Source organism: Anser anser (genome assembly GCF_964211835.1).
Source record: "Anser anser genome assembly, chromosome: 2".
In the NCBI taxonomy this organism is placed as follows: domain Eukaryota; kingdom Metazoa; phylum Chordata; class Aves; order Anseriformes; family Anatidae; genus Anser; species Anser anser.
In genome coordinates, this window is record NC_139721.1 from 42,551,105 (window position 1) to 42,623,193 (window position 72,089).

General features: G+C 38.0%; 1 protein-coding gene and 1 long non-coding RNA gene across 8 annotated transcripts; one reads left to right on the plus strand and one right to left on the minus strand.

The window, feature by feature from the left end:
- Window positions 1-361: 361 nt before the first annotated feature.
- LOC310894278 lies at window positions 362-6,652 on the minus strand. The gene is made up of 3 exons (XR_014579738.1): window positions 5,968-6,652; window positions 3,387-5,380; window positions 362-2,082 (listed from the first exon to the last, which is right to left on the minus strand). It is a non-coding gene; the product is annotated as an uncharacterized lncRNA (long non-coding RNA).
- A 335-nt stretch (window positions 6,653-6,987) lies between these two features.
- Window positions 6,988-48,656, plus strand: PCMTD1 (protein-L-isoaspartate (D-aspartate) O-methyltransferase domain containing 1). 7 transcript variants are annotated; one of them, XM_083824186.1, is made up of 6 exons: window positions 6,996-7,272; window positions 25,680-26,105; window positions 29,881-29,983; window positions 41,691-41,862; window positions 43,413-43,536; window positions 46,025-48,656. In XM_083824186.1, the coding sequence occupies exons 2-6, from the start codon at window positions 25,799-25,801 to the stop codon at window positions 46,393-46,395; spliced, it is 1,077 nt and encodes a 358-aa protein (XP_083680312.1). In that variant the 5' UTR covers window positions 6,996-7,272; window positions 25,680-25,798; the 3' UTR covers window positions 46,396-48,656. The 7 variants fall into 7 exon arrangements, with proteins under 7 accessions (XP_083680318.1, XP_083680312.1, XP_083680317.1 ...); XM_083824189.1 differs by lacking the exon at window positions 6,996-7,272 and adding an exon at window positions 7,669-7,836; XM_083824187.1 differs by lacking the exon at window positions 6,996-7,272 and adding an exon at window positions 8,968-11,624.
- The last annotated feature ends 23,433 nt before the right edge of the window (window positions 48,657-72,089 follow it).

Consider the following 72,089-nt stretch of genomic DNA (forward strand, 5'->3'; position numbering starts at 1 on the left):
GCAACATACCGATAGCTTTTCTCATCTTTCCTACTTAAAGGCAGCATGTAAGAAACAGATACCTAACAGATTGTAACTCTAAGTGAATGATTAGACTTAAAAGCCTCTTAAATTATTGCATAGAGGCCAGTTGACTATCCTTAAGAGGATTAATGATAATGTATTATTAGCTCATACACAAGAAGAGTGGCTCTACAAGTTAAATGTCAATTTATATAAATTAAATTATATATTGTTCCATATTTGATTAACAAAAATCAGACAAAAAAAACAACACAACAAACAAACAGGAAAATTCCCAACACTTATTTCAGAATAAAATTGAGCAATTATTTAAGATGCAAAATATAGTAACTTCCTTTTAACAGTGACTCGTTCAAGGGAAGCTCATGAACTGTTTGGCTTCAAAGTATTAATCATGGTGGCATATAATTTTTCTCAGTTCGAAATGCTGTGTTGCTTATAAAGAAAACAGCATCATAAATTTAGCAAAACACCCTCTTGATTTAAGCAAAGAATGACACAAAATCTGTTGTTGACTCACTGTCAGTTACAGCTAGAGACAAATCAACATATCTTCATGGAGAATGTCTCGTGCTTACAGTTTACAATCCATGAGTAGGACAGAGGTGACACTTTCTGCTGAAATATTCATGTTGTATACTAATATACCTCTGTGACAAGTTACAAATGGATGAAAGCAGAAACACTGAAGGAAGACATTTCTTTTCCCATCAGGGAACATGGAAAAAATACATAATGAAAGTGGGTATTCACAATTTTTGGCTTAAAATACCCTATTTGTAAAACATCATACAGATGAATAGGTAAATTCTAGAGATGAGATCTAAAAGACAAACACTTGACTTGGTAACAAATTTGAATTTTTATTTTTATACATTTGATTGTTTATACAATTGATCTTGATTTTGGTTATATAATTATCAGTGATTACAGACCATTGGAACCCTTCCATTGTTATGATCCTAACAGAAAGAAACAGAAGAAAACCTTCCTAACAGAAGAAAAGAAGATGAAGGCACGAGCAGTAAACTAGAAAAGTAATCTGAAGGTCAAACAGCAGATCATATGTGGCATATCATTAAGACCAATGATTATGGCCGCAGATTTGGTTTCATTTCATCCTTCAGTTAAAATATACATATGTATATTTCTAGCATGTATTTTCAATCTTTCAAAATACGAATTGAGCATAACGTACTTTTTGGCAGCTAAAATAATACTCCTTCCCAAAGGGTGTGTGCCACCCTTTGTCCACACCCAGGAAGGAGCACTGCCAACATGACTGCTCCAGGGGACCTGAGAACGGTAATACTACCTTAACACAGGACTCCGTGGTAAGTGAAAAAACCTCCTGCGCTCTGCCATCCAGATTTATGCAGATATATATCACTTTAGGTGTAAATATCACTGCTTTTTTTTTTTAGGTGTAAATATCACTGCTATTCCTGCTCACTCGGAGACACAAAAAAATTTACCGCCTTTAAAGATACCTCTTTCAATCAACTAGCTTTGGAGCCTTTGGGAGACGTTACTCTGATCTTAAGCATGATCAGCATATAAACACTTATCTAAGACTGTTATCCTGGGATTGTTTACCCAAACTGCAAATTAAATAGGCCCAAGATATAGAAACACTACAGCTTGCACATGTAGATCTCACCAGTCTTACAGGTGAGATCTATCAAGTTTCATCTGTAAAAGCAGCACCCTACAAATGTGACTAAACTACTTCCAGAGCCAGGTCACACCTGAAAGCAGTGTAACTGCATTCCTGTTTCAGAGGACCACAACAACAGCATACAGAGCCAGCTCGACGTTTTGCTAATGCATTAGAGCTGGAGGTTACGACGTGACACAGGACCATGTAGTCAGACTACTCCATCACAGTTTAACTGTCAGTGCTGTATATGCAACTGAACCGACTCAGCTTGGCTTTGGTACTCTGTGGGACCTCATCAGCCTTCCTGGGAACTGGAACAGTACTCACCATAAATCTTTGGAAGTGACATTATAGCTGCTGGGATATAGATGAGAGACACAAAAAGTATATTCCAGTCTCTGGGAGGAAAAAAAAATACACAAAACATTTTAAAAGTAAGATAGATAGGCCAAACATTTGGGGTAAAATAAACTGCTTTCCAGAAGTTATTACGTTCCCCTCTGCATTGTTTGAAATATTCTCAACAGTGCAGTATTTTTTGCTCTGAGACAAGATGCTAATGTGGGAAGACCAAATCTTCAAGCCAGGAGAAAGACACTGCAGCTCTGATGAATTTCAAAGACCTCTTCCTGACACAGGCTATGTCATTGACAATATAGGATACAGTCTGAAGTACATGTTCACTGTATCCTCTTTCCAGAAGCAGTATGTACCGTAGGGAACAGAGGACAATATCCAAAAAATGTAGCTTCTACTTATACAACACATGCTCTGTGTGCTCTACGACTATAAAATGGCCAATCAAGGCTTGCCAAGAAAGGAAAGTCACCAAAAATAAAAGGCAATGACGAAAAAACAACAACAACAACAAAAAAAGCTCAATGCATATACTATATTAAGGCAAAAATATCAGAAGGAGAAGGCATACCAAACAGCCCAAAAAATCAACTGTAATTTTAAAGTGCCTTATAATTAAAGATGAAACAAAAAAGAAAAGTGAGATTAGATTGGGGGAAGGAAGTCTAATTGTGGAAACTTGAGAAAAAAAGTACACATAAAACAAATGAGAAACAGGATGTCATACTTCAAAGAGTTGCCCCAAGTTACAAGATTTAAACATAAATTAAAAATATATCAGCTTTTGGTATAGTTTCTAGTATGAAGACACTATTTTTATTTTGTGGAGCAGAAGGAAAGCAGCAGCTTCTGATCTTCAAATCAATCTAAATATTAGACTAAGCGTAAATTCAGAAAATAATGAATTCTTCTTATCTTATATATGGCTGCTATTTCTGGAACTATTTGCCCAGAGTTCTTCAACTCCAACATTTTAAATTTCTAATGGCTATGCTACATTGGCCATGTCTTGTGCCTCTAATGACAATAAAGGAGACAGAGACAGCAACTACCATTAACTCTGTAAACTCTGGTGCTGCCATCTCTTTGAGGCCAACTTTTTGTTCATGCTTCACTGGCATAATGGAAGATGACGATCATTCTCAATAAGGAAAAATGTTAGATAGAAAGCATTAAATTTGCAAGAGTTGGCAATACTATATCTTTTACAATTATTTCATTCCACTGGATCTCTAACAATTGGTCTTGCTGGATTAGAAGATCTTAACATTTCTATTATATTAAAAACAACTTTCAAACAAGAAGCTGTAACAAAAATTATGATATATTATCAAATACTACTTACCCAGATCTTTGCATCATCTCACTCAAGCCAATTCATCTGAATATATAGAGAATACCCAGGGATTACGCTTTAAACAGAAATTTAGATTTAGTTTTATGCATTTTTGGATAATTACATTCCCATAGTATTTTAGTTGTAGCTTATATTCTACATTGGTTCATCTCTATTTTATTACTTTCTGGGGGTGCTTCTTACGTGTGTTTTTCAGACTCGTGCAGACCCAACACTACATCCTAATTTTATTCCCTTTGTAAAGCATCAGTTGAAAACTCAGGTACAAGTACTTTCCATAAAGAAGGAATTTTTTTTTTTTTTATTTCAGGGCCATGATCAATTACTTCTTCATTATTTTTCTTAGCTAACTAAAACTCTATATAACTAGACACTAGCTATAACAAGTGTGGTTGAGGAAGTTAAGTGCTAGCATTCAGAGCAGTACTTCTGATGTTTGTCAGTAGGTAAAACACATGGCTGATAACCCACACAACATTAGTCTTAGTTGAAACACCTACTTTAGCGTTTGTTTCTAAGCCTTTCTACTATGTCTTTTTTTACACATCTAGAAAAGTCAGTGCAAAAGGAAAAAAAAAAAGAATGAAAAATTACATGTAAAATCTTTTTCATTAACTACAGAAAATGGCAGCATCAGAAAATGATCAGTTTCAAAACGACAATTTTTAAGTTTTCAGTATTGTCTAAAAACCTGTGTCAACATTCAAATGCATGCACCATAATGTGAAATAATTGACATAGAAATAGAGCTTAAATGTGGGTCCTTTACGTCCTTCCATAGGGAAGAAAGAAATTCTTACTTGGTACGGGTAATACCTAAGAAATCCAAACCTTAAGAAATCCAACAGAACATTATAATGTTTTAACTTTATTGGACTGCATCGCAGAACATCAAAAATATTTTGAATGCTGTCAGCTAAAACAGTCAAAAATTTTACAAGGTCAAGCTTTAGAGGCCATTTTGGTAACTGAGTATCTCTGAAAACAACATTTTAACAAAAATAAAGTTTTTTTTTTTTTTTTAAATAAATATATTATCTCCCAAAGCATATGAAAATACTTGAAAAATACCACAGAACATAAAGTTGAAACTCAAGGCAAGCCAATTTAAATGCAATGATATATAAATGGTTTTCATAATCTGACATGTGCACAAAAATATAAACATTGAAATTATACATTGTTACTTTTAAATTAAGAGGACTATATCCAATGAATGCTGTTTGCATCATTCTACTTCTACGCTACTGCCATTTTTAGGAAGGCCAAAATGCTGTTTTAGTCTAAAGAGTAACATTTTTGTATGTACGTAAGAAATTCAATATGCCTAACTAATCAATATATATGACATCATCTTTATTTGGAATAGTTTTCATCATAAATTGATGTGCATATCTGATTTTCATTTCAGTATGATAACAGCTACATTTCTATATTTAACCTTAATGATCATGAGTAGCCAATTTCAAATTTACCTATAAAAATGTAAGTCTTAAGTACACATATTTCTACTAGGCATGTGAATTTTATAACCTTCACCAGCAGCAGAGAATGAAGACAAATTGGAGCCTGTCATCTACTTCATACTTTATTTGTACAATCATTCAAAAAATAACAGAACATCAGGACAAAATACTGAAAGAGTAAGTAATGCTTAAATCTGCACAGAAAATAAATACAAAGCCAAAAAAAAAAACACTTTCAAAGAATAACAGAGTTTAAGGGGCACATTAGTTTAAATAACCATTGTTTTATGAGAGTGAAAGGATGTTCACTGTGCTTTTAAGAAGTGCTTTTCATCAAGACGCAAGATACTGCCACAGAAAATATGCACCTTACTTCTGTTTTGAAGATGGTTAACAGGCAGTAGTAGAACCATAATTGACTGGGTAGAATTTTCTGTTAGACCTCAATATTGAAGCTTCTTTTCAGCTTTGAGAGAGGAGGGCAGAATGAGTCTCCTAATCTGATGTTCATGTGTACTGCAAATGGAAAGAAAACAATGTTAGTGCATACCATGGTAGTCTTTAAGGAAAAACGCTATCAGAAAACGTCCTTAAAATCAAATGAGCAAAACATGGCCACAACTTCTATCCTGAGTGAATATTGATTAAGTGAATTTTGTCTGACAGGTAACGGGGATGTGTTGGTTATATGTGAGCAGATCTAGGAATACGATGGTAAGAGAGGGAATGAAAAGCAGGAAATCACACACCCAATAGGCAGGGCATTGCACACACTTACAAATCTGTCCAAAAATTCTTTGTGGAAAAAACATTCACTTCTTAGGGTCAGCAAAAAGTATTTATTATCTGAGGATGAGGTATATTTCAATGTAAACATGGAAATTTTGTTTCTCCTCCATTCCTGTCATGCAAGGGTGCATCAGAGCAATGACTATTTGAATCTCTCAAACTAACAAAAGGTAAAATCATTTCTCAGTCTTAGCTTGTCAGAAACTCTCCCCCCTTATGTTGCCAATTACCTCCACTTTAATTGTGTGGTGCAGATATTAACTCCCCACCCCCCCCCCCCACCCCCCCCGTAATACTCACTCCCGGCCTCTTACCAGCTACATTTTTATGTAGTTCATTTCTCAGGACTTTTAGAAATCCTGCTCCACCACTACTCAAACGTTGACTAAAACTCAAAACCTCACACCTCGCAATTGCATTTTGCAAGACTGTCAATGCTTAAACTGCTCCAGATTAAATTATCATTGTAAACGTCACTGAGGTACCAAAGGTGCTGTTTCAATCGTAACATCCATTCAGGACCTTCCGGTTTCATATCCCAGTGGCCTTAAGTCCCTAAAAAAAACCGTGCTTGAACAGTTGGTCAGTATGAACTTAGCGTTCCACCAGAGCATCATCCATTTTCTGACCCTATCTCCAATCTTTCTCGTTCCTTTCCTCAAAGGAAAACGGAGTAGCCAAGCTGCAAGTCCTACCACGGCTAAACTTTTGCTTTGGTTCCCGAACCCACCAGAAGCAGCCTACTTTCCCTGCTCTCTGACTCCCCAAATCCCTCATCATCCCTCCACCTCCCTCTGAAACCAAACATGAGAGGATGCCCGAGAGACCCCACGCCACACGTCCCGTCCCACACTTCTGGAGCCCCGGGCCCTCGGACTGCCCTCCCTGCCACTCAGCCCCGTCTCCTCCCTTCCACAGCCCTTCCTCCCTTCCCAAACTCCCCTCAGCCCGCCCTGGGATCTCTCCTAAACTGCAAATTTTTCCAGTTTTTCGGGTCTACGCAACTGCGCGTCCTCCTTCGCCCTCCTGCTGGTGCCGGTTCCCCCCTCCGCGGCCGCCCCCTCGACACCCCCCGGTCCCTCTGACACCCCCAGCGCCCCCCGACGACGGCCGGGCCCCGTTCCCCGTTCCCCGTCCCTCCCCCGGCCGCGGGGCCCGGCCCGCCGCCAGCCGGCTCGGGTCGCGGAGGGAAGGAAAGTACCCCCTCGTGCCTCGGCGACCGATGACGACAACCGTGAACGCAGGCCTCCCATTGGCCCTCGGGCTCGATAAGCGCGACCAATCACGGGCCGAACCCAACGCCCTCCCCCCCCCTTCCCCTTTCAAGCCGGCGCGGAGGGGGCCCGGCTCCCTCTGCCGGGCGCGTCACGTGACCTTCTGTTTACATCCTCTCAGCTGTTGGGGCCCCTCCTCCCCCAGCGGCGCCGTCTCACACCAACAAACAGCGGCGGCGGTCCCGCACCTCGGCCCTAGCGGGGGGCACGCAGCGTCCTCCGCCTGCCCCGGCACCCCCAAACACCCCCCAGCCCCCAGCGGGCGATAGATAGCCCCCGCAGCTCTTCGCGCAGATCGACCGGAGCGACTCCGACCGTCCCCTCGCGCGGGTAGCTGCGGGCTGGGTAAGCGCCGGGGGTCGGAGGGCGAGGAGGGGTCGGGGGGCTCAAGGCGGGGGGGGGGGGGGGTCCTGGGTGTCGCCTTGTGAGAGCCAGGGAGGTTGAGGGGGAACAAGGCAACCCCCCCCCCTTTGGGGGAGCGTTGTTGCCTATTGTCCGTTGGCCCGCGCGCAGGCGCGTGTTTTTTTTTTTTTTTTTTCCCTCTTTTGGAGGAGGGGGTTTGGAGGGTTGGATTTTGGGGGGGAGGAATCGGGATTTTTTGGGGGGGGGGGTGTTGTTTTTGTAGAGCCGGGACAGCCTGCCCCTGCGGGGGGGGAGGTCCGGGACGGGGACCGCCTGCGTACGCCCTCGGCAGCCTGTGCCGCCTCCTCCCCCCCCCCCCCCCCCGCGTTCTTCCGTCGGCTGCGTAATAAATAATTTGTGTTTCCCCCCCTCAAAAAAAGGGGAAAAAAAAAGGGGTGCTGCCGTGGGGCCGGAGCGGCTGTGCGGAGCTCAAGGGGGGGCTCCAGCCGTGCGAGGGGAGCGCCTGTCCCGTGCAGGAGGTCCGTGCCCTGCCGCCTCCTCCTCCCGGTGCGTTTGTTTTTCTTTCTCTTTTTTTAACCAGGGAAGCGCAGCGAGGACGGGAGGTGACTCCGCTTCCCCTCCCTCGAGCCCTAACAGCCCGAGGGCCGTGTGGGGTTGCCTCTCGGGGCGTTTCGGAGGAAGCAGGAGGAGGCGAGGCAGCAGCGTTTTGTTTGGCCCCGAGGGGAGGTGATGCAGCCCCGGCCGGCGGAGGAGGTGCTGTGGCGGCGGCGAGGAGGACGAAACGCCTCGTTGGCCAGCCCCAAATACCCCGGCTGCGGGCTGAGGACGCCCCTTGCCCCCCCTCACCCCCCCCCAGCCGAGGTATAGGGGCAGGGTGCTGCGAGCAGGCCGGATTTTGCCATAAAGGCGCTGTTTACACCGCGCTCCTGCGTTGGAGGAGGAGCAGGACCCGGCCGCCTCCTCTCCCTCCTGCTGGCTGTGGTGGGTGCCCTTCGGCGTCGTCACCCGGCTGTGCCCCGTCTCGTTGTGCCGTCCCCTTGTCCGCTCGTTGCGGAGCCGGGGGAGGAATCTTGGCGTGTGTGGGATACGCAGGCAGCAGCTGGGGCCTGGTTTGTGCAGCGCTGACTTTGACAGCAGAAGGGAGAAAATAAAACAGAAAAAACAAAACAAAACTGCTGTGGTGAAAGTGAGCTCCTGGGGTGGAGAAGAAGATCCCTCCTTCTTGGACAGAAGGAGGAAAACAGTTTTGGGGTCTGTGTAAGAGAAGATAGGAGCTCCTGCAGTGTGCTGAGAATGCTTGTGTCCTTGTGGTACTTACTAGTAGCCGTGTAGGTACTGCCCTCTTACTGGGTATCCTGTCAAGTAAAAGTTAAGCACAGCTCAACTGCACACTTCAGCGAAGAAGTAAGTTTCCTTCTGATAACAAGCAGTAAACTCTCAGGCACACAGACAAGGATAATCAGCACTTCAATGATATAATGAAGATACCACTTCATTTTGTTCTTGTGCTCTCTGTATTAAAAAGAAAGCCTTCAGGATGCAAAAATCTGGTAAATCTGATGCTTAAAGTTAGTAAATTACAAAAGAGTGTTGTGAGGATGCCTATGTGTTATTCTTGTGAAGGAATAATAATTTGTCCCCCCCCCTTACTTTATTGTGGGTACAGGATAGACCATCTCTGGAATGGATCAGGTTAGGATAAATGGAGCTGTTTTCTGTGGAACTCGTGCCCGATTTATTGGAGGACTTTGAAAAATGTTTTGGATGTGTAGGTGGACAAATGTGTGAAAGATCTATCATCATCTTAACTACTTTTGGGTGAATAAAGGTAATGATAGGAACGTAAGGTGCGTCGTGGAGGTCAGAAAACCACAATGAGGGCTTTGGAGATGGACATGTAGCCAGATGTGCTTGACAACAGTAAGTGTCCCTCAGAAATGCAAGGAAAAACAATTGGATGTTGTTGGGAGGTCTGCAGTGAGGAGAACGTCATAAAACTGCAGAACTGGGGAAGATTACATAATGTTGAACTTGCACTCAGGACAGCCAAATGCTATCTCTGGGTCTGTGTAGGATAAGGTGCCTTCCCTGCATAATCTTCCCATCAAAGGCCTTGTAAAAAATTTTCTGCCTCTCCTAATTGGCTTTTTCTATGGATTTTCTTCATCCAACCTCAACCTTTTTGTTTTTGTTGTGACTTGCTCCAGGTGATTGAACAGCCAGCTTCAATACCGAAACACTACATTTATTGATTTATGAAGTCTTGCTGTTTTTATAGTCCTTGCCAGATTGGCAAGAATCTGGAATCCTGCCAGATTGGTCATTTTTACTGTGTAGTCTTCTGTTTTTTTTTGTTGATGACTGCCCAAGCTGTAACAGCTCCTTCTGAAGAGCCTTCTGCCTTACAAGAGTCTAATAATAGAACCTAGCTGCCAAACATGTATTGTAGTTTTCCATGCCTGTGCTAGACTGCACCAGAGCAGTTACTTGGCTGTGTTTCTGTAAACTTGGAAGAGCTCTTGCTTTGAGATTTTGTGTGTGTTCTGAAGGTAAAGTTAGGCATGATATTGATGCAGGTGGAAGTCTCTAAAAAGCATGTTGCCTGTAACTTTTCTAGGCAAACTTGAAAGAACAGTAAAACAAGGACCAATTTTCAGGTTACTACTGCAAGAGGTAGGTAGTAACACAGTTTCTTCTGAAGGTATTCCAAAAATTTAATATTGGCAAAATAATTTTTCCATGTGGCTTTCCAGAAACATTTATGCAAGTAATTTTAAGACTTTTAAGACAAAAGCAATAAAAGTAATTCTGAAATAGTAAAGGAATATTTATTCAAGTCTTCAGTGGATGGTAGGAAGTAACCGAGGATACAGTCAGTTCTGGAGGAGAAGCATCTTTACATGTACCTGTTCCTTTCATTTCCTACCATGTTCCCAAGTCAGTAGGAGTTTCAGAGTAAAATAGAGAGTAAAACTCTGTTTTACTGTGCTGTTTGAACTGCAAGTGATTCTCTAGCTGATCATGAGTTACCTCTGTGTCAGAAAAGTGCTTTGAAATTTACAGTGCTTGGCAGTTTCGGATGCAAACATCACTGAATATTATCTAATTCATTTTTCCTATTTAGAATATAGTTTCTTCAAACTGAAGGTGGGAAGAATGTGTGCCATCTTGTTTTGCAAATAAATAATTAGGGACGTGACTTGCATAAAGGTGCTCTAGGAGCCTTCTGGTAGGGTCAGAGGTAGATCAGGTAGATTGGTATGCTTCATCTTCTTGAACTAGAACATGGGGTTTTTCTGAAAGAGAACTTTTCTAATGTTTGCTTTGCAGAAGTGCAATTGCACTTTTTCATTTCTTACCTCTTTTATGGAGTTTTAGGGAATTTATATTAAATAATGTGGATATAATTACATTAAAACATCTGGAAATAACTATTGTGCTCCAATTCCTCTGGGGCTTATTTGTGTGTTCTGGATGTTAATTAGAGGCTTCAGGCCTGCTGACTGCAAGCCCTTAAAGCAGTTGCTGCTGTTTTGTTTAAGAAAATTGGGTTGGGCTTCTGCACCTTGAAGAAAGGACAGAATTTGTAGCAGTTTAGGATGTTGAGTATCTTTTCAGGATTGAAGGATTAGCGGGCTGCTGTTCAGAACAGTAGTGTTAGTTTTCTCTCCTTTTTGTCCTCCTGATATATCATGCCAACTTCTTACTTCAGAGTTAGCGTTGCTACTGTGGAGTTGGCAGTGCTGTTAACTCATCACAAGGAGCTTGAAATCCTGACAACTGCATGTGAATTCTTTTTAAAAATCTACAGAAGTCTGAATTGCAAGATGATTAGAAGCTTGTTGGGAAATTTTAAGATAACAAGTAAAAGTAAACTGAAAGTGAGGATACCTTTAAAAATGGTGGTTAATCCAAAGAAACTTAGTTCTGAATGCAAGAGGTATTTGAAGTTGTATCTAGAAAGCAACTGGGGTGTCCATCACTTGTACATTGTGACTACAATAGGTGTGTGACTTCTCAAGTAATCTTATCAGTCCTTTAAAATGATACACAAACCCTCTGTCATTGTTAGGAGGAAAACAGTGTTTTAGAAGTAACCATAGAGCAGTTTAAAAAAAACACCCAAACCCTACAGCCCTAAAATAGTTCAGAGGTGACATCAGGAAGTCACCATGGTAACTCTGGGCTACACATTCTGGTGCTTTCTCCTGTGGGGGAGTTCTGGGCTGGGGAGGTGACCATGAAACAGGAATAAACTGCTCCTGTAGTTAGAAGGCTGCCGTGTGACAGATCAAGGCTTGGAGCCCGGTGCTTAGAAGATGCATTTAATGAAGGCTAGTTTTGGAGTTTTTGTTTTGTATAGTGTTTAGTGAAGAAAAGATGTAAAGATCTATTGTGTTCCAAATGCAGAATACCGAGTTGTATGAATTACAGGGAGTTTGAGATTTAAGATACCTGGGGAGTATCATTAACGTGACTTAAGAAATCATAACCCTCAATATTTAAAATGCTGTATTTCACTGCAGATTTTCTCAAGATAGTATTTGATCACTGTGGATTCACAAAACAAATGCTTAATTTGATTTGCAGTGTTTCTAGGTTGTAAAGGAAGAAAAATAGAATTACTGTTTAAAAATGCTGTTTAGAAACTTGGGTTTAGGGAGCAAATAGTTTGATAGTGAAATGTAGTGCCTGAAAGCTTGTAAAGAAAATAGTTTCACATTGCAGATATGGAAAGGTGTTTACTCTATAGCAACTTCAAATAGGTGTCTAGTGCTGTTATATGGGAAGGTCTAAATTTTTATGAAATTTGGGAATGAAAAGTGACAGGCAGGATAAATCCAGATAGAAGTAGCCTAGCAGTTAGAGAAAGGATAACTTTTGTCTGGGCTGCTAACAGGCATGCTTTACTGGAGATTGTGTTTTTACATATATATAAATATGCATATGCACAACCAGCCTGCGTAGTGACTGTATTTAGTTTGTTCACAGGACCTGCAATGCCTCCAGGTTCTTTTCTTTTGGTTTCTTGTCTTACAAATCTTTTGGCTGATGATACTTTTCCAGACCCAACTGCCATTTCCTTTCAAAGGACCCATTCCTTCAGCCACGAGAAGTTTGTGTTTTTTCTACAGGTCTTAAATCACCCAGCAGCAGCAACTCTTCTCACATATTCAGAGGGAAGCAAGGACAGGATGTGTGCAGAAGCGATTTCCGTTGCATTACTTAACACTAATTGTTGCTATCATAGCCTGGGTAGCCTATAGTTAGTGTGAGCATCTGCAATAATACTGGAGGTCTGTGTTTAAGCACCTGAATCACATGTCAAGTATCAACAGTTTGTTATTACAAAAGCTTTTATTTGCATAATTGCTAAATAGAAATGCTTATTTAACCTGTCAATCATGATTGTTTCTTCCTTACATTTTTTAACGATTGGCTCATTATTGTCCTTAATGATGGGTACATATTTCTAATGGCAAATCAAGCAAATGCAAAAATTGTTTTCAGAATGAGTAGCAACAATTTGGTAATACTAGATAATCTTCAATCAGGAGGCATTTGACTGTCACTGGCAATTTTTTTCAGTTGATATCTACCTACCTCTGTCAATAGATTTAGAGGTAAGAGGTATAATCAAGTTAGGATTCTTACATAATATCAGCTTAAGATATAGTCATGTAGTACGCAGTAATACAGCAGATACAAAATATGTGTCTGAATGACACTGCAAAGTATTGGTACTAGTCTTCAAGTAAAAGAAATAGCATTTGACATCAGTTTCTGTCTTCAGGAGTGAAAGGGAACTAAATCTTAGAGAACATCTCAGAGGTGATGTCATAATTCTTTATTCATGCTTTTTTGTTTTAAAAGTACCTCCAAAGCTGGTTTTGCGGGAGGAGATAACTGCATTGATACATAGCTTCCATCAGTAAGGTCTGACAGTCATTGGAATTGTTAATGGTAGTAATCAGCTAGTGAATTACATACAGAAATCTGTATGCCTGTGGTGTCCCTGTCCCAAATGAAAGGCTACATTCCTATAAGTGGTTGCTTTAACATTGAAAGAGGAATTAGGACTGTGGTGGGGAGAAAATGAGAAGCTGTTACTATTCTGAGAATTGGTTTGTGTTATTTCTGTAGCAAATTTTTCAGCAGATTTTCAGGAATTACAATGTATTTTTATTGACAAATCTTTCAAAGAAAAAGTCAAGTAATACTCCTCAACTCAATCACCACCACTGTACTGTATAATGGTAGAAGTTGTAAATTGTTGGAGCCACTGTCTTGGTAATGATTTTCAACACAGTTATTTTTTTGCTTGTAGGTATGGCTAAATTGTATGGAAATTAAGTGCTGAAAGAATGAACTCTTAAAATCACCAAATTAGTACTTAATTTCAGGAAAACAAGAGGTTAATATTCTTGCATTACTAATATGTTCAGTTAGTAAGGAATTCTGTCAGTATTTCTATGGGGACATCAGTTTGCCACTAAAATAATTTCTTTCTGAAAAAACTGGAGACCCAGAGTTTTCTTGTTTGCTCTTGTCAATGTTGGATTCTGGCAGGTGGGGTTTGCTGGCTCTTCTGCTGGGGCACGTGAACCTGCTGTTTATTTGTAAAACTCTCCCCTTTACCCTTTTGAGAATGAAATGTGGTTCTGCTTTCATTCAATGTAGTCACCTGCTGTCAATTCTCCTAAGTGTTGTTGTGTTCTTCTTTCTACAAATTCTAAACTTGGTATTTTTGCAGCCAGTAGCTCAGTAAAAACTGGAAGGAAACAGAGGAATTGTTGCTGAGTTCCTTTATGACTTCTGCAGAGCTGACAATTTGCAGCATTATAAATCCCATAGGCTTTAATCTCTGCTTATTTACTTCAGTTAATTATAACTAAGACTCATTACTGCTGAGTTTCCTGAGATTCTGTGGTGTCTTCTGGAGTAACTGAGTTCTCAAGAGAAAAGTCAAGTGTAGGATTTGACTTCCAAGTTCTGGAATATGTTGGATAAATTGGAGTTGTTCATGGTATAACCAAGGCAGGTTATGTGACTGTAGCAGCCTCTTGTGTTACATCTGTAAACTACACTTTTGTCAGGTGAAGGCCATATGCTTTTTGACTGAAAAAAATTGATAGGGTAGGATTATGGGGATGACTACCTAACAGTGTGCAGTGCACAGCTGTTACATCAAAGAATGATAAAAGGTTCTGAACTTCCAGTTCTTGGTGAAATATTTTTGAGAATCTTGAAATGGTGATGCATTCCCAAAATCTCCAAACACCCCTCCAGACTGTACCTGCTGTTGGTACTGTAAGTAAATGATAACTTTTCAGTAATACTTCATTCTTCCATGAAGAAAAAATAACAACGTAGAAATATTTTCAAGTTAAAAATGTGCTTAGGTAGTTTGAGTTTGGCTCCTAAAGAAGTCCTATAAGAAGTATTTCTAATTTGGAGAAGTTCTGGAAAACTGTGTGACTTCAGGCCTGCCTGAGGTTGTTGAGAGGTCAGAGGTAGGTTGGAGTGTTTGTGAAGAACATAAAAAAAAAAATCATAAAAAAATAATTCAAAGCAGTGAAGTAGCTACTTAAATTTTATTCATGGTTTTGGTCATTATCAACTCAGTGAAGTTCAGTATGTCACATTTTTTGAAAAATCTGTTCTCGTTTTGTAACCTTAGATGTAGAGCTTCTCAGTATCATAGGCTATGTAGATAAAAGCAAATTATAAGAGGATATACAAAAGTGTTTTCTGTAAATTATAAAATGATTCCCCTTGCCTGCTTCCCCTCTTACTCATCTGTCAATCATGGTCAAAGTGTAAGCCATGAGTAGAGTAAAGGAATGTCAACAACAATGTATAAGCATTTCCGTGCTCTTGGAAAGAGGGGTGAGTATGGCAAATACTCAGGTAAGTGAAAAACATTCTTACAGCTCTCAAAAAAACCCCCACAAAGCATTAAAAATAACCATGGGGTTTTGCTAATCAGAGATGTATTCTTTTTAGGGTATGATTGAGAAGGCAAACAGAAGTCAGTTTCTTCTAAATTTATGTAGCTTTAAAATCTGTTGGAACTTGGATGAATAAGCATAATGTCACCCTTCTCTATAAAGTTGTTGCAGTTCTTTACTGGGCATAGGTTCTTGCTCTCAAAGTAAATTTAGAGTCTGTTCTTGCATCACACTGTGTCCTTCTGAAACTGTCTCCTTAGTCACAAAGGAAAGGTTGTTTTATGTGGTTAGGCTTTGATCCTGATTTAGTTTTTCATATCTGAAAGTACTACTAATTTCTTACTGCTATAAAATACAATTAGGCCTGCTTATGTGTATGTTTTGGTGTGTTCAGTAGCTTTAAGGATTGGGGCTTTAAGGAGGGCAAGGCACCTGTCATCAAGACATGGAACTGGGCTTGGTTTGAGTGCTAGTGACACCTGGGTGACTTCCAGGAGAAGGAGTAGACTTGAGTAGAACACATTTGAATGTAAGACTAACATTTGAATTGCCAGTTGAAAATGAGAGGCTTTCAAGCACTTGTAGAAGAGTGAAACTTTTACTGCCCCTGACTTCCTTGGGTCCGCTCGTCCCTGTTGCCTTGTGTGTGCACACTGTGTGTCAGCAGCCCCCTGGTGCCTCAGGCACTCCAGCAGTGGACTTGGGCCTCCCCCTTACCCTCCAAAAGCTGTCTCCTCCAGTTGTTTCCCCCAGCTACTGGTTCCTAGGCCACTCCATGTGTCCGTGGGTACCCCTGCTAAAGCTCACATCCTCCTTTGCTGGCACCATGGACATGTGCGCCCCAGTGACCTGCTGCCATGAGGGCCCCCACTTGCTGCTGTGCAAACCTCTGTGTGCACAGAAGAGAGACCCTCACGCAGGAGGGTTGCAAAAGTCTAGTGAGACGACTGTCATCATGGGCGGCTTTTGCATTTCCATAGAGACCTTTGGTAGATTTTAAGTATACAGTTAGTTCATACTTGATTTGTTGGTCTTCAGAGTTACGGTAAACCATTGCTTTGGTAAGGACCGTGAAGGGGTAGTTGATCTCTGCTTTATATTAAACTAGGCATTGGATATCTTAAGAAATACGGGTCTGTGGATGAGGTTGTGCCTTTGAGTAATTATTAGTATACGTGTGAACCAGTATGCCTGTTAGCAGTTGCATTTGAAACAATGGGTGGATCCGTTGTGATGCTTCTGGAAGTCTGTGTCAGTGAAAACTTGTATTGGGGTTCTGAGAAAGGCAGGAAGCGAGAAGGCAGGCCTTGCTCATCCGCTGTTTGGAAGATTACAGGCCTAAGTAATGACTTCTTAAAACATACTGTTGTATACAACGTGTATGTGTATGTTGTATGTATGCTGGAGGTGTATTGTATTGCACTAGACCATTTTAAGAATCAAGTAAACAAGATCAGGACGAAATTTTTTATATAGTCTTTTGGAAGAAGGGAATGCATAATAGAAGTTGACATTCAGGCTGTGAAAGTAAACATTTTGATAGTATAGTAATGAGTTGTTCATAACATTGTTATTGCATGTAATTGTGATCCTTTTAGAATTATATCTAAAGAGCAGAAAATACAAATGTTTTAGTACACTTTGAGTTTGATAGTTGATCAGCTGTGGTGATTTTTTTATGAGAGTGCTGTAAATACATAGCTCTGAGATGAGGTTTCAAGTGTCAGGAATGTAACCATTTTCTATTTTTACACTTGACCTCATTTCTATTTTCTTTTGCTAAAGGCAACAGGCCTGTGTTGTTCTGTTGCTGCTGAAAGCGAGTTTATTTAAATAACTGGAAATGTTTATGTGCAATAAGCTTTTGAACTTTAGCAGTAGCTGAACTAGTGAATATTTTGTCATGAGCCACATTTATCCTACTGAAAATTATATGGACTGTGACTTGATCTGCTTAAGACTTGCTGCAGAAACTGCATTTTTGGTAAGAGTTTAGGAGAATGTTTTAATTTGTGTACTAAACCTGCTTTGCATTTCATTCTAAAAGTGACTTTATTTTGTGATTTATTCTATAAGTGACTGTTTTGTGAAGGTGACGCTGAAGATAAAGGAGTATCATATTTTACTGTGTGATTTGCTATCTTCTGGCCACTACATACTAAATTATTAAGCATTTTCTTTCATGGAAAGACATAGATTGTTTTTAAAGATGTTGAAGATTTGGCTTGTCCTTTACATCAAGGTGTTTGCCTAGTTGTGGTATGGTCAGAATAACATTAAATTTTGCAGAAATGTTTGTATCACTTGTATGCCTTACTACTTTTCATACTGATTAAATAGGACTAGATATTCCAATTTTTTTCCCCAACATCTTTACTGGCCTTCTCATTCTTAATGTTTGACTATTACAGCTTGTATAAAACTACTTGCAAGGAGTATTCTTTGTTAAATACTGTTGTATAAAGCTCTTTATCGTGGGAAAGAGTTTTGCTGCCTGGCCATTCTGTAACTCATTAATTCCTGTGAAATATGTGCACAGACAGCAATTTTTCTTCTGAAAAAACAGGTGCTTGATACAAACTCAGAGACTAACAGATATCTGTATATATCGAGCATCACTGATTTATATCAGTCTTATGAAGTCCTGATAGTTTAGTCTTGCTGTTGAACAAGCTGTTATTATCTGGTACCTGCTGTTCCTGTGGGTCTGTTAGGTCCTTTAGAGCAGCTTCTCTCTTTTTTCCCCTCTTTCTCCCAGGCAGCGTATGACAAAGCAGTACTCTTCCAGTTTATGCTTGACAGACTTAAAATAGTTATAACCTGGGAATACACAGAGCTGTCAGAATACTGAGTCCTTCAAGAAGAAGTGTACTATAAGGGGACTGTTTCTGGGTTGTTTCATGGACTCTGCTATCAGAGGAAGGGTAGGGGATTTTCTGTATTCTGTTGGGATGGTGGGTTAAGCTGACATCCTTTTGCTTATGATATGCTCTTGTGGAAATTTGACAGGTCATTGCAGCATCTTAGGCTTCTCGGAGATGAGGCCAGTTTATGCAGTGTAATGCAAAAGAGCACCACTGAACTCTCTGGGCTGGTGGGGGAAGAGAAGTGATATTAATTGCTTTGATTTCTACAGTTGGTAGGATACTATAGAGAACACAATTAGGCCAGAGTTAGCATCCTCTCATAGAGGTAAACATACAACCTCTTGAGGTGTAATCACCAATTTCCATGTCTGACTGCTGATGATAAGCAGCAGACTGACAACTATGTCTTATTGACATACTACTTATCACCACAGGTTGTGAAAAAAGCACATCATGCTGCTCTGGTCCATCACTGGTACTGAAGTAATGTTTCCAGCAACTGTACAGTACCATTATTCCAGTTGCATCATACGATGCCATAGGCATCAGTCCTTGTAATTTTCATCAGGTATTCAGACACTACTTCTTAGCAGATAAGTGCTCTCTGAAATTGGGAAAATAATTTTTGAATAACTCTTTAGTTTTATAGACTTACAGGACTGATGTACAGCATTTTAGTTCTTTTGGTTTTCTGTAGCTATAGTACTAGCTTACAGCATCTTGCTGCTTTGAAAAATGATTTCTCAGAGCACTTAGAGCATTTTCTTATTCATCGTATGCTTCACCATATGAGGAAGACCTGATTGAGGGGCTGAAGCAACAACTGATTGAAATTTTAAAGCAAATACTGGCTAAACTAAAAAATACTGGCTAAACTGAAACTTTCAGTGAAATTGGATACTATCAAATCCTGTTGAGAAAATGTTCCTGTGCTTGCTTCCAGTTTAAACTTTCTGTAATGTGAATGACTAGATTCAAAATGTGGTTAGGTAAATCCCAAAGATCTCGTACATCTGAGGTGAGGGGTGGAGAGGAAAAAGTTTTGTGCAGATGATGGATAGTTTTTCCTAGCAATTAATCACTCACTACAACAGGGTAGTTGGACAGCTTTCCTGTTTCTCAGCAGGGTGTTTCTGCAGGAGATAATTAAGCAAGGTCAGCTGGTGGCCCAGGGGGTATTCTAGGATGTGAACACTGAAGCTGGGTCTGTGGTGACCATAGTGACAATTATCGAAGGATCATAAGCATAGCCCTGGATAAGACAGCATGGGTGAGGGCTTCCTATCTGAGGACATAGAGCTACTTTAGTACTTACTCTTTTGTTACAGATCTGCAACTTCAGATTTCAGAAACTGACTTGCACTGTTTCAGCCCCGTACTGCAACCTGCACTGTTGGTTGACTGGTGAAAACACTGACCTCGTGTCTGTGTTTCTAAGTGGGCAGTGGGAATGCACGTGTGTGGTGCCACAGGTGGGGAAAGGTGTTTGAAGAAGAAACTTCTGAATCTTGCAATGGTTCAGCTTTGCAAACAGTGCTTTTTGTTTATTTTAAGTAGTAGTGAGAATTGAGTCAGGATGTGGTAGTAAACTGCACATTAAAAGCCCTCTTCAGGAAATAACGTGGGTTTTTTTATTTGTTATGTGAAATAATGAATTTTATATTCTTTATCAGCATACTTGAAAACAGGCATGGCATACAGAACTGGTATATAGAAAATGCTTATTTTGGCATTCAAGCTTTGTTGTTGTGTGAAGAGGGTAGATAAAATTTCAGATGGGGGGAAAAAATCCAGTATGGAAGAAAACATGGAAAAAGAAATGTATCCCAGTTCCAAGAAGGGGGAAAAAAATCTAGGTGGACAACCAACAAAACTAGGCTTGTTATTTAAAAAGTTTACAGGAACTGAAAATAAAAAGCAGAAAAAAGCCAAGAGGACAACTAGACATTCAGCAGGGTTGATCTGAAAATTATACAACCTTGTGTAATTATAAAGGTAACTTTATAATGAGATCTGTCCTGATGTCTGTCACTGCTTATAAATTTTTGCGGAGCCATAATCCTTACTGCATCTTACAAGAGAAGTGTGGTACTGTCTGTGGCATGTGGTGTGTTCAGGTGACTGGGGATGGAGGAAGACAATGAGACAATAAGGGCACACCTGGAGCCTTGTGTAAACATCTGTTGAAGGCCTGAGCAGGAGGATCAGGGTTTAAGCTTACAGCAGACTTGACAAACATTTTCTGCCCAAGTAGGTCAATGCAATTCAGGTTAAGTCAGTAGTTGTATCTGTTTACATTCATTTGGCTTAACTTTAATCCTGTGGTCTGTTCCTTGTTCCATTGCTATATTGCAAAGAACCTTGAAGTGTGCTTTGTGTGGAGTGTATTAAATTGGAGGACTGACTGTACTTGTTTCTGTTTAGCTAGAAAAGCTTGTTGAAACAATCGACTAAACAGTAGGTTAGGAGCGAATGTTTTTTGAGTGAGACAAATTTAATAGGCTTAAAATAAATAAATGATGGTATTTCCAATAGAATTTCCCTTAATTCACCAGGAAGTATGTTAGTATACCCTGAAAACAACTGTTTCCTTCCTTTCTAAATTATTTGGAATGAGAAAAATAGCTGTGGAAGAGAAGGCAGTTCAAGTAGCAGTTATTCTTCCCTGAACATCTAGATTTTTTCATTTTATTGTAGTTTAGCAACAAGGCACATGTATAAAAGTTTCAAAAATGTGTGTGAAGAATTCAGTGTGAAATACCCACGTCCCACAGTTTGTTCTTGTTCTTGATGTCACCTGTTACAGTCACCTCCAGCTCACAGTTCACATTTTGGCTTTCTTCAGTCTTTGCATGGCAAAATTTACCATTTCTTTTTCCCTTTCAGATAGTAATCAACCATTCTGTGTTTTTGTGAGGTTCTGCTGAAATCTTAGATTCAGCTCTGCGGTTGGGAGTTGAATTTCCTCCTACTGTGGCACTTGCACAATCTTTGGTAAGAAAGGGAAAGCTGGACAAAAAAATGGGGTCCTTTGGTTTTAGGAGTTACTGGGTGGGACAAGAACAGGCAAAATAAGATCTCAAGTTCATTACAGCTGTAGGAGTGGCAGAAACTTAGAAGTAGGTCTAACAACTGAAACTGAGTGAACTGAAACTGTAAAACAGACTTTTTTCAGGCTCTTATGTCATGTGTGGTTAATTCCTTCCTATTGACAGTCACAGAACATTCCTTGTTAGGTAAACTCAACAGCTGGCTCCTGTGTCTACTTTTATGAATACTTGTGTGGGTTACTGTCACCTTTTCTTTTCTCTGTGTGCTGCTCTTCCCAAGAAAAGGGGGGAAGGTTCACCAAGCAACTTTGCATGCCCACTGTGGCTTGCAAGGAATGCACCACAGTCTGAATTTGATATGGTGTGGGATTGTCAGGGATGATACGCTAATGTAAATAGGACTTTCTCAGAATGCGTTGGTTCTGAGGAGCAGACTTGAAAATATGGGTGATCACGTCTGTTATGCTGTTCATGTTGTTTTTCTAGGCTAAAATAACATATTTTAAGGAAGTCACCTATGTGGGGTCAGGATATGCCAATATTACAAGGTACTAATATGTAACATTTGATGTTGTATGGACTTAGAAAAGGCAAGAATTTATCTACTCAATTAACTGGATGCCTTGCTAGTGTGGTATCCAGTCTGTTTTAAGTAAAGCATGCAGTCCTTACTGATGTGAAGAATGAACTTAAAAAGCAAAAAAAAAAAAAAAAAAAAAAAAAATTAGCTTCTGAAATGTGCAAAATTTGTGTCCGTTTGAGAACTGGCAAACAGATCTTGACAAAGCTTGCATTCATTTACTAACTTCTCAGATAATAGTTTGTGGATAAGAAGTTTAAGAATTAAAATACACTGAACCAGTTAACACTTCTTAGATTCTCATAGCCCAAGAATCTGTTTGTTTAATGTGACAATATTTAAAAAAAAAAAAAAGCCTCAACCCAAGCTCTTTATGATAAGGAATTACAGTAAAAATTGGTTATAAGTTAGGTCAGATACAGGTCAGAGGTGGTGTGATACAGTTGTGTGGAGTTTTACAGAAATTGAAAATTGTGATATTTTTATTTGTGGATAAGAGAAGAAAATGCAAAATTGTTCCAATTTGTAAAAATACATTCATAAATAGTGTATAATGAGAAACATTTTAATTGGTTTTAATCAGTGCATGGACTTTTATTAAGACTTCATTGTAATTCTAATTCCTAAACTACAATTTCTGTTGGCTGCTGTATTCCAGAGGCTTAGACAATGGCTGCATTTTGTTAATTTTACGCACCTTTCTTCTGTAACTTCTGTAACTCTTTGTAAAACAGGCATTACAATGATACTTATGCTTTGTCTCTGCAGGTGTTGCAATTTAGGATTGCTGAGCTTCACAGGATGCTTTCTGTAAGCTTTGTGGAGTGTAGCTACATAGAATGTTTTTATCATTGCATGTTCTGCTGTGCTTATTTTGGTCCTGTGTCAGCAGTCACAAGGAACCTTGGACTGACTTGCCTTTTTCCTCTAGCCTCTACTAAATTAGCTTGTGGGGTGGCTTCTTTTGTATATTTAAAATTACAGAAAGTTTATCTGACTTCACACATCTCTTGCCTCTGTTAGAAGCAAGTCATTTCACCTTCACAAGGCAAAAGCTTACATAAAAGCATTGGAAGGAAGTATGTTATGCCTTGACAGAATATTTCTCCACAGCACAGGAAGTCATTTTTCATGAAAAGATATACTTCATTTTCTTTAACTTAAGGTGTTTGTTCATGGGTGTCATCAGCAGAAATTCTGGTGATACTGCATTAACTAACTGTAGGTATCAAAGAATCCCAAGAACATAAAATCAGAAAATACCTAAATAAATTTTGTTTTAGTTTATTGAGTATCTTGAAATTGTAAACTATTATTTACAGGGAAAAAATATTATGTGAAACTGAAGACACTGATAGAAACTCTACAAAGCTTTATTTTAAGTTGAAAGAACAGGCTTTTTCCTTCTGAGCAGTTTCATAGTGCCTGCTCACCCGTGGAGTATAAATAGTTAGTGAAGTTCTCCACCTGCTGGCTTGAGGTAGTGAATGCATTCTGCAGGTAGGGCTGGGAGTGGTGTTTCTATCTCAAATGTAGCCAGCTGCATTAATCTTCAAAAACTTGATTCTTACATTTACTTTTTAGTTATAATTCTTTCTAAACATATCCATTGAGACGATCACAATGCTTTTAGGGTAAAGGGAAGGCAAAAACTTATGTTTTTGTCACTAGATTTTCACTTGCTATACTAGTTTTGGCTGGGACACAGTTAATTTTCTTCATGGTAGTAGCTCATTTGATGCTGTTTTGTGGGGGGTGTGATGAGAACAGTGTCAATAAAACTGATGTTTTGCCTTACATTGAGTTGTTTACACAAGATCAAGGTTTTCCCTGCTTCTCTCACCACCTGGCCAGCGAGCAGGCTGGGGGTGCATTTGTGTATCCTACCAATGGATGTTTGTATCTTGAACATGTAGTCTTTCAGCTGAAACAGTTCCACTTGGTATTCATTCTTCTCCTGTTAAACTCCGAGTTGTTTTTCCCTTTCCTCACCAAGTAACACTGCTTGAAATAAAATTTGAATCCTCAGGTTAGTAAGTGTGGATTTACTTCTGGATTTCACGAGTCTGTAAGTCTCATTTCCTTAAGAAGTTACAGTGAATAGCTTCAAGCAATGCTTTCTTAGGTTTAGCTCTCCTTTGCAGAGCTTCACCATTCTGATCCTCTTAGTGCTCCAGGAAGCACAGATCTTGCATACTGGTGGTTGGGGAACACACCAAATTAGAAGTTGGTCATAGTTTGTGGAGATTTTCATTAGGCTTCGTGGAAAGGCTTATGAGTACAGTTTTGATACAGACCTGTTATATGGAAGACGATTCATTAGTGTAAGAAGGATTTTCATTTAAAGTATTGAACCATAAATTCCGTGGCAATGATCCCCACAATCTGTTTATGAATCTGCTTCATTCTGGTGACTGGTATCTTTGGTATCTTGATTGTGCCTGAGAATTACTTACTGCCTAATTTGTACGAAACAGGAATTTGCTGAATTGTATTGGAGTAATCTCAGACAAAAGATTCATCTTTTAAAAAAGAACGCTCAGTGAAATACACACATTTGAAGAAGCAGGTGGATTTGTATTAAAATGGTGGTACTTAATGCAATTAAAGAGAGTGAGTGTTTCTTCGTGTTTCTTCAAGTATCACGTACTTGAAGTCATTCACGCTGGTGGTAGAAGGCCCCTATTTTGTAGAAACTAACGGGATAATGGCTTTGTTTGTGGCATTTAGAAATAAAGCACCGAAGGTGGCAGTTGCTTATATTTGTTGTCATGTTTTGTCTAACATACTACTTGTTACTGTACAGTTGGAATGATACTTTTGGGAACGAACTAGTCTGTCTTCTGTATTGTAAGCCAATATTTTTCTTGAGAAAAGTCTACCAAGTGTTGGGAAAAACAACTTGTGTTCATACTTGAATTGTGTATTGTTAGATGTATGGTTAAAACAAAACACAAAGCTGGGGGAAGGAAAGGAGGGAAGTGAGATAACATAGCAGCATATGGACCAAGATTCTTTGGGTTTTGTTCTTTTGGCTAAGGTGACTTTTTAATTAATATTAACAACTAGCTCGCTGTGGTTACTCTATTAGTCTAGTACTGATGGATTGAAATCTTTCCTTTCCAGTACTCTTACTATTTTGCTGATAATTCATGTAAAAATCAAAACATTAACATCTGGCTTTTATTTAATTTAGCGGTTAATTATGTAATAATGCAGATAAAATACTGCTCTGAAGGAATTATTTTGAAGAGAATATGTGGTGTGGAATTCACAAAACTTTCTAGTTACTTAAAAGCCAGCAAGATGAGAGGTTTTAGGTACTTCAGGAAATGGTACTCCTTTAGTGCATATGGGAGGCATAAGGAGGATCTCAGAACCGTTCCTGGTGCTGGATCCAGACCAGAACAATGTGTGGTTGTCAACACTAGTATTCTGATTCGATTCAACTCCAAAGTGAGTATCTGAAATGCATCTCACGGTCATCACAAATCACCTGGCTTTGTCTCCCACTGCAGGGTGATTTCAGAGCATGTAAACTCAGCTCCTTTTAAACATAACGAAGTTGATGTATGCTCCAACTGCTGTTGGACATCTAGTCCTCTGAATGGGTCTAGATCTATTCCAAAGACAGCTGTTGTCCCCACAAATCTATGTAGTAATGGGTGAGAGGCTGTTAGTGTTTTCGTCGTCTGTATAAACTCTTGTGTTGCTTGCTAATGCAGACAGGCAGTGTTGACATATTAAAGCTAAGCTGAAGAGCAGTGGATTGAGGTGGCATGAATTTGAAGGGCAGATTTTTTTTATGAAATAAACTGTCCAGTCTATAATGGTTTTGCTTGGTGAAGTGGTCCAGTACTAATGATGTTTTATCACCCTTTAATCATTGTTGATTTGTTTCTCTTGGAAACTCAAGTTATGTAAACATCTTTTTTTCCAGGATTCATTTGTGATGTGCTTTTGAAAGAAGAACCAAGAATCCATTACATACTTAATGCTTTTTGGAAAACCCCTCCTGATGTATTTTGCAAACTAATTGAATCACCATAGAAATTCAGCATGGGAGGAGCTGTGAGTGCTGGAGAAGACAATGATGACTTAATTGATAACTTGAAAGAAGCTCAGTATATTCGCACTGAGAGTGTGGAGCAAGCCTTCAGAGCAATTGATCGTGGTGATTATTATCTGGAAGGATACAGGGACAATGCTTACAAAGACTTGGCCTGGAAGCATGGAAATATACATTTGTCAGCTCCTTGCATTTATTCTGAAGTCATGGAAGCTCTGAAGCTTCAACCTGGATTGTCTTTTCTAAATCTGGGTAGTGGAACCGGATATTTGAGTACAATGGTGGGATTAATACTAGGTAACTTTGAATTTTTTAATACATCGTTTCTGCATATCTTTTGTACACTTTACAGGGCCTGTACAATCTTTGTCTTCAAAATATAGTCCTATACTTAAAACAGTGTGTTTGTGCTTTTACAATATGATAGGTTATCTCTACAAGCTGTTCCATGACATTTCATGGAATGTCTTGGAAGGTGCAATTATTCATGTTTGTCTTTTTCTATAGCCTAAAATTTCAATTTGAGAGAAAGGAAACAGTATTTTTTTTTGCATAAAATGGAAAAGCATAGAGGAACAATTTGAGTGCTAAAATTTTAGTTTGCATTTTTACCATATTTATGCCCTTATTTTACGTTGTTTTGATTTTTTTTTCTGTTTATCCAAAAAAGTAAATGGTGAAGGCTTATATCTCTTGGAGAAACTTCACTGAAAAACAAGTCTTCATGAGCATGCAGACAGCTTTCTCAAGATGTGTTTGTTGAATCATTTTGTTGTATTTAATCAGTTCTGGGATGTAGACTTCAGATCTGCAGAGATTAAGCAGTTTTTAGGTTTTAAAAGCTATTTTACTTAGTACTGTTCTTTATTCTGTCCTCAAATACACTTCCTGTATGGAGAACAGATAAAATGAGAAATCATTGTAAAATTTTAAATTGAACCAACCTACCTTAGAGAAAAGTGCTTTTAATTCCCAAACCCTGTATGATACTTAATATAGAATGTGTGCTAGCAAATCAGTTGTTTTTTTACAAATTCTGTTATATAAGATAACTACTTTAGAATATACCTTTCACAGGTGTAATTTTAATGACTGTATTAAATGGAGTTTTGTGTATTTCTTTGGTTGCAGCAAACTTGGTAACGGGTGGTACGGTTTTGGGGTATGTTGGTGTATGCACAAAGCTGAGGTGTGAAGAGTTGGTTTATTTATCTCAGTTTTTGTCATTCCTTCTCAGTGATTAAAAAGTAGAAATTACCACTAATACATATATAACAAACTTCATTTGTTGGCATCTCTGACGGTCTTTTATTGCAATTAAGTTCATTGGCAAACTTACATTCTCTTGTGCAAACAAATGATGTTCATTCACAGGTTTAAAAAAAAAAGTTAAAACCAAAGATACCTACTCTATTAGAGTGACTTTGTCACTTTTGAGTGTTTCTATTTATGAAAAAATGTATTTTAATTAGGAATATTTTAAGTTCAGTTCTTTTTTCTAAAATGGGTGCTAAGAGTAGCGTGCAATAGTAATCATCCATTTCTCTGTGTAGTTAAGCTTTGCTTTTTTATTATTCTTTCTGGACTTTGTTTAAAAGTATGATATTGGATCATATATATTGCACCTGTATCTGTGTACTTAACCTGTTATGAATGGCTATTGGTTGCTTGTTGAATGCTCCTGGGTTCAATCTTATCAAGCAGAATCCTTGTCCTTCAGAGTATTGTATGTGGAGTTGAAGAAATAAGAAAGGAAAAGACTTGTCTTCTGTAGAGGGTGAGATTGGCTGACAGCCCCAAGGAAAATAGTTACACTACAGATGTTTCCACATTGCCAGCTCAGGTGCTGATACTTCTCCAGCAGCACCAAGGAGCCTGTAGCAGTTAGTGCTACAGTGACAAAAGCAGGATTTCCATAGCTATGTAGTTCTTCATTTTCTTACTTTCTGCTTCTTTTGATAAAAATCACTAGTTACAATAATTATTTTGTTTGTTTTAAGCAAAGGAACAGCAGCTTTTATAAAGGAGTAGAAATAATATAGAAGGAAAGGAGTATGCTTCTGATAAATATAAAGCATGGATATTTTTAAAAGCCCATGTTTTTAAACCAATTTCAGTGTGTAGTATAACAGGGAACCATGTGTTCTTTGACAGTAGTTGGACATCTTTCAATTTGACAATATAGCGAGTGTATTTTTGCCATGCTGACAGCGTCAAAATTAAATAGATGAAATTAGTGAGTTGAAACTGGTGAACATTTGCAAATATAGTGACATATTTAAAAAAAATAAAGCCACTCCATAGAGATTAACTGTTGCTACCATTAAAATATAAATGTAGTTCAAACTGGGTGATAGAATTGTTTCCAATTATCGTGGAAGAGACCAGCTGACTTTGGAGAGTAACAGAGGAGTTGGTTTCACTTTTTTAGATTAGCTGACTCTTTGGCTTTTGACTTTACTGGTGAAAGAATAGAATCTATATCTTTTATTTCTGTTTAGATTAGTGTTATTGTGGTGTATCCTGATGTGGTGTATACATTACATTCACAGATTTAATTTGAAACTTGGAATAACCAGCATGTACAGCTCTTTAGTTCTTTGGTTTGTTAAAGCTGAGTTTTGAAAGGAACACGTGTGAGTTTTGGGACAAGTGGCACTTTGTAGTTAAGAGGCCAAAAGGAATGACAATTTTAATAAAAAGAAAACTTGCATTAGATGCTGCAGTGTCTCATGGAAGTGTAACTGCTGGTTAGGAATGTCATAGTCTATAACAGTGCAAGGGAACATTAAATAAACACCTTGAAAGATGACCTATGCTAATGCTTCTCAGTGTGATAGATAATAAACCAAATTTAAAATTGGTGTGAATGTCAACAGGAGGTACATGTTTCTACAAGTTCAAAGTACATCCCTTGGATGATATACCTACCTCTTGGCTGATGTTGGAGAGGTCTTAAGAGCAGCACATATAGTAATCTATTGTTTGGTACTTTACCTAATAGAAAATATTCTAAACTGCATTAAAAATTGCGATTATTAATCAGCTTAGTAGCATATACTAGGGTTTTTTTACTGCAGAAAATGTTTTCTCAGTAACCCTAGGTCTGTTTGTTTTTCATCAGTGTCCAAGAAAAGACATTTTACTCAATTTTATTGGAAATAAATAGTGAAATATTTAGGTGAGATTTAGAATGCAGTAGAGGATTTAAATGCAAGTTTTGCCTAATGCTGTTGATGTTTGCTTTCTTTCTTTTCTTCCCCTTTTATCTTCCTTTTCCAATTCTGTGTTTCCATGACTGAAGTCTGTGGGCTGTTGAATACATGTTAAATATAGAATCCCCACAGCAAATGTGACTATTTGATTCGGAGTCTTTCCTGTTGTAGATAATAGTCATAAAACTATCTCATGATTTCTTTTTGTTCCTAAAAAAAAAAAAAAAAACTTCTGGCCCACAAATTACCTTGGAAATATACTTGGATTTGATTGCAGGAAAGCAGTATTGCAACTGTAATGGTATTGTGAGGAATGAACATAATGTAAGTCAATTGCAGTATTCTAAGTGGAAGATAATTACTGTGAGTAAATCGGGAGTAAGCTTCTGATTTAGGAACTTGATAAATACAAGAACCAATGTAGATGAATATAATACAAAATCTCTCTGAATTCTTAGGAACTGAGAAGTCTACGATAAGAAAACCTTTCAAAATTTGAATAACAAAATAGACTAAATTATAATTTGAATTTGTCGTCTTCCAGCTATATATTGAAAAGGAAGTTGCTCAGACTGTCCTACACGTAGTCAAGATTTTCTGCATCCTTATGATGAAAGTCGGTTGTACAAAATTGTTTTGCCACGGTTCTGTCCTTGTTTTTTTGATCCTTTGCCCTTTTACCTTATGTTTTCTCTTACCATTCTATCTGCGCTACAGATTATCTTTGTGTAGAGTGCTGGATGACTTCATTGTTTTATGTGATGTTAGTACCTTCATAGACAAAAGGTACAATATTGTTCCATGTGTTTGTGCTGTGGTTTAAAGAAAAACAACAAAACTGCTGTTTCTATTTACAGGACCTTTTGGGATAAATCATGGAATAGAGCTTCATTCAGATGTGGTAGAATATGCCAAGGAAAAATTGGAGAGCTTCATAAAATACAGTGATAGCTTTGATAAGTAAGTATCTCATTTGTCTAGTTCACTTCACAGCAGGTTTTCTGTTTTGTAATGATGTAGTTAGTTTAAAATGAGTTTAGTAAGGGGAGGAGGAGAATGGCATCACACGTGGTAAATGGTATTTGTTGCTGCAACATAGAAATTTCAATTTGTTGCTCTAATTCATGAGGTAAGTTAAGGCTTAAAGTGTGGGAGTATTCCTGCTGTGTAATACTTAACAGAATTGATCTCACTGCATTTTTGGGCACGTGTATGTACATGCAGGTACATATATGTATACATAGGTAAAGAATGATGTGTGCTGGTGTGTAGGTGTCTTAGCATGTATAGGACAATTAATATCTAAGTTTTTATTATATAACTGGACATCTTTCTGTACAGAATTAACTTTTTTCTAATCTACTACTGTTGATCTAGATATGAAAGACAAGTGAATTTATCTGATTGTATTCATCTTTATTACTTGAAGAGATGGACTTTGGAGTCTTCATCTGTGCTCACATACAACTCGTTCTTACTGGTTACTTCAGGTTTACAGGGCTTTGAAACATGCTGGTTCCACTTAACAATTTACTATTACTAGTTTTAAGCGTGTCCATAAGAATCTGTATCTTGGGCCTCTTCGCCTGTGTGAAAGGAAAAACAGGCCTCTAGCCCTCTTATTCTCTGTAAAGGCTTTCTTACAGACAGGAAGTTCTCCAGCAGTAATTATAAAGTAGCTGCTGAAAATCCAGATTTTTTTTTGAATTGTCAATGTAGCGTAAGAGTTGCATGTCCTTACTTGTCTTCTCTTGGTCAGAGGGGAGCAGAGAAGTTTTATCATCTTGCCTCCGTAACGTGCTTCAAGAACTGCTGTGCTCTTGGTTTTCTTATCTGGAGCTCAGTCCACTTTTTTCCTTAAACCAAACTTCTGGAGCTGTGGTCATACCATAGTCCTTCTTCCTTCTGCTCCTGCATACCAGAAGGCTCTCCTAAGTGGAGTATGAAGTTCAGTTTAAAGAGTTGTCTTAGTGTTACCTGTATTCAATTCTGTACTTCTAACATTTGTTAGAGAACTTTATTCTACTGAAGAACATGGTGAATATAATACTAAAATTATGTAACATGAAATGAGTTTGTCATCGTCACTGTCCTGATTTTAATACAGGCTTTTAACCTTAGTTGATGTTAGTATATGTACGAGTGAGAACTGTGGTTCCTCATGATCATTACTAGTACTGCATTAATGGCTCTGTAAGTAAGATGCAACTGACAGCTAATGAATTCCTGTGCATACCTTTATTCCTGTATGTGTACGCTGACATACAAAAAAGATGGTTTTGACTGAAATGCCTTTCCAGTTTGGTAATACCTTTATGTACGTAAATGAGGAGAAACTGAGTGGAGGGGTACCAAGGAAGTACATGATTATTTTTTAAACAAAACTGATGTGTATATGAATAAATACTAGAACAGTGGGGTTTACACTTTGAAGCCTCTAAAAAATAGGAAAAAATTCCGAAGTTGTTACATTTGGAGTAACTGTATGTTATAATGTGTTTTTTTTGAAGGAAAAAAGACTGTTTTTAGTAAAAAGATGTAACTATTCTCAAAGTAGAAGACATGTATTTTTGGCTAATTCAGTGATGGATTGACTCTGGGAACAGTGTTCTGAATGTTGTGTGTTACTTACAATGATAGCTAAATTGGTCTTTAGTTATACAGTGTTATTCCAGCAAAGGAACGGAACCAGGCTGGTGAATATCCTCTAAACTTTCACTGATTTATACGTACATCACTTGGCATATACTTCATGATAATCTGCCTTTTCTTCACAACAGAAAAATTCTCAGCAATGGCTGTAGAAGTACCATCCTCGCCAACTTAAACATACCTGTGAAAGTGCTTTTTGGTATAAATCTACTTCGTAATAACTGAACTGTAGTTGACATAATACTGGTCTGTTTGGATTTTTTGTGGGAGGCTTTGTAACTTCGTGTCTGCATAGCTGATCCTGGTTAACTGTCTTTTAATATAGTTGATGAAGATTGGGTAGTGTTTTTTCTGTGATGGACTGGGTCCTTTCCATACATTATTAAAATACGTAATTGTGTGCAGTGTGTCTAAAGTTTTAATCTACCTCAAAATAATGTGCTCTGGGTCAGTAAATCTAGGTTTAATTATTGTTTCAGTAACTTTTTCCTGAATCTCGGTTTGCAAAAGAAAGACATGCGAAAAATTCTGTGAACTGACTTCTGAACTACTGCTTTGGTCGGCTTAGTATTTGGATGAAAGACTGCCAAACAAAAAGGATTCCTAAGACTTTCAGTGTCTGCCTACTGTTGAACACAGGTGTATACCTAGCAGGTGTCCTTTCTGCTTGAAAATGGATTTTATCTGGCAGACTGATATAAATGAAGCTAGTTGTCTCAGTGGATGTGTGCATGTTTTGGGGAAAAGTACCTTACACTTGTCAGCAGCCTTTAAAGAGGCATGTAGGGGATAAAGCACAGAAAACCACATTATGGTTTCCTGACCGTAGTTGTGCAGATGGGGAATACTATAAAACTGTGTTGTCCCTTCCCTGTGTTCTTTCTTAGTGGATAACATTCTTCGGTCTGGTCTGAATTTTTCAAGCAGTCTCCTTTTTAAGCAGAAATAAAATGGGGGTTTTATCTTATATGTAAATCCTTGAAAAGCTTCAGCTAGGATTCTAAATAAATACTTTATTTGTGGTGTTCTTTCACTTGAAGCAATGTGCCTTTAATTTTGCATCTGACGTTGGGCACGGAGATGGGTTGTTATGATGTACTCCTCCCCTCTCCGATAAAAGGGAATATTGTTTTGATGCCACTTTTTATGAGGGAATAATCCAGTGTTGAGTAGTATAATACAATGTTTTTTAATGATTACTGCTAAAAATACTCTTGAAATGTAATGTTTTTCTATGATTGGGCAAGTGCTTGACTGAAGACTGATAGCAAAGTAAAAATGTACAAAAGGGTTTGAGACACTACACTCTCTGTTTAAAAGACAGGTTATCCTTCTATCTGTTGTCTGTTGAACCCTTCATCAGAGGGGAAGCTTTTCAGATAGATAATTCCAATGATCACTTGTATCTGTATCCATATCCTACCAATCTATCAAAATATCTTCCCTTTAAATGGAGGTGGAGTTGTTCCTTCTGAGAGGTAAAATGATGCTTTGGTTTTACTTGATAACGTGTATTTGCCAGCAGAAGCAAAGGAAATGTGCCATCTTCAGCATCTTAAGTGTTGTCATGGTTGAAGCGTGAAAGATTTTAGGTGTAAAGAAAGTTCTGAGTCTGAAATACCTGTAAGGCTCTCTTTCATGCTTAAACCCTTGAAGGAATGCATGCTACTTAAGGGGAAAAAACATTCCTTAAGAAGGCTCTATCTAAAACACATTTGTGCAAGTACCAGGCCCCGCTTCACCTGTTTATTGAAGGGGAATGTGTTGTCTTTTCTGCTCCCAGTCAACTTCTAGACCTAGAATATCCAGCTTGGAGAGAGAGCCACAGGGCAAGGCTAGGTTGCCCATCTTCTAGCACCCTATCAAAAACCAAACCTGGGTAAGCTGGTGAAGTCCCTGCTGTGAAAGAAAATCACGAACCCTTCTCGGGATCAAAAGAAACCACTTCAATGGTAAGTGACAAGAACCCTAGTACTACTTCTGGGATAACTGTTATGGGTGAAACTTCTTTCTGAAGTTCTGTAATAAATTGTGTTGGGCATTGAAAAATAGCTTATTCTTCCAACCAAGTATTTGTCTTCATTGAAATTCAAGGCTACTGATAGGATGCTTGAAAGCTCACTTTCATAAATGCAGAGTTAAAACAAAGTTCCTTGTATACACATAAAGAAAAAGCACATTCCTTCCTGTGCAGCTGGATAATGATAGCAGTAAAAATCTAAGCAGGAAAGGCATTCCATCTCAAACTCCTTTGTCGTTTTTTTCAACTTAAATTTAACTGGTAACTTATTCTTAATTTCAAGTAGTAAACGTGTTTTTAAAGTGGTGAATAAATTCTTCTTGAGGTTTAGTCTAACCACAAGAACATAGGACTGTAAGAAATCTAGTGGGATTCTTTGAGGCCAGAAGGTATATTAAACAAACAAAAAAGAAAATAGGCTTTTGGAATGTCCCTTTTTTAGTTGGAGACATTAAAAAGAAGCAATGCACCTATACCTCATAAGCCAGAAGGCTCCAAAAATGATAGTTGGGTCTAGTGCTATCTAGAAAGAAACTAAAAGTGTATTTTTAAAGTATTTGATAATTGGAGAAAGCTATATTCTTGCTTTCTCAAAACCACATAGAAAATATCTTCTAGAAATAATAAGCCCCATGGTGGGCAACGTCATTCTTTGAAAGTCTCTAGTTACTGCAAGTTTCGATAGTATTAATAACACTTGTTACCTTAAAGTAGCTGATGAAAATGTTCAGTGCCTTGTTAACAAATCACTGGCTTCAGAAAAGCCTGTAGTATGCAGTAGTGTAGTCTCCAGAAACAGTGTTCTCCAGACATCTATCCTTGTATTTATTAGGGCCTTGACAAACTGAAGTGAAAAACTTACTTGACTTTGGTATTTCTTAGGAATCTATCCTTCTTAAAATTCACTGCAGAATTAAAGAAGTAAACTGAAGGAATATCTTTCACTCTTTACCATCATGATTTGTAATTGTGAAGTTTAAGTTCTGTAAACTAGTGTTGAAGGGGAGAGTGAGGTTAGTCCTAAGTTTTGTCTTCAGAAATGAATGGGTTTTTAGGCATTTAAATGAAACTGAGTATCAGAAATTATAAGCAAGGTAGCTGAAGTCACATGATAGAAGAACCATGACAAATGTGATAGAAGAACCATGACAATCTTGTTGAAAAACTGAGATAACAGAAGTGAAGCTGGAATATATTTCTTGCTTGCTGTCCTACAGCAATGCCTGGAAGCTGAAAAAACGTTCAGGGAAAAGATTACTGGATAGAAATTATGCCAGCATCACTTCTGGCTATTTTTCTAATGCTAATTACCGTTATTGTAGCTGGATGTAAAGAACTTCAGTTGCTATTGTAGATCTTGTTTTTCTTTGCAAAGATTTAATACTTCTGTTTCTGTTTATTCTAATGTTCACAGTGTACATGTAGAAGGTCTCACAAATAGCAATATTAAGTAAAATGCGTGTAATTTTTCAGTAGAAATGCTAGCAAGCCATGAAAATGCATTTATACATGAACCAAAGAGTTGTTTAAAGAGCTTGAATAAATACATAAACAAGGCAGAATGAACAATGGAGAAAAATGCCAAAAAAGGACGGAAAGAACTTACTGTCTTGCTCCTCTGTTTCAGTTAATAGGAAAAGATCTAACATCCTTTAAAAATTGTTTTCTGATATTACATGTTGCCTTTTTTAGGTTTCTTAATCTTAAGTTTCTTAATTAGTGATTGATCTTAAATTGAGATCACTGTCAGGATAGAACATGGGAAATATTTGTTGAGAAATGGGAAAACTGCTTCCTCTATAAAAGAAACGCATTTAAATCTGGCTGATAGTACTTCTATATTAGTTTTGCAGTACAATAAGTTGAAAAATGTTAACAAGGCATGAAAATTAGAAAATTTCATTATTCAGTTGCACATTGCTATGACATGTTAGATTACACAAAGCCCATGTGAGATCATTGACCTTCACCTGTGGTTTTCAAAGCAGAAAGTTTTATGTCAGTTTAAAAACTGAAATTGATTAAATGATCTGAGGGCTTCTTGAAGGTTTCCTTCAGGTTTTAGGAGTAAGATTTAGCAGTTTTATGAAATTTTTCTATATAGAAGCAGCTCTGAGCATTATCTTTTTAGTACAAATGGATGAAGGAGCTAGAACTTTGTAGATTAAATTATTTGTAATTTAATTATTTCCAGATAAGCACTGGAAATACTTATTTTTCAGCTTCTGTAGCTGTTTTAAAAAGATAGTTCTGTTTTCGTTTTTAGTGAAAATCATTTAAAAGATGCTTACTAATCTTAATCTAATTTTTGTCATCCTCATCCCCCATTCTGAGGGATCCTTCTGCTGCAAAACATGGTCAACAGCATAGTTAGTATAGTATAGGACAAAAGTTTGTTACTTGCTTGTCACAGTAGAAGAAATAGTCTATAGCACACGTTTTCAGAATCTCCACTCTTTGCAGATTCATTTTAATGTCTGCTTATTAACATGTTAAGGGAATTTAACATATTTCATTCTGTGAGTTTTTATGCTGGATTCACTACTGTTTGCATATATGTATTAAAACGTATCTTAAAACATATTTTTCCCCCAGGAACGGCTGTATCTAAAACTTGGGATGCTCCAGAGTTTTTCTTATGCCACTGTAGCATCAGCACAGTTGAAATGGCAAATGTTACTAACTTGCCAGCCTTCTCTTTATATATCATTAAAGTTGAAGAGTAGTGCTCTGTGCTGTAAATTTCAGTAAGCTTAAATGTACCTAACTTACTGCTCTTCCTTTGCAAAAATAAGATAGTCATTTGTTTTAATTTTTGTCTTTTTGGAGCTGCTGAGCATTACTGTTTATCTTTTTTTTTCTGTGAAACTATAGTTGTCTAGACTATGCGGTAAATCACTTAGAGCATTTGATACTGAAATTTCAGACCCTTTTGGAGGGGTTTGAGTTGACTGACCAAAGAAAGTGGGTGAACAAATACCCAGAAATCCTAAGTTCATACTGAAAAGTTTTTTCCTGTAAGGGTTGTGAGCAGCAAGCTGGGATGTGAGCGTGGTTAGTAAAATAGGCAGAAGTGTACTATTAGGTGGTATCCTGGTAATGAATTATAGCTATGGAGAGGTGTAAAATGTAGCTGGAGTGATAGTAGTTTTAAGAACTGTCTGATCTTTCTATTAGCAGAAGACAGGTGTCAGCGGTTTAAGTAGTTCTTCAGTACTGTTTTTTTTAAGTATCTTATGATACATTTTACCCTTGAAACACATATCTGTTGATGTTAAAGGTGGTTTTTCCTTCAAATTACATAATATTATGCATAGTTCCATTGAACTTGTTCATTTCTAGGGAATCAAGTATGTCTCCTACTTAAAAAAAAAAAATTGCCTCTGGTTTGATCCTCAGGAGACATGAGGATTAATAATGTCCTGCACTCATATAGGCAGAAGAGCTTAGTCCAAAAAATCATGCAATACATCTTCAGAGTTAGAAGTACTTAAATTGTGGGTTGTGTGGATAGATGTTATCTTAGGACCAGCAAATGAACGTGTGTAGGGGTGTGTGTGTGGGGGAACTGTTAGAGGGTAGGCTATTGTACTGTCATATTTTACTAATATTTTGTTATCACACAACTACTAGATTGGTGGATATGGATACAAAAGCAATACATTTTAATCTTAGTTTTTTACTGGAAACGTTTTTAAATGAGTGTTTGTTTTATCACAATGGTAGCGTTGTTTTCTGTTGATACCTATGGAGAATTTCACTCAAACACATACAGTGACAATCTACTCCTTAATTATTCTCTTAAGCTGCTGCAGTGAATACAAAAATGCTCTTTAAATTCTGCAGGTAATTTTTGATGCTTACCTGGAAGAAAAGTGCTGTGGCTGTATTGAATTTATAAAGCTTTAATACTGGGAGGATGGATTTGGAATTCCTTTCCCCAGGGGACAGAATACAGAAATAAAAAGGAAAGGACAAGATCAGGTCAACACACTTAATCTTGAAAGTACTTGACTGTCTTGAGCCATTGCTAAACAAGATCTGTGTGAAATTAAATCTGTCCTTGTGGCAAGTGTTCATTCAGACATAGAAACTTGGTTGCTATGCTATCAATAATGGGAACTCTTAATTTCTCTTCGGTTAGCTGCTTGCTTGTAATCAAAATACCAGATTGAACTGAAGAACCTTGTGTGATTCAAACTTCTCTGTGTCGTTCCAGTACATTTTTTTGGCATCTAATCTGTGAAATAACAAATTTTTTCATGTTACTTATCTAGTTGTCTCTAAGGCCACCCTGACAATTTGATAGAGATCAACAGAAGGTAAATAGCACTTGACATTTCTTAACTCTTTTTCATAGTTCATTTCAAATGTGTAACTAAGTGAAATACTACCTCATCTGAATAGGTAGCTTATGTGACTGTCACTATTACATGTTAGAGCAATAAAACATTCCTTTTCAGCAGAGTTTATAATCTACTAAAAATAACTCAGTGTAACACAAATTGAATATCTGATCTGTTTTGATATCCCAAAGGCAATGTGAATGAAATTAGCTTGTTGAATGTAGTGTTAAATAGGACTGAAAGTAGTTTGGGTTTGAGGTTAAGTTCCATCGTAAAAGTGTGGTTGATACTATTTTCATGCAGTAAGACTGACAAGCTTGTGTTACTGTTGGGCAGGTAGTCTTAAAATTGCTTACTCCTGTGTATTTGCAGGATCTTTCTGTTTGTTTTAGATCATTCCCTTATCAAATGGTGGGGAGGCTTCAGTGAGGTTGAACTTAACCTCACTCTTTTTGCAAATAGTTTGGGCAAGTTAATGACAAATTCTCTAAATTATATTTTAGTCTCTACTAGGAGGTATTCACAAAGGTGCTGGATTACATGAATACCACACATTAGTATATGCATTTATCAATTCTTTCTGATTCTGAGGTGCATGCATCTTTTCATGATAATGAAATCAGTTGAAGATTAAGGGAGTGGGGAAGGAGTCTCATTTCTTCAGTTAGGTTTATTTTGCATTGTAGTGTGGAGAAGTAAGGTTTACTGTTGTACAACTTAACTAGGTTTAAGAAGTCCATAATTCTCCAAGTATCAACCCTATATGCCTTTCTATTCTTGGTGTTTTGTCACTGTTCATACCATAACATGCAAAGCTGTTAATTCTACAGGCAGCATGAATGGATGGGGTTGGCTTTTGAGCTAAAGTGTTGCCATGATGAGATACCACTTAGTTTTTTTGCCCCACTTCTAACAACTGTTAGCTTCTTGCTACCCAAAAAGATGAGTGACAGTTTGAGAACTGCATATGATCTGAATGGACAGCCAGCATACCACTGTAGTCTAGGTGGGTGTTATCATTGCACTGCCAAGTGAGCTGAGTAGACCCCCTTGTTTTTCATCTGACATGGGCTAAAGAGGTGTCTTTGCAAATTGCATGTGTCATAGTACTGTTGGAAGTCTTTCAGGATGCTCCTGCTTTTGATTAACTGGGTTGGAACTAGCTGAAGCTAGTGGGGTGAAGATATTTTTGAAATGAATGAACTAACCAATACCTGTCTGTCTTGGTAATAAGCCATGTCTCCACAAATTTGTACTAATAACATGATCGAGCCACAATTTAATGCCTCTATAGGCAGAGTTGGTCTCCACTGCTTAGCCTGTCTGATTGTTACAGCTGTAATAGGAAGCCATGTCTGTGTCATTCGCACTTAGTGTTCATCTGGCTTCAAGCTGTGAAGCTATATGGAAAATTATTTTCAGCTTTTACTGTATTCATAAACCCTTTTTTGTCCATGCTTTGTAAATACATTTTGCGTCTGGGATATGTTTTGTCTTTTTGTCTCTGTCTTGTGGTTTTGCTTCCTTGGAGGATTTGGTGTTTGTTTTCCGAGGGTGTGAGTGGTGGCTTCCAGTAGAGGAAGCAGTTTAGAAGTACCGGGTAATTATGTCAGCTTTTGAAGGAGCATTTTGTGAAGAGAAGTTGTGAAAGTTACCAGGTTAGGCAGGCAGGCTCTCTTCTGTTGTCTAAGAACACAGAACCAGTGAATGTCTTAAGATCTAAAACTGCATTTTAGAGAAGTACTTTATTCCCACCTGTCTTTATTGTACTTTTTTAAAACCACAAAGGGTACTTTGCTGAAACCTTCAAGATAAATCAGTGTGTTGATGCTTAACTTCATCTGTAGACAACCTGAAATTAAAACTGTGTTGAACTGCCTGACCTTCACTGAATGTTGAAAAATAGACAATATTCCACGTGCTTATGAAATGAGATGAGTTCTTCAGTGAAGTAATGAGTGCTTTGGGTTTAATTTTCTTCCCAACATTTAACCTTTTCTAATGTATTTCCAGATATTTCTTTCTTCCTCTGAAATTATTTCAACCACAGTTCAGGCTAGCTGCCTGGTCGTGTACAGTTCTTCCTCACTCCCCCTTCCTTTTTTTCTCTTCAGTCTACCAGTGTTGTTCATAGTTTTAATTTCTTCCACTTGACTTGGATGAGGAAACAACATGGACTGTTGGCCACATACATCACATAAGGGAGTTGCAGTTTCTTGGTAAAGGATTCTGGGGTTTGTCCATGACTAGTCAAAGAAGGAAGCCTTGAATTATTTTCAAGGTCAAACACCCCATCTTGGGAACAAAATAGACTTCAAGCAAAAAATTCAGTTTAATAATTTTAATTTGTGAATGGCAATGCTGTAGACAGAGTCAGCTAAGCCTTATAGGCCGTATCCCTAAGCAGTGATAACTGCCAGGCTTCACTGTAACTGAGGAAATACTGATTTGTAGTAGTTGTACTGGGATTTACTACTGCAAGCCAAGTCAAAATTTCCTTTTGAATATCAGCTGTAGTTTATAAAATGGCTGTATTCATTCAATGAAGTATTTAGAACTCTTAAGTTCGTTCCTTCTGGGTGAAGTTTTGAGGGGTCTTGGATTTTGATACTGTCAGATGACCTATGAACTACTTCATGCCACAACAAAGTGTTAGACTTCATTCAGTGGTTTTTCAAAGAAAACCGTAATTCTTTTCTATGAGCAACTGTAACCTCTCTTCTTAAAGTGTGTGTGTGGGGGGGGGGGAGCAGGAGACACAAAGTTACTGGCTGAATGTTGTTGGTGTGTGTGTGTAGAGAGGTGTTGTGTTTCTTTAAACAAAGATGTAAATTACATTATCATGGCATTAATGATGTAAGCAGAAAGGTGTAGCAGAGACCTGAAAAATGTCAGGAAAATATCATTGTAATAGAAAACATACACAGCTTTGGAAATGAAGTTCTATCCCGTACGTCTTTTCTTTGCCGTTTTATGCACTGTCCAGGAGAACTTAGTCCTTGCAACTTCTTTTGTATGCTCAAGTCCGCTTAAGAGCAGTTATGTAACTTTCATTTGCTGATGAAAATTAGAACAGGTGCTTCTCAGAACTAATCGTTTATTCCCTTTCTTTGTGTGCAGTCCAAACTTTTCCATTGAATTCTATTTTGGAGAAAAGCTGATTGGGCTCAAGGTGGAAATTTGGGGGACATAGAGAAAAATTACTCATAAGAGTATACTCTTTTAAAAGCTGGGATGGGAGAATGTATTAGGAATTGGACTGGTTCCACGTTTATTCAACAGGCTGGGTATTGCACAAGTGTTTACAAGTCTTCTATTTTAAAGAGACTTTCCTGTATGGCTTATAAGGTTTCTTTAGACCAATTTATTTGCTTATAGTTAGGAAGTCTGGTGTTTCTTTCAGGCTTTTTTTTATGTAATATACTGACTATAACTTAGGAATTTTTATTTGGTCCTTGATGGGACGGAAGCAATAAATGGCTTGGTATTTAGCACTTCCATATAATACAGTTTTTTTAAAGTATGCATGCTTATCTTTTTTTCCATTACTTAAGGGAAGATCTGAAAAATACTTTTGTCATTATATCGACTGACTTTTCTCAAAAATCCTAATTTTGAAATGTCCCCTCTTTTTTTTTCTTCCCCTTAGATTTGAGTTCTGTGAACCTGCCTTTGTGGTTGGTAATTGTTTGGAAATAGCTTCAGACAGTCATCAGTATGACCGGATTTACTGTGGAGCTGGAGTCCAGAAAGACCATGAAAACTACATGAAAATTTTGTTGAAAGTTGGAGGCATTTTAGTAATGCCTATAGAAGATCAGGTGACTTAGTGACAATTTCCCCTTGCTATCTTTATATATTTCTTATACTAATTTTAAGAAATGTTTTTACATGTATGTTGTACTAAGTTAATGTTCAGCTGATGACATCTTGACTCAGTGTTTTGCTGCAATTAAGCAGATACCAGTCTTTTGCAATGCAGTCTTGAACTCCCCCCTTAAAACACTGAAATCCTCTTGTCTGTAACAAAACTGTTTTGTCTTCAGTGAAGCTAGAACTCCATTTGTAAATGTTTTAAGTATATTACATCATTCGCAGAACTGCTTTGAAATCTTCCCTGCCACATGCTTTCTGTCAGTCAATACTTCAAAACAAAAACCACCCTCTAAAACAGGAACACTGATTTCAGAGAAATACGATGACATATCTGTAATTAACGGGAAATGGTAAGGGAAGACAAAAAAGGATTTATTTCCAGCAGTTTTCAGTGTTGCTTTTTCTTGTTAGATTAGATGTTTTTCATTTTCAGACAGGTGTATTAATTTAATAATGCTTCGCGCTTCTATCACTTCTCATCCTTAGATCTCAAAAGGCTTTACAAAGGTAAGTATTATTTTCCCTGTATTACTGATAGGGAAGTTGAGAAAGAAAGACTATGACTTCAGTTGATGTTTTCATGAATACAGATAATTACTGAAACACTTAAATTGATAAATTTTCTAGTTACCTTCCAAAAATGATTGTCACAGTGCATGTATACCTACATTATCAAAATACTCAAGTTGTTGAAATGTAGCCTGTGTCATTCAGTTCCATAAATACTTTATCCTATATTTATTGGACTAAGATACCATCAGTTGAAATTGATGGCATTCAACTTAAAAGTAGTCCAAATTTGGACATAAAATTAAAACTGAGTAGTTCTGCCTTACAAGTAGTTGGGATACTATAACCTGTAAAACATAAGAGCCTCAAAGAGCTGGGTTTGTCTAACCTGAAGAAAAAAACAGCTAGGGAACATCTGACCTCCTGATTTGGCTGCCCGAAAGGGTGTGGGATTTGATTGTGAACAATGTTGTCCCAGGTGCACAGCAGACTGAAAGAAGAATTTTACAAACTGCAGCAAAGGAATAATCTGCCTTGATAGAGGGAAAATATTTTTTCGTAACAAGTGGTTGAATATCACACCAGGTTGTCTGGAGAGGCTGTGGAATCTCAGTCCTAGGAGATATTTTTGTGACTTAATTGGAAATGCTTCTGAATTGCCTGATTTTGCTTGCACAAAGCTAGCTACAAGTTAGAGGTTGGATGCCAGAAGCTGTTTCCAACCTAAAGTATTGGAAAAATTAAGGAAAAATGCAAGACTTAAGCTTTTATTTTTCCTGTTGCATCTCTTCCCATTGCAGAAGAGCTATCTTCAGTCCTCTAGTGACTAAATACTTCAAGGAATATGGAAGTCCTGGCTGTTCAGAGAACAAACTTTATACATTAATTTTGAAGCAAATCAAAATATTGCTGTTTGAATACTAGTCTGAATAATAGTATGACAAAACTGACCACTGATTTTTGTTTTGTTGTTGTTCTTACGCAGCTAACACAAATCTTGAGAACGGGACAAAACACGTGGGAAAGTAAAAATATCCTTGCTGTTTCATTTGCTCCGCTAGTGCAACCAAACAGAAATGACAACGGCAAACATGATGCTGTGGGACTGCGTAAGTGACACTTGTGCTGTTTCTCTTCGGTTTGGTGGATTTTCAGAGTGCCTGTTGGTGTTATTCTGGAAATGGGGAAGACTATCCTGTACAGACGTATGATAGAACAGACACATACAATCTAGCGCAGCAGTAGCTCATTGATAAGTTTGTGCTGCTGGCTATTCTGTGTTGCTCTGCAGTTAATATCCCAAATCAAAATGATGCTGTGTTTCCTGCTTATTTTTCCAGACTACTTTTCCGTTCAGGTTCTTGTTTTCTAATGAGGCACAGATAACATACTGAGTTAATACTAGCTTTGTTTCTGACAGTCTCCCAGAGAAAAACTTCCTTTTACCCCTGAAAAGGAAGAAACTGGCCTACACTGCTCTGGTACTGTAGAATGTTAGTAGCTGAGTGTGCTTATGTCTGTCTACAGCTGATATGGTGACACCTAGCTGTTTCTAGTAGTCACTGGGGTGGGCTTTCTAACTGCAGAGCTTTTGAGTTAGGTTAGCAGAGGGGTTTAGAAAGTCTGTGAAAGCACAGTTGTTGCCAAGGTAAGATAGTGTGATAAGAAGGAGGTTAAAAAGAAGTTACAGAGATGAAAACTTCTGCGAGAGTGGAGTAATACACAGGGCGTCTGTAGCATCTGGATCTGAAATACAGCAAAGAAACTAGACAGTAACAGCTTTTCTCTACTGTTCTGTTGTGTTAACATATGACCAACGTGAACTAATCCCCCTGTACTCATCACATGCTTCTTGCCTTCATGCACAATTTTAAAATGAAAAGGTGTAAACCATTCAGGAGTCTAGGACATCATGTCAGGTTGCATTGCCTGTAACTACTAATATGGCTATTAATTTTGAGGGTATGTGTGAGCTTGCAAAGGATTCTCTATTATAGTTACCTTAACTTTTTTTCTTCAAAGTACAGATGATCCTTTTACTTATGTAATCGCTTATTTTCAAAAATAACAATTTTTTTCACTTTAATACTTTAATGCTTGCTTTTCAGACCTCAGAGTTACTTCCTAGAATTAACTTGTTAATACAAGACTTTTCTTCTGTTTTTTACATTAGACTTAATTCATAATAGATAGCATGTATCATGACTAACAGTGAAATACAGAGGTGGCTTAAACTTATTTTCTGGTCTCAATATGATTTAATACAACCTAATTCCCTAGAAGATAAAGGAGGATTTTCAAGTGTTCCCTTACTACCACTCCTGAATACTCATACTACAGATGAAAACAGTACAGACCAGTGGCATTCAGAACTGATCTATGATACAATATAAGTGTTTCCTGTAAGTAGTTTAATAGGATCCTCTAACTCTTTAGTGAGAAGAGGAAGAAGGAAATAATATACAAATATGCTACTACCTTGCCACTATTAAACAATTATAAATTCATTAGGGGGTGGAAGTTGCCCTGTAAAATGGAATTAGTAAGATGCACTTTCCGCTGCTTAGATATACTTTTTCTGTTCGCTTTAACTGCAGCTAGTATTGCCAGTAATAAACCTCTTTTTTGTCTTACACTCTGACTAGCTAGCATGCCGCTGAAGTCAGTGTATGAAACAAAGTTTTGAAATTTAATCTTTTTAAACTGAATGCTATGTGTATTGGAAGGGTTTTTTAATCAAAATTATTTCTTCACTAAATTTTCCTTTGCTGTAAGTCCCATAAATTTTATTCTATTTTGTGTAGGAACAAAAATGACAAAGTTGAACACACTGCATGTTTGGTGTGCCATTTTTGCTTTGTTTTACTTGGAGTTATCCAGCCATAGGTCATCTAAGGCAGGTCATCCACCAGCTCAGTAGCACGTAATCATCACCTATGTACCATTGAAAAAATGTATTTTGTTTTTTTGTTACTTGTTTGTTTTGTTTAGAACCTCAGAAATTTTGATTCCTTTTCTGCTGCAAAGGTAAGGGTGATTTACGTGGTTGGTCAGCTGTGAAGTTGACTTGGCTCTCCCTCATCAGCAAGAAACAGGAAAAATCATAGCGAGTAGAAGTGGAAAGGAAGAAACGCACTTGTTTAAACTAATGTGACGTGGTAGGGGAAACTTTTCTAGCAGCAGAACCTTAAAAGAGAATGCCAGCAGCTTGTTCCAAGCTGTGTCAGAAACCTAAAAGGTGGCAGTATATGGTGTATGTTTTCTGAAATTTATGCTTAATCTGTTAATGTTTTTCTGCTTTACTTGCACATCTGTCAAAAGATCTCTTAATTTTTTGGACTATGTATTTTCTCTAAAAGATCAGTCATATTCCAGAAGTCATCTTCAGCTCAAATCTGAGTGTGTCTGAAGTAAGGGACATTTTTCAGTAGTGAATATTCTAAATGGTTTGCCAAGATCTCTCTACCCTTGTTTCATTTGTATATTGCATCCTGTACTTAAAATTTCATTTGTTCTTATAAGTCTTGCTGTCTTGCAGATGTTTTTGTTACAGGGAAATTTTTCTAAGTGAATATAACTCATTCTCTTTCATTTTAGCTCCATGCGCTGTTAGGAATCTCCAGGACCTAGCTCGAATATATATCAGACGCACACTTAGAAACTTCATAAATGAGGAGATGAAAGCCAAGGGCATTGCTCAGAAGGCTCCTCCAAAACGAAAACGCAGGAGATGTCGTAGACGCAGGATTAATACCTATGTGTTTGTTGGTAATCAGCTCATTCCTCAGCCTCTAGATAGTGAAGAAGATGAAAGAATGGAAGATGATAATAAAGAGGAGGAGGATAAAGATCACAGTGAGGCCTTGAAGCCAGAAGAGCCTCCTCGAAATCTACTGAGAGAGAAAATTATGAGTCTACCGTTACCTGAATCTTTAAAAGCATACTTGACCTATTACAGAGAGAAGTAACTTGTTTTAAGTAGAAGTAATGCCTACTGATAGTTCCTTTATTCTTGAAAATGTAGCATTTATTAAGAAATAGGTGGACAGATTATTAGTCTTTCATCAAGACTGAAGTACAGCGATAAATCGTAACTTATCTCTATCTTGTCTTTGCTACAAGGAAGACTTGCATTCAACAGTAGACTCCCTTTTTAAAAATCTATTTTTCTTTAAATTTTGAAAATGCTGTTTTAACTCTGATAAAAATATATATTCCATTATGCAGCACTAATCAATATTTTGCATGGTAAGTCTTTTTGATCCCTAACAGATTTGTATTGATAAAGGATGAGTGAAATTTTATATATGCTAAATAATTGTTAAACATGTGCATCTGACTTGAGCAATTTGTCTGTATTTATTATTAGGGGAACATTTTAAACATGCAGACACTTATCCTCTAATGTTGGTATCAGACCCTTTTAAAAGTTTATTTTACTATGGCTTTGTTGCAATCATTATTACTATGTTGGTATAGATGTGTTCCAACAACACAAGTGCAATAAATGTATACAGACACTGAATGAGCTGGCTTTAATGGAATATGAAAATACAAGTTCTGGAACGTCAGATGGCCCTGCTACTTCTGCATCTTTTGCCAAAAGATCTTGAGAAAAGTAATAGCTTCTCTCAGAGCCTTAAAGAAACATATTGAATATAAAGCAAAGCAATGCTTGCTTCAGCTCTGCTTATACTTAACTCCATTCTATGCTTTCAGTATTCCTAACTAGAGGCACTTCCTCAGTTGTGGGAAGCTTAGGACAGTACATTTTGTTTATTTCTATAGCTCATGGCATTGAGACACAATGTTTGGCAATACAAGATTGTAATGTAGATTTCAGTCGTCTATATTTACTGCTTTTAAGTAGAGGTAGAACTTCAACAAACTTTAGTTTGTATTGCTTTTTGGAATAGCTGTTAGAGTAGAAGTTAGAATTTGTTTGGCAAATGCACTTTAGTAAGTGGATTTTATACTTAAGATGCATCTCCAAGAAGGTAGACTTGTGCTAGCCTATATTTTGTTTCTGAGCATGGCTCTTAGCACAAAAATATTTATAAAATCATATGCATCTTTTGGAAACCTAAGAGTAGCAGTACAACTGTGGGGACCCACAATAGTGCTGACTTAATCCTTCTACAATTTTTCTTCTCCTAGTTGTGAAGTTACTTGCAGTTCTTGTTTTTTAAATCTGTTTGCTTTTAACATCTTAATTTCTTCATTCTGTGTTGTAACATAACCATGAGGAAAAACACTGCTTAAGAATTTGGCATGATATGCATTAAAAGCCACAGTCATTGGAACAATCTGCCTGTTGGACCCAGTGAAAAACATTCCTTGTGAAGAAATACCCTGCATGATGCATTTATAATGCTGGTAATAATTTTTTTGTTGTAATAATGAGAAAATATTTTTCTAAAACTGTAAAGGTTCATAGTCTAAGTATTTATAACCAGCCAATACTCACGCGGTCTAACAGTCGAATATTGACTTCGAAATATATAAGCTGAGAAAGAAGATGAATAATCCCACAACACTGGCTCCTTATTGTGCATTTCATGCTTTAGTCCCCCCTCCTTTTTTTTTTAAGGTACATGGTAGTAATGTTTAAGTGGAACTTCATGAAGGCCTGTTGTACCAGCATGTGGAGTTACTTTCCGCAATATATTTACAGTATAAGTAAACAATACTATTTGAAATAAATACTCTTGACTATTTTGAAAGCGGGAAAAACTACTAGGAAATAGTTTTCCAAAATAATGATACTAATAAAGTAATTGTGATGCTTCAGCTGTAAGAATTGAGCATAATCTTGTTTTAAATGGGTTGTTTTAGATGGGGTTCAGTTCATCTGAAGCTTGAGATGTTTTCTCTAGCCTTTTCTTGGAATCTACATCTATAAGCTCAAGGATTTGAGGTTACTGAATATTAAATACTTTAAGGACTCTATACAGGATGCTTTTGGAGAGTAAACTTCTGCGTTCTTTCACTCCTGTGTACTTGGAAAAATGGACAACGGATGATTTGTCATGATTATTCAGTATGTAAGTTTTTTTGCATTCACTGAAAGAGAATGTTTCTTCTGTGTTTTATATGTGGATTTATTTTACACTCTTGAATTTATATTTACATAAATAAAAAGGTAGAAATGCAAATTGTATTAAAACTTGATTTTTGCCATCTCAGTTGATGATGGGGACATTGTTGCAATAAAATGGTTTTTCTGGTGTTTTCTGCTTGCTTGAATTTGTTTCTGTGAAAGTATTAAGTTCATCTGGATCGTCTGGAAATTCAGGTATCGGTGTGTTCATAGTTAGGTCACTGACTTCATAATAAAGACTATTATTGAAGCTCAGAAATAATGGATAAATCTCGATAAATCTTGAATTTTTGTAAAGGTTGTAGGGTGAGATACTACTCATGACACAGGAAAGCTGTTTTGGGCCCAGTATTACTTCTGAAGCACTTACGTGGAAAGTTAGCTTTTCTGGAGAGCCCAAAAGCTTGAGTATACAGCTTAAGATGTATATACACTCCAGAACAGTTTTTACTTTTTTTCTAAATACTGAGATTGGTTTAACCCTGAACAAAGCTAATACTTGGTCAAAATAAAGAAGGAAAACTTTGAGGTAATAGTAGCAAGGGTTCTGAGCAAATAATGAGTTTCACTACTTACTGAAGCTGTCTTAATGCTGACATATGTTGTTAGCAGTTAGAAAAACGTGGGTAGGCTAAGCTGACTAGCAATACTGCAGTTGTAATCACAGTAAGAAAGGATGTGATGAATTGGAACTTCAGTTTTTTTCAGATATTTTTCATATACTTTGGTTTGGAGGGGGTCTTGGGACTACTGCAGTCTTTTGGAAGACCTGAAGTTTTTAATGTCATATACAGGAAAAATTGAACTACAGCTGTCCCAAAAATTTGTCAATCTGTTTACATTTAAATGTGCTGGACCAGGTCTGTTCAGGGGGGTATTGTTTTCTTAATATAGCCACCCAGCTTTTCTCTAAGCTACTTTTTACTGGTCAGTTTGAAAATAAATAAGGAATTTAAACAAATGTGCTCAGTTTGAATTAAAGCTGTTTTAGCTCATTAAATAGTAATGTCTCCTCAGGAGTGTCTCCTTCCATTGTCTGTGCAGTTGATTAAAAGTGAAAGCTTCTACTTTTATGACTTACTAATCAATTATAAAAAGTAAAGGAATTGTGTGCTGTGTTCTTCCTAGATGTGTATACAGAAGGCTACCTTAATGAGCTAGTAATTACTCTGACAACAGTAGAATTCTGTGAGGCACTTCCCATAAACCTATTTTGAGAAGGTCCTTGGACACCTTATTGGATCACTGAAGCTTTCAAGTTAAGTGTTTCTTGATATACTTCCAGTAAAATCTACATTGCTGGCTTGATAAATGCCTGTTTTCCTTCTGTAACTCCAGAGTGCATGTCAGCTTCGTGAATTACTCTGCAAGTAAAGCTGGCTTGTTTAGCGACAGGTTTGCACCATGCTTACAGGCAGTAGGTAACCAAGAATATTAATTAATGCTTTCTAATACTCTGATATGATGGTGATATTTTCTTTCTAGAATATCGATTGCCACATTTTCTATTCTGTAATGTTTCAGAAGTTTATTAGGGGAGGTAAAGAAACTTGCACCTCCCAGCTCAATCTCCCTCCTTTGCTGTCTGCAAACTGGGAAGCTGTTACACCTTGCCAGGATGTTTTGCAAACTACTTCAATGCTGGAGCAAAGCAGTGAAATACTTCCTTTCCTCCCTCGTGTTCACCTGCAGCCACGATGGCCAGTGTCCAGGATACGAAACTGAAGTAGAAAGCTTATCAATACTATTTTTTTCCCTTTGTGAGCAGTGTCCTTGCCCTTTTCCTGCCATCTTCCTAATTCATTAGTACTGCTTCCTCATCTAGGACAATGCAGAGCCATTCTCCTGCTACTCCCCTGGTTATTTGACTCAACTCCTTCAACTATGTAATGCAAACAGATAGATGATCTCCATAAATTTAGAAATTATCATTGTACACAAGCCTACTTTTTATTGTTCTTTGTTGATACACCCTCTGTATGCTAGTCTTTCAGACATCCTTTCGGGGTCTTGCACTAGCATGCTGTGTTTGAACAGGTTCTGTGTACTTTGATTTTTGGTGCCTAATGGCTTCTATTCAAAGGAATCCCTAGGGTCCCAAGGGAATTGGCTCACGCAGTTGCCAAGCCCTTCTCTGTCATGACAGGAAAAGTCCCCAGTGATTGGAAAAAGGGAAACATCACTCCCATTTTTAGAATCACAGAATGGCTTGGGTTGGAAGGGACCTCAAGGATCTCCTAGTTCCAACCCCCCTGCCATAGGTAGGGATGCCACCCACTAGATCAGGCTGTTCAGGACCTCATCTAACCTGGTCTTGAACACCTTCAGGGCTGGGGCATCCACAACCTCTCTGGGAAACCTGTTCCAGTGCCTCACCACCCTCTGAGTGAAGAATTTCCCCCTAACCTCTGATCTAAATCTACCCTTAGTTTAAGATCATTCCACCCTTGTCCTGTCATTATCTACCTGAGTAAAGAGTCCTTCTCCATCTTTTTTTATAAAACACCTTTAAGTATTGAAAGGCTGTGATGAGGTCGCCCTGCAGCCTTCTCTTCTGTAAATAATAAGGGTAAAAAGGAGGATCCAGGGAACTGTGGACCTATCCTCTGTGCCTGGGGAGATCATGGAACAGATCCTCCTGGAAAGTGATGTCAAGGCACGTGCAAGACAAGGAGGTGATCTGAGACTGCCAGTGTGGCATCACCAAGGGCAAATCGTGCATGGCTAATGTGGTGGATTTCTGTGGGGAAGTGACTTCTCGGGGCTGCTGGTCTTGTAGCAGGCCAGTATTTCTTTGCACTTACGTTAGGGTCATGAATACCTCATCCTGCTGAGAACAGCTTCTTGTCACTGCTGTCAATGTAAAGCTACGTTTGTGCCACAAAGATAAACATGGGTAAAACATGCTATAGACACCATGTCTAGCTATAGGCACTAGGCTAACTGGAGATTTTTCCTTTTTTTTTTTTTTTGGATGCTGGGACAGGAGCAGGGATAAAGAAACAAAGGACGGGAAATTTGTATGGGGTGAAGTAACTGGCAGATAAAGAGTAAAAACAGACCAGTTTGTTCAGCCGTTCGTATTTCTTCTCACATCCATACAATCAGTAATCTTTGTATGTTAACTTGAAAACAGATTTTGCTTGACATTTTAAGCCCTTTAAATATCTGTTTTTAAGCTTTTGAAGTTGGATTGGCCTTCGTTTTGTTTCTCTCTACTAAATGGTAGAGTAGATTTGCATATTTTAATCAGCAAGAGAAAACATAGTGCAGTATTTTTGTACTGTTTGCTCAGTAAAAAACAAAAACAAAAAAACACTTTCTCACCTTGTTGCTGAATTGTATCAAAAGTTGTGTGCGTATCAAATCACACCAGAAGAGGGCAGTATTGCATTACGGCAGGTTTAAAGATTGTGTTGACACTAGTTGAAGAGGCATTAAAATTAAAAAAAAAAAAAGTACATTGATGCTTATATAACGAGGTGTTTCTGAGTAATTTGCATAGCTGAATACCATATAATATTATATATATTATATATATATTATAATATATATAATATATAGCTGAAAGATGCATAATCCTACATCCTTTTTACGATTTTCTAAATATTTTTTTCCTGAGATTTCTGTTTTAAAAACTTGGTGTAATAGGTTTCTTCTGGGGTGCATTTTAATTTGGTTTGATATCTTTACAGTGTTGCTGATGTGGTTATAGCCTTCCATATTTAGAAGTTTAAGGTACCACTCTGTAGAAGGGTCTGTAAGGGCTTGGCTAGCAGTGTAATTTAGGCATTAGGTATCTTCAGTTGTCCAAGCCATTTAGGGTTTTATACCACTGCTTACTTGAGAACCATTTGTGAAGGTTGGACGTTAGGGCAGGATCCTTGAGGTCTTTTCCAACCCATGGCTTTGTAGAAAACTGCCATGTAGGATACAATCCATGCCATGTGCATGGCCTATGTGATGCAGTAGCTGGCTGCTGCTGTGCATGCCGTACCTAGCTGCTGTGCAGGGCTGCTGCTCCTCTGCTTTGGAGCACTGTATGTGGTGCAGATACATTAATCCACCACCTATGGTTATGAGCTGGAAGGGAGGCATGAAGCAAATACATGTTAAATGTTCTGAAGCATTTGGCATTAAAACCTGCGCCAGTGGTACACCATTTCCCAGAGAAAGAGCTGTAGGTGATGGGGGGAAGCGGGTGCACCTGGGAGCACTGCTGCCAAGGGCTACAAGAAGAGTTTTGTCCATCCTCGTTGCTCTCTAGCTATGCCTCAAACAGACCCAAGTCCTACCTGCAGTGTTTGCAGCAACAACCATGGTGGCTGTCCAAGCCTCTGAATTATGCAAAGTGGTAGTTTTGCAGTCCCTGAGAGTCCTACCACTTTACTGGCAATTGATGATTTACTTCTGAAAATTGAAAGAAATATGAAACATTGGCCAAAAAAAACCAAGTGTCTTATTTAAAGCGTGAGACAAACAGATCCGTCATACTTTTTCCACAGCACGATCTCAGCTTTGCTGGTGATGCCAGTGCTGAGATGAGCATTGGCAACAATCTTCCTCGGACACAGTTTCAATTTCTCTTGAAAAAAAAAAACACATTTCTAAACTACTGTGGTATCAGAGGCAAGAAATGAGTGCTGAACTTTCAAGGGCCAGAATGAAATTTTGCACAGATGCGAAGGTTGGCAGAATATCTTAGCTCAAATAGCACAAGGTGCTAAGCAGCTTTCAGACCAAAGTTTGTATGTTGTGAGATGCTGGAAAGGGGGTAGCAAGAACTCTCTCCTTAGGAAATCCTCTACTGCTTCATTCCACAGCTTCTCTATTTCACATTCAGTCTCTATAAAATAGTGTGTGTGAGTATCTTCTAGAAAACTGTAATAGAATCATCATCTTAAATACCTGCACTTAGTGAATTTGGCCATATCTAGATGTTGGGTTTTAGTTTTTCTTTAACCTTTACTGAATCTTTCTTTAACAATATGGCATACATCTTCATGACCTTATCTCACTTCAGAAATCAGATTCTAAATCACTCTTTTTTTTTTGTTTGTTTGTTTTCTTGTTTATTTTTTGTGTGTATGTGGAGAAGGGGAGGAAGCAGATATTTTGGGGAGTGATAACGATGTGAACTTAATCTGAGATTAACAATAAATTCTGATGTATACATATATATATGTATAAATGTATACATATATTTCTTGTAAGCATAATATCTCATTTTACTGCCATTCAAACTACTACACTAATGTCCTTTTTTTTCTGTAGTGGTGGTAGCAATCATCATGAGACACATTTATTTCTGTCACAGTAACTTGCCTTTTGAATCCACCACTGATCTTTTATACTGCAAGCCACTGACTGTCTAAGATGCTGGGAGGAGAATGTCTGCTCGAGGAAATGATCACAGATGACACATTGAATGCTGGTGGATAATGAAGTTAAGAGATTTATTTTTATTTTTTAAGTAAAAAAAAAAAAATAAAAGGGTCTTGCAGATCTTTTAGGCAAAGGTCCACAAGAGTTTAATTATCTAGCTGCCACTTTAGGCACCTAAGATAAAAGTTTGTATTTCCAAAGCTTCTTTACTAAGCTGCTGCCTCTGATCCCTGTTGATTGCCATGGGGTTTAATGTAACTTAATTTTCACCTGAGCCCTAATGAGAATCACAGAACAGGTATTTTCCAGTTCAACTTGTCCTGAAAGCTCAGAACACTTTTGCCGCATTGTTCTTCAGACCTCAAAGAAGGTGAATAATGCTGTTCCGGAAGGGAAGAGGTACTGACAAAAGTCCCCTCTCAAGACCAGGACAACAAAGGTTTTCAATTAAATTCCTGTGAGAGCTAAGAAGAGATCTGTGCTGAGAGAACTTATGGAAGTGAATAACAGCCATCTTTTCCTCTCTTAGGCTTCCATCTCTTAGGCTGGTGAACTGAGTTAGTTCATATGTCACCATGCTGCATGCTGTGAATCCTGTGCAGAGGTATTTAAGTTATCTGAGAAGTGTAGCTTTTGCAAAATAGCAGGACACCAAGTCTCTTTTATGTATTTAACTCTTTTGGAAGCAAACAACCAAACAAAGAAAACAAACCAACAACATGGTCTTTTCCACTGTGAAGTAAAATGTGTATTTGTTTACATGTGCTTTATGTTTGGTTTATGTCTCATCCCCCCCAAGATGATAGCTTTAGCACCAACTATGCTTCTTTGTCAATTTTTAAAGCTCCGCGTCAAAACAATTTCCTAATTAGAGTTTAGGAATACAGCAAGGAACAGACAAGAAAACCATTAAAGAAAACAGCTAAACAGTAAGCTTCTCAATGTATTATCCTCCAACATACTAAAAATAGATATTCTAGAGACTTTACCTCTTTAAACTGAATATAAATTTCTAACTTGGATTTTACCTACAGCATCAGCATTTCTTGCAGTTGCAAATATAACTCTAATGTGTCTTGATAAAGAGCAGCTGCAGCCTTCAAAAAGATGAAATCCTGATTCCATTCAAATCAATAGGAGTTCTGCTATCACCTCCAATTAATATAGGATCCCACTATTAAAAAAAATAATAAAAAAATCCTTTTTCTGAAGAGTTTAAGACTAAGTATAAGACAAAGAAGAGATGAACTGTGTAGGAAAGGAATACAGCATGCAAGTAGCGTATAACCAGTTTCTTGTCACTTTAGTTTTTGCATTTTATTTCTTCCTGAAATAACTTGTTCCGATTCAAAGCAAGGCCTTTTCTGGATTGGTTTGAAGTCTGTGACATGGAGCATTCATGGGAAGATGAAGGTTATGCTAGGATATGGGCTGAGCAGATGAAGCAGAAAACAAGGAGAGAGGGAAATGTATAACAAGCATGAAGGATAGACTTAGTTTGGTCTGGAATTCTACTGATAGGAGAAGGTGAGATGGAATGGGGCTAATGAACATCAACAAAAGAGAAAATGTGAAATAACATTGACAACATTGTATCAAGGAAAAGCAAGCTGCTGATTTCTGCATGGGAAGCTCCTGAGGTACTGTAAGCTTCTAAAGCCTCATCAGGACCTTTTGGCTCTGGTAGGTAGTTCCTGGGCTGCTATTACACAACCTTGCTTGACTTCTGACCCAGTGTGACTAAAAGGGCCACCAGTTAATTTTCCCAGATCTGTCCAAATAGACCAGAGGATGGCAAGAAAATATTTCACTCACACAAGTCCATAAATCTGTAATAGGTTGGTCTCATTCACATTGAAACCCCTTGGTTCTGCAAACTTGATTTTTATCCAACTCTCTTTTAAGGTCCAATCTAAAACGTATGCTAGGCCTCAAAGAAGTAGTAGTAAACAGTAGCCCACTGAATGTATGTGGTATGCATTTACACTTCTGCCATTTGAAACTCCTCTTTGCACTTTAAAGCGTGTTGTGGCTTAACCTTCCAGGCAGCTAAGCACCACACAGCTGTTTCTTCTCTTTCCCCTCCCTCACACACAGTGGGATGGGTGAGAGAAATGGGAAAAAAAAAGTAAAATCTCATGGGCTGAGATAAAGACAGTTTAATAGGATAGAAAAGGAAGGGATAATAATAACAAAAACAACAACAACAACAATAACAATGATAAAGAATCATAGAATGGCTTGGGTTGGAAAGGATCTTAAAGACACCTCCCACTAGACCAGGTTGCCCAAAGCCCCATCCAGCCTGGCCTTGAACACCTCCAAGAATGGGGCATCCACAACTTCCCTGGCCAACCTTTTCAAGTGCCAAAAATATAATATAATATAAAAGAATATACAAAGCATATGATGCACAATGCAATTTACCACCTGACTTATGCCCAGCCAGACCATGAGCAGCAGCACCCATATACACACACATCCTAACCAACTCCTCCCTTTTTATCATTCAGCATGACACCCTATTGTATGTGACATCCCTCTGGCCAGCCTGGGCCACCTGTCCTGGCTGTGTCCCCTCACAGCTCCTGGTGCACCCCCAGCCTCTTTGCTGGCAGGGCAGCACCAGGAGCTGGAAAGGCCTCGGATCTGTGTTGCTGCCCTGCAACAACTGAAATATCAGTATGTTATTGGTGTGTTATCACCACCAGTCTCATCCTAAATCCAAAACACAACACCACACCAGCTACTAGGAAGAAAATTAACTCTATTCCCACTTAAAGCTAGGACAATGTGATAACTTTTGAGTTGTAGATTATTCTGTGTAGTAGATTAAAGAAAATGTGACTTTCTGTATCTCTTCAACTGAAATTATTCTCATTTGCATGGAATAACTCAGTAAGCATTTGGTCAGAAACACAACCAACAACATTATTTTTGGTGCATAGAATCCTTGGTACAAAGAAAAGGAACTTGAATTTCAGCCTCCCATGTAAGGTGTGTTTAAATATTTTGCTTTAGTCATCCTCAAATGAACAAATGAAAGCCAGAACTGTTTTTCTACCCAAAGAGGGGATAATGAAAAAGGCAAGACAACAGTTAGGCTAAGACACCTCTAAACACAGTTCTCAGTGAGGAGGAAGGCACAGGGAGACACAGGGGAGAGGAAGGAAAAGTGGTGGGTACTCAACAGGGCAGAGCCACAGAGACAGTTCTGGCTGGAAAGAGGTAAAATGTAGGAGATAAGCAGAGGTCAGGGGGTGGAGGGGGAAAGGACTGCGGCTGCCCCTGAAGATGATTTGGGATGAACTCATTGGCAGCCACAAGGTGCCGTTGTGGCCCCCAGCTTCTGTTCCCTTTGGGGTCTCACCAGCCCTGCCCCAGCCAGAGCTCTCTGTGAACACCCCTTCGCTCACCACTGCAGCATGTTTCCTTTGATGGGACAGGGAAAATATTAGAAAACTGCTCCTGTAGTAATTCAGCTACTTCAGCAACTGAGGAAAGAAAGGGAAGGTGTTAGCAAGTTTTTTTTTTTTTTTTTTTTTTTCCATGAGAAAATTGTAACTCAGGCATCTATCAGGTGAGTGCTTAGGGCTTTCAGTCTCAGTGAAGATAAATTGCAGGGCTAAAGCATCTCTCTTATGAGGAGAAGCTGAGAGAGCCGGGACTGTTCATCCTGGGGAAGAGGAGGCTCAGGGGAAACTGTCAATATGTATAGATACCTGAAGGGAGGGTGCAAAGAGGATGGAGCAAGGTTCTTTCCAGTGGTGCCCAGTGCCAGGACAAGAGGCCATGGGCACAAACTGGCACACAGGAGGCTCCCTCTGAACACCAGGCAGCACTGCTTTATGTGCAGGTGGCGGAGCACTGGCACAGGTTGCCCAGAGAGGCTGTGGATCTCCCTCCTTGGAGATCTTCAAAAATTGCCTAGACATGGGCCTGGGCACCCTGCTCCAGGTGGCCCTGCCTGATCAGGGGGGTTGGGCCAGACAGCCTTAAGAAGTCGCTTTCAAACCCAGCCATTCTGTCATTTAGTGACTGAATGAGATACTTTATTCCTAAAACTGTAACTTTTCGTACTTACCTTCCAGCCCTACCTTTTCTTCAGACTTTCCTCTTAACTTCCTGGTGTGCCTGGCCTGTGTGGTTCCCCCTGCCCTCCTTGTCACTGGGCCCAGCCTTGGGGTAGAGAGTGCTTAATGCTACGTATCATGTGTACCTTTAAATTTGCAGTTAAGAAGGGGCTGATGAGAATGTGCAGGGGGCTGCTGTGGAATATCACTTCGGTATGGGACCTCACAGGAGACTGAAAAAATATAGACCCTCTACACTGTGACCCAAGGGAGCAATATTAATTTCCTGTAAAGATGCTAGTCTGCTTCCATCAAAATGCCAAGCTGAAAACAAAGAGCCTGTTGCAAAAATTTTTCTTAAGGCTTTAAAGTGCTGCCTGGCAACAGGAGCACCTACACTCTATAGGCAATGTGTTCAAAAGTTAGGGAATGATATGCAATACTAATGCTAAAGTTGTGAGACCCCTTTAGTGGATCTAGTCATAAATTTCCAGTTCTGCCAGTGAATCCAAGGAAACAACCTTTCTTAGTAATAGAGATATAAGAAAGCTGGGGCAATGTGGGGCTCTTTCGGTGATCTGTAGATGACATGCATGTCACTATCCCGTGCCTCAGTTTACCCAGTGGGAAAACGTTATGTGTCACAGAACCCCTTTGGCAAATGCTTTTTCAAGCATTTTTTTTTCTTTCTGTTTACATCCTGAGATTGATATTCTCTGCATGAAGCAGGACAGTTTGGCATCTGCAGCATTCACCCTGTTGCTCCGTGTGCATGCATGTGACTGAGTTGTTCAGCCAGGGTTTCATTACTTTCCAGGTGGGGAGAAGCTCTCACCGTGCCTCCATCTCCCCATTCCATTTGAAAAGTCTTTGTGCCTGTGCGTGTGTAGTGTGCTTGCACCTCCCCCAGACTTTACCCCCGGCCACGGGAGATAGCCTTGCTCAAATGGCTTTCAGGAGAGCTTTGGGGAAGGGTCAGACCACAGGTGAGAGCCTGGTTTGGAAGAGTTTTAGCAGCAAGGAGAGAGAGAGGGACAGTGGAAATACCTAAATTTCTGGAAATATCAATGGTGAAACTGCAGCAGCTACAAAGAATCTAGTGCTGGCAGGACCTCCAAGCAGAACACAAGTCAGCAGCAGGACAGAACATTTTCTGCTTAAATAAGAAATGTTCATTTCCCACCCTGTGCCCCTGCACCACATTATGCTCAGGTGTTCTGGATGAATAAAAAAGCTTCTGGATACTGCAGTAATACAAATAGTAGAAAATGTCTGCAAACGTGGAGTCTGATGTGCATCTGAAAGTTTGGGCTTTGCTGGTTCTCCCTGCTGCTAAGCCAGGATATCCTTTTTGTTTGCTCATGAGATCAGACTCCCACACTGTAGTTCTTACAGCAAAATTCACTGCACAGTCAGTAATGGCAGATGTTTTTTCAGCTTGATTACTTCTACTGTCATTTAGTTAAGGTTCCCACATGTAATTTTTGCTCTCCTTATGTTTGTACATCAGAAGGGGATGTTTGGAATTGCTTGTTTTGTAGGAGTGCAAAATGAACAAGGAACACTGACTAATGATTACAGCAGCATGGGATTATCAAATGACTGTTATTTCAGAGTATGTGTTTGTATGTGATTAAGATTTTGAGCCTGCCACCTCCCTCTGAACCATTTAAAATCAAAATTAGTTTGATCATAACTGATTAAAACTGCTGTGGACAAACACACTCTGTCTGTCCATTTCTGTGTGCGTGGGTGAGATGACCTAAGTCAGGAGTCATGCTAGGTTATCTTCAGGAAAGAGTTATGACAAGGTCAAGAACTTTGTAATCATTGTTTTTGTCTTTATAGCCATGATGGCAATCTGCCTGATGCTTTTTTTGGAGCCCAGGAAGCAAGTGGCAGTTTATTAAATGGGTGAACAATGGCTGGCTGGAAATTACAGGGGAATGAAAGAACTTTGGGTTGAATTTGACCACAGCTGAATTAATCTCCTCAAATACATCCTATTACCTGGAGCTGTTAAGCATCAAGTTTTATAGCCACAACACTGTGCGTTATTCCTTCAGATTCTCTTTCTTGAAGCTCAGGTCAATGATAATTTCACTGTAGCTCACCCATTTATTTCTCCTAGAGAAGAAAAGAGCAATTTACAGTCACAGCACCTACCTACAGCTGAATGTGGAAGCTTTAGTTAATGAGTTAAAGGATCTGTGTATTATATTGGAATTAAATGATGAATTACAGCAATAATATCAGAAACATTACTATTGTTCTTTGAACTTGTTCACTAATCATTCATGGAGGTCCCAAAATTCAAGCCCATTGCACAGTCCATCCACCAGCTTACAGTCTAAGGCCAGCTCCTACCAATTACTCCATGCAGGAGCCTCTTATGTAGGACAGTGAGGTCCTATATAAATGTTGCCTGTTTACTGAACAGCATGGCTTGCCCAGTCAGAGCCAGGCACCTGGCGAGATGCTGCCTGCAGGTGAAAGAAATATGGAACTGTGTGGAAGGGATGGAGTAACACCAGAAACGCATTATGCTCACTGTATAGAAAAGAATGGGTGAGAAGCCTGTAACAATGACCCTTTTACTCAGTGGATGCATTTTGCAATTTTGGTTTATTTATTTATTTTTTTTAATTATTATTACCAAAATATTGTTTAGGACCATCAGTGTCCAAGTGCAATTTCTTGTATACCATGGGTAACTTACATATGAGATTTTTTTCCAAAAGTTATATTATTTAAATAGTCACCAGTCCCACCATGCTGCTGCCCATGGGTAATCTACCATTCCTGTGGTGTGGTGCCTAATAATCCTCATTGTTGCATACCTTTCACAAGATGGAGTATGGTTTTATCTTAGTAGTTTTCTTTGTCATTGGTTCTGTATAATTAATGAGTGTTTTGCACAATACTTATATGGGATCTTAAAAGAAAATTAAGACCATGTGCTGCATGCAAGGTGGAATATGCCTAGAAGATAAATTAAAATCTCTGACTTATTTTAAAGTATTTAAATTAATATAATGGTAACAAAGCTTTGTGATATATTATAAGCAATACCTTGAACTCCTGCAGTGTACCATTTTTCAAGCCTGTGACTTGAAAAAAAGATTCAAGTGATAAAAGAGCTCTGCTCTGTAACAGATCTGCTTACTTAACATAAGAAAAAATTGCTCAATGCCGCAAATGTATCCACAAGCACACTAGGGAAAGGTTTCTATGCACTTAATTGGCCCTGTTTACTTTATTTATTAATTTAATCTATAACCTTATTCTGTCAAAATGCACAGAACTAAGTCTGTTTAAACATAAGCCTAATAAGCTAAATGCAGAAATACATCTGCTTGAACTCTTATCCTGTATCCTCAATGTTAACCTAGTTATACATGCATGTGATATACCATTAAAGTGCTTCAAAAAGCATGAATTCCCTCGTTGGCCTGAAGGGTGGAAAATACAAAATCTGTTACTTTTGAAATGGATCAGAATACTGGGAGATTAAAAAAATCCTGGTAATAAATATATGTTTTTAGAAGCAAACAGACTTCTGGCTAACAAAGAATCTAACATTGTTCCACAGTTTCAGCTGAGTGCTCTGTGTTATGAGCACACCAATATGTTATGCAATTCTCTGGTGCATTGTAGCAGTATGTATATAAAATGCAAGTAACAACTAAAGAAAAAGTCGAAAAACAGGTGCAGTACCTGGTTATCATGTGAATATAGGTGATGCTTTCTCAGACATAAGTTTTAAATACCTGTTTAATTTTTTTTCTACTTTAGAATTCCTTTTATGTATTGTAGGATGTATTTCTCTCACTTGATTTGCATCAAATCTATATTTGATCTATTTATGACATTTTTTATTGGTGAAGAAATGAAAAGTTTACCTATTCCTGTGAAGAAAAGAGGCGAACAATAAAAAGGCTGGACAAAAGGTATTTTCTTCCATTTTGAAGAAATTGTTTCTGTTTTGTCAAGAACAAAATAAAATTTTACTTGAGATTTGGCAGCTCTAATTCCAGCTGCTAACCTGTGCATTTTATCAGATCAAAAGAAGTTCATTTCTCCTTAGTGGGAATGGTGATAACATGCAGCTTTGTTTTCATGTCTTGGATGATATGCCTAAGGCTGTTATCTACTGTGCTAATTTTTTTTTTTTTTTGTGGCTCTTTGAGCTGGAAATTCCATTTTAGTATGGACAGTTTTATTTTTTATTTTTTTTGAAATGTTTATGAAAGCACTCAGTTGTAGAAATGTTGTGATCATGCAGCCAATGGAACACTTGGTTTCCTGAATGAAGAGTCTGCAGTCCTTGTCTATCCCTCTTCACCTGATGTTTTGTCAAACCTGCCATTCACTGATAGCCATTAAGGAAGGGTCATTTTTAGTGTATTAATGATGTCTAATTATGGATCTCCTAATAGCTAAGCAATCCCTTGTCACAAGCTGATCTGCACTGACTTTACACTCAGTCAGTGACCGACTCCATTCACATTGCTTTTGTGTTAGGCATTTTCCAGACACGTCAACAGCATCTGCTAGAAAGCAGCTTTCTATACTCTCTAAATTCAGGCACTGGGACAAGCTCCCCAGGGAAGTGGTCACAGCACCAAGCCTGCTGGAATTCAAGAAGTGTTTGGACAACACTCTCAGACATATGGCTTGATTTTTGGGTGGTCTTGTGTGGAGCCTTCCAGCTCAGTATATTCTATAATGCTACAATGCAGAGACAGATGAAGCATGGATAGTGTCTAACCAGCCTGAAGTCTTTTGTTCTGAGGTTTGAAGTTTGTTAAGGCTATTGCTGATGTCTTACCTCTCCAAAATTGAAAGGAAGAAGCAAAGAAGACATGAGAACATGCCAGATATTCAGGTTTGAGATCCTTCTGAAGGTTCAAGTAATGTTTGAGTTCCAGTCTCTTTTGATGGGGCATGCTAACAAATGTGGCACTTTCCTTCTCTTTAAATCTGCATTTTGATGTATGGTATCATAGCTGAACAAGTCCTGGATTGTGGGAGAGGTTGTCAGATAGATCTTAGGAGAAGCAGGTTGTTTTAGTTGTTTGTTCATGCAGCAACCAGTGACATTTATGCTCAACATATATATATATATATATCTGTTTACATCTCACAGTCCTCAGCAGTACAATTTGGCAGATGGTAAGTCGTGTGATGAGTGCTCTCCTTCAGCACTCCTCCACCCCCATGCTGAGAGGTTCTGAAAGTATTCATCAATTCAGGTTTAAACTTGACAAATTGGTTTTAGAGAACTAATAGAAAATGTTACAAAGCATTCCCTCAGACTTTAAAAAAATATTCTGTCTCTGTAAACAGTTTCTAGTAAGGAATATCCTATGCTCTAGCATAAAGATAATTAACCTTCAGAATTATTCTACACTGCAAGACCTAAGTAACTCATGCTGTAGTTTTTCCCCACCTGTGCCTGCAAAATACTGGGAAGCATGCAAGCCTAATCTACTGGTTAGATTTCAATTCATGACAATCTAGTCATATAGGACAGCATGGATTTAATGTTGAGGAAACTGAGCTGAGTGGTAATGAACTGAACCACTGCATCCACTTACATTTAATTTATAGAAAATCTTTCTGAATCAGTAATAATTTAAATATAAAGTCTAAATATATGAACACATTTAGGGAAACTTCAAGTATACTTCTGCATGCAAAGTGGCTCCATGTACCCTTTCCAGATATTGGATGTTCTTGAGCCTAAGTTGGGTTTCCCTGAAAAAACTCTACAATGTATAAGGCAAAGAATCAAGGAAAAATAGAGGATTGTTCCAGAACAATTCCCAGTAAACAATTTTATGCTTTCCATTTTGTCCTGTTTAGAAAAGTTCCTTGTAAAGTATCCACGTATCTTAGAAATATATATATATATATGTATATATATTTTTTCCCTTGGTTATTTATTTATTTTCTATTAAAAGAATAAAATCTCAAAGATCGGTTCTGTAGGATTCATTCTTTCCTCAGCCAGTGAAAGCTGACTGCCTATTACTCCTTTTGAGGAACTTTGTAAAACAGTCATTTCATTTGCTGCAGTTGTAGAACTAATGAACTGCACACAGCTGATGCTTTGGTCATGCAGCCTGTCATTCATGAAGAACACAAAATACTTCCAATGTGTTCAGCAATGTCACTTTCAAAAGACTTTAATGACACACTTCCTTTTGCAATATGCACAGAAAAATCTCTTCAAAATAAGTGAGGAGAGATGGATAGCATAGGAATATCAGGACTTCACAATAGAATGCTTTCAGTGGAGAAAGAAAAATATTTTAGCAAAACTTTCTAATTTAACTGTCCTTGTAGGACAGTATATTGCATTTTTACACTCCCTTTCTTTTATGTGTGTTTGTGTTCCACAAAATTAAATTGAGAACAGATTTTACTGTATAGAATAGAGAGAAGTGCAGTTTATGTTCTTTTTTTTTTTTATGTACTTCATTGGAAATTACTTAAAGGATGTTATTTCAGAGCATTATTCAAAAATTGTCAGTTACCATGCTTGCATGCATCTGTAAAACTATAAACTTCTCAGATCCTGGATATCAATGTTATGTTGTTATGAGTTTACTGGGAAGTAAATTCCTTTATAAGTCCTTATCTTGATACTGGCTTTGTTATTGGGTAAGAATTTTAAAAAGTTGAAGACAAATTCATTCAAATTCATTCATTTAAATAGCATAAATGTTTCCTGAACAATTTGTGTAGTCTTTTTGAGGTGGACAAAATGTTTTTTTTTTTTTTTTTTTTTCTTTTTTTCTAGAGAACAAGTCTTATGAGAAGCAGCTGAGGGAGCTGGGGTTGTTTAGCTTGGAGAAAAGAAGGCTCGGAGGCCTTATTGTTTTTACAGGAGGAGGTAGTGAGATGGGAATCAGGCTCTTCTCCCAAGCACCAACTGATAAGATGAGGGGAAATGGTCTCCCTGGTTGAGCCAGGGGAGGTTTAGGTTGGATATTAGGATAAATTTCTTTACTGAAAGGGTTGTGCAGCATTGGAATAGGCTGCCCAGGGAAGTGGTTGAGTCACCATCCCTGGAGGTCTTCGAGAAACATATAGATTTAGAACTTAGTAGCATGGTTTAGTGGTGGACTTTAGTAGCAGGTTAAAGTTTGGACTAGATGATCTTAGAGGTCTTTTCCAACATGAATGATTCTATATTCTATGGCATAAGAGGGGGGGGGGGGGCAGGGATTGTGTATCAGGCTGTTATGCTGTTTCTAAATATTGCTAGTTTGGTTATCCCGTCTGCCTATTTTTTTTTTTTTTCTTTTATAGTTCTGGTCCAGCTGCGGATGAATCCTGCACTGACTGTACTGTCAGTCTGATCCTATGGGACATGGTTTAATGATTGAACTCTAGGTCAGGTTGCAGTTGGACTTGATGGTCTTGAAGGTCTTTCCCAGCCTAGACCATTCTATGAACCTATGATCCTATAGGACTTTCCATTTCATGTTTCTCAGGTACTGTCCAGCCTTCACTGATGACCGAGTAGTCATCTCCCATGAAAGTTGATAGTGAATGATATATATGCACCTCCCTTCCTCTGCAAAACACAGAATCACAGAATCACAGAATTGTCTAGGTTGGAAGAGACCTCCAAGATCACCCAGTCCAACCTCTTACCTAACACTAACAAGTCCTCCACTAAACCATATCACTAAGCTCTACATCTAAACATCTCTTAAAGACCTCCAGGGATGGTGACTCAACCACTTCCCTGGGCAGCCCATTCCAATGCCTAACAACCCTTTCAGTAAAGAAGTTCTTCCTAACATCCAACCTAAACCTCCCCAGGTGCAACTTTAGCCCATTCCCTCTTGTCCTGTCATCAGGCACGTGGGAGAATAGACCAAGCCCTACCTCGCTACAGCCTCCTTTAAGGTACCTGTAGAGAGTGATAGGGTCACCCCTGAGCCTCCTCTTCTCCAGGCTGAACAATCCCAGCTCCCTCAGCTGCTCCTCGTAAGACTTGTTCTCCAGACCCCTCACCAGCAGAGAGGGGTCAACAGAGAGAAAAGAGAGAGAGAAAGTAGTTTAAAAAAAAACAGAGAGAAAGTAGTTTATCTTAAAATTTTCTTGTAGGAATTGATTGCACAGAAGGCATTATGATGCTGTTGTGATGTCTAAAAGGGTACTGGAGCGCTACGGTTGATGGTACTGCAGATGGGTTCCTGGGGGCTGAAGGCACAGGTTCTGGTGGGGACATTCACCAGGGGGTTTATAGCATGTCCATGGGACAAACCTCCCCCTCAGACCTCCCCATTCCACCCCCCGAAAAAAAAAAAAAAGAAAAGTTATTCTGAGAGATATTTAGTCATAAAGTGTCACTTAGACAGTAGTTGTGAATGGATCACTTGTTTTTTTTTTTTGTTATTGTTTTTTTTTATTTTTTTCCTAATATTCTACATGAGCTTTTTTATATTTAAAGGCAAGATTTCTGAACATATAAAGCAAGCATCAGAAGAGTTTTTTTTTTTTTTTAACAGTTTACAAGCAATAATATTAAAAGCTGACGGCTAATAGCATGAATAGAGTATAAAACTATCAGAAGGGTGTGCTTTCAAATTTCAGATTGATCACTAGCTTGTTTAATATTTCCAGTATATATATATTTTAAATAATAATGAAAAAATTATATATATATATATATATATAAATTTTCCTAGGTTTTCATCTTTCTCTTAATGTTAGATGATCAAACCAGATTTAGTGTAAGTACAGATCCTGTTAGTACATGTAGTTGTAATTGTGTTAATGCTTGATAATCCTTTCTAGCATTGAGTGACAGTGTATCTTACAGCCTGGGGTAATGACTAGCAGGCCACAGGCAAATTTTTGTGGAGCTTGTGGGAAGCAGTTGCTTCCAAATTCCATTTTTTTCCCTAGAAATTGCAACAACATTTATGTAGTTTCTCCAGATAGACTGGCATTTCTAAGGATTGTAATGCTTACTATTTTGTATTTGTTCATGTCTTACCCTTTATGGGTAAACTAGTCTGGAAGGAAATTCTTTGTTAAGTAAAGTGTACAGTGAAAAACAGAACTGAAAGGTACAGAAGAAGTAAAGGAAGCCCACACAGAGGACACTGCTGGTTTTGTTCCTTCGATTTTTGTAAAGGAGTAAGCCCCAAGGACCACTGAATCAGTACTTGTCTGTGCAAAAGTGCCTTGTATTTGAGAATTTTTTTTTCTCCCCAAAATATGGAAGAGATATAGAGATTCAAAATATGTGGAAGAGATACAGTTCCCTCTGCTCCCATTCCCCCTATGCCCCTCCCCCTGTTTTTTTTTTTTTTTTTTCCAAAATATTTTGCCTTTTTTCATTTTAATTTGAAGTGGGGAATCCTTACTGGCTCCACTATGCTTTCAGTGGTTTTCAGCAGGGCTAAATGCAATGTACTTTTGCTATTCCTTTTATTTACTCCCTGTAACATTTTTAATTATATTTTTAGATCCTAATGCAGATTTTGGAACAACAGATATCATGTCAGACTCCTCAAATATGTATATCAGAGAGTAAATGACTGCTTAGCATGCACATGCAGCCCTGAGGGCCAGGTCTATCCCTTTGCATGCCAAGTTATAGGACAGGTGTTTGCAGGTCTGACCAAGCCATCAGGGAAGGAGCATGGAAACAAAACAACATAGATATCTCAGTTTACTGTAGAGAATTTTGCTTGAGCAATTCTTGGGCTGAAGTCTGCAATTTCAGTGGCAATGAGTGTAGATAGCAATTTGTGCGTTGAAAATAATGATGGGAAATATTAAATGGTAAGAACCTTTAAAGACTGAAGGTTCAACTTTCTTGAATTTCCTTTCATGGGAAAACTCTCTTAATGTGCAAATTTCTTTCATTATGACTAGAAACACAATGTTTCAGAAAGAAAGGGTTGGATCTTTAAAAGAAGAGTAAGAGAGGAAAAATTATCAGTCGTTTGTACTGAAGAGAGAAGAGTCAAAGGCTGTCTGCATGAAAGTACCACTGCCAGCAATAATTATCTTAATTGTTAATGGCAGTCTATCAGGGAGAAGCTGAACTACTGGACTGAATGGGTGAATATAGACAAGGAATTCAAAAGTAGATTTGCAAAGCTTTAGCATGGACTGTTTTCTCAGATTATTTAGGAAGACTTTGCACATTTGTTTTGAAAGATAAAGAAAATAATAACACATGCCTAGCAAAAAATAACTTTTGTACTTTTTGAATTGAGTTACATTTCAGAGTCATGACAGAACATTTGGTTTCTATGGTGCAAGAAATTGTCCCACTTCATGTCCATTTCTTGGAAAGTTTTCATTTAGTGGAGAGGAAAGAATTGCTTTCCCTTTAAATTGAATTTTGAAATAAATGATAGGACTGTGACTCAGCAGATAGTTTATTCTCTTGAATAACCTTGTGGAAGAGGTAGAGTCCCCAGATGGTGTTCAAAACGTCCTGCCTATTCTCCCGAGAGAGAAGAAAAAAAAAAAAAAAGGCAGTATAGAGTATAGGATGCAGATCTCTCCTGTTGAGTCAAGTGGAACCTTTACCAAAGACTAGCAGAACCACAGTGGATTCTAAATAAAAATATATAACTTTTACCTGTTCTACAAAAACGTGTTCCTAGTAGATAAAAGGATGTTTTAAAAAAATAAAAATAAAAAAAAAAGTAACTAAATTTCTGAGGAATTCTTATATCTTTCTCTTCTTATTTAACCTGTTAACAGCAGCCACGAATATCAAGTCACGCTCCACTAAAATGTAAGGCCCAGAACAGAAAAGTGCTGCATGTGCCACCACAGCAAAAACTGTCTCCAGGACATTTGGCCAGCAAATGTCCAGATCCTTCAGACAACTCCTGACTGAGTTGCAGTAGCTCGAACCAACCAAAGATGCCCCTTGTTGACCATTTGCCCTAAATGTCAGTCTGGGAATAGGGACAAAGGAGGAGTTGCTGATCATCTCTGGCAATAAGGCAGATGTCTGCCAGGGGTCTGGAGTAGATAAAGTCTTAAATCACTGCAATAAGAGTCATCAGAGGAACTGCTGGAGCCTGAGGACCACTGAACAGAAGTTTGATGTCAATGGATAACACCATCCAGGAATGAAGTGTTCCACTAGCTGGTTCCCACACAGTATTTGAATATTAGCTGTTGGCAGCAACATAATTCCTATGGAATTACATCCATCCAACTTTTCTGATAATTAGTTGGAGGCAGCATGCTATCAAATTAAATAGTAGAAAGAATAATTGGATTACTTCAGCAAAATCTGCTCTGCATGTAGCCACTGATGTGGAAACAGATTCCACTAGTCTTTTTATTTTAAATTATCTGACCATTTTGGAACTGCATTGCAATTTGCACTGCAGAAGAGCAAGGTACAGTGCATTTACCTAATTTTAATATATTTTTTGCTTCTCTTCAGACATTTTTTAGTATACTTTCTGGCATACACTTCTCAGAATTTCAGTTGCTGTTCCTTTTTTAGGAGTATTTCTGCTTCTTTTACGAAGTCTGCTAAAGGTAATTCTTGCACCTTTTTATTCATGAAATTCAGCATCACACAGAAGAGCACAGCTTATCCTCTGGCTTACTTAAATAGTCTCATTACATTTGTGATCTCAAGTAGGATTAGCAGCATTAGTCTATATAGTGGTTTTTTTGCAGTGTTGCAGAGACCTAAAAATGCATATTATGTAGATTACCTGACTGATAAGAATTTGATTTTTCAAATTCTTTTTGTTCATTAGAATGCTAAATGGGATACTTAGCTCAGTATAAATACTGAACCCATTGTAATAGAGAACTTTTAACATTTGCTTAGTTTATTCCTTTTCTGTCTCTGCTTAGCTCTTATTGTCTGTGTGAGAAATCTGGTGTTCTGTTACACCATCCACAAGGCTTACAGGTATATCACCTCCCATTTCTCTTAATCAATCAAAACATGGGGACAGAAAATAAAGGTGGTCTGGAAATGACAACTAAATTAAACAAATGCAGCTTCTATCTGGATATCATTAAGTGATAATATGAAACTATAGTTTTATTTACTTATTTTGAAATTCTTAATAAAATGACTAAACTTGGTTTATAACACTATAAAGATCTTCCAAGTAAAAGCTGATAAAATGTTAATTACATTTTAAAATTCAGTGTTATTGACCTCATTAAATGTTGTTATAATATGCTATTATAATATGTAGAAATAGCAAAGGAAGGAGAATTTGGAGCCTTTCTTTGATTGTTCTAGATTCTCACTGGTCAGATGTGAAGCATGGCAGCATGAACCAGTCATGCAACATGCTGCTGGGCACCAGAAAGAAGCAGAAATAAGAAATTACCTGTATGAAAGAAGGAGATGCTGAAAATGGGCAAGTAAATAAATAAATCCAGGCTTATTTGATTGCTTTATTTACCTGGACAAGAGAAATTTGAGTAAGATATCCTGAATAAGATTGAATAAATAAATAAATAAATAAGCACATAGAAGTGAGATTCATAAAGAAAGATCAGAAAGAAGTAGAAAATGTGTAAGATTTTGAGAGTGTGCTGAACTTTTGAAGAGATAGTAATGGTCCCAGAACACAACAACATAAACAGGCATGGAGCAAAATCCTAGTGGTAAATTCCTGTGACATCCAGAGTCGAGCCTTGTTAAAGAAAAAAATTAAGTCTTTTTGGAAAGTTTTAAAAAATGAAACTTGGTTGAGAAAAACAGGTTAGGCTAAACTGAAGCACGTAGCTACTGGAGACATGACAGCAAATTTGAAAAACTAGGGTCTAGAAGCAGAAAGGCATGACGAGGTTATAATCAGAGGCCAAAAAAATGGTCACACATTTCAAATTCATTTCAGAAAAGACAGGAGTAAAACAAACAAACAAAAATGCCCCCCAAAACAGTGTGAGGACTTTGTCTTCTGATAGAGCAAACTGTGTGTGTCTGCACTTGACTTGGTTTGCATTCGTACAGTTAGTTGTACTTGCTGTGACTGCTGCTGCTGGCGTATCAGCACTACAGGTGTGTCCTAAGTAACTTGCACTCGGCTGTCTGCTGTGTACTTTAAAATGAAGGAAAGAAAAAAAGCTTTTAGAGAAGTGAAAAATATGCTTTTAGATATCCAATGATGAATACCTATTAGAAATGCTGAATTTGAAACAAATAGATACATTATCTAGGAGAAAAAGGTCTATGTCCCTGATACACTTTTTATGCTTTCAAAGTTTCAAGCAATGCATATCAAGCACCATGTTGTTCCTGTTCCAAAAGACAGCATCTTTAATGTTATAGTTATTACCAGCTACTTGTTCAGGTATGACTGAAGCCACAAAACTCTTTATCCTACTTCATTTGTCCAGCTTATATTCAGTCTCTTTCTCTGATTCTTATTGCAAATTTGAAATTATGTTCTTTAATTGAAAACAGCAAGAATGTGGGTATGTTTTAATTCCATGTGGTGTCATTTTAATTACTGGAAAGAGATGTTATTAGAAATGCTTTAGCCCCTTCACCTAAGTCATACTGGTGGGGATAATTCAAATGGCTCTTGCACTTTCATAAATTTGATTTGATTTTATCAGTTATTTTTCCTGTTATTTCCTAAACATTTCTGATATTTCTAGTATAGTCTCCAAATTTAAAACCATCTGCTATGATTTAAAACAAATAAATTTATTTTTCCAATTTATGTTTATTTATTTATTTATTTATTTTTCTTGTTGATGAAAAAAGTGGTACTAAACTCTCATATGCTGTGTTTCCCCCCACCCCTGCTCTCTGCTGAGGTGCCATAAAGCAAATGCGTCCTTAATGTGTCATTGTAAGAGTGACAAAGGCTATTTTCTCCCTATGAAGGGAGTTTTCTGTTTCTAGAAGGAGGTCTGTCAGTCCGTGTGTGTTTGTTCTTTAGTTTCATTATCACATCAAAACTGGGAGTAGAGCTGGTGAAAACATGGATGCAGCAGACTAGTTCTGTTCTGATCATGAGCAGCTTGTAGGACTGAGGCAGGGTTTATTTAACTAAATGTACCAGTTACGGGCTGCTTCAGAGTCAAAGTATCTTTTCTGCTCAGAGAGCAG

Excerpts from the sequence above, each read along its gene's own strand:
- PCMTD1 (XM_083824186.1), top strand. The coding sequence starts at position 25,799 with ATGGGAGGAGCTGTGAGTGCTGGAGAAGACAATGATGACTTAATTGAT. Across the intron at positions 41,863-43,412 it reads TAATGCCTATAGAAGATCAG|CTAACACAAATCTTGAGAAC; the intron begins GTGACTTAGTGA and ends GTTCTTACGCAG. Across the intron at positions 43,537-46,024 it reads ACATGATGCTGTGGGACTGC|CTCCATGCGCTGTTAGGAAT; the intron begins GTAAGTGACACT and ends CTTTCATTTTAG.